The sequence below is a fragment of the Salvia hispanica genome, chromosome 3, assembly GCF_023119035.1.
Source record: "Salvia hispanica cultivar TCC Black 2014 chromosome 3, UniMelb_Shisp_WGS_1.0, whole genome shotgun sequence".
Classification (NCBI taxonomy): Eukaryota; Viridiplantae; Streptophyta; class Magnoliopsida; order Lamiales; family Lamiaceae; genus Salvia; species Salvia hispanica.
The window spans coordinates 1020-69440 of NC_062967.1; the positions used below are offsets into that span (position 1 = coordinate 1020).

The window sequence follows — 68421 nt, forward strand, 5'->3', positions numbered from 1 at the left end:
TTTCGATCAGGTCTACAAGTCGGCCTGGAGTAGCAACCAAGATGTCCACACCCCTTGCCAGATTTTGCAACTACAACAAGCAAGAATCATAGTTTCACACAATTTAAGAGAGTTCATGAGGTTGAAATTATGTTATAAATCAAGTTCAACTATTATTTTTTGGTCATTCTATAAGATTGATCATTGTACGAATGAAAAGTTGCTATATAGATATGCGTATAATTTATTCCATTTCATGTCGACCAGAGAAATATAATATGGTAATGCCTTTTACATTTGGATCAACAAACAAGAATCATAATCCTACAAAAGTTATTATTGCATGAATGTTACAATTGATATTCCAATTTTTTTCTCATTCTATAAGGTTGGAGATTATTGCATGAATGTTAAGTTGCTATGTACATATGCATGAAACTTATTCAATTTCTTTTCAAGCAACAAAAGTATGATATGATAATGCCTTTGATTTTGAGATGTGGATCAATAAACAAAAAACATAATATATGGAATACTCTAAAAGAGTTGTAATAGTCAACCCACAAGAAATGGAAATATTAGCGTAAATGAGAAGTTTGTATGTAGATATGCTCATATGCATATAATTTATTCCCATTCCATTTCAACCCACAAGAAATACAATATGAAAACGCCTTAGATATTTGGATCAACAAACAAGAATCATAATTCTACCAGAGTTGAGAGAGCTTGTCATGTGTTAGAAATGATGTTATAACTGACTTGTTTCTTCCTTCTTTTTTTGGTCATATATAAGCCTGGCTATCATTGCATGAATGAGTTTGTTATATTGATATACATGTAACTATTCCATTTTATATCAACAAACAAAGATATAATATGATAATGGCATTGAGAAGACTGTTGAAAGATTGGAGATCATCAGCAACAGGTTTGTTGAAAGATTGGAGATCATTGCATGAATGAGAAGTTTCCATGTAGATATATATGCATGTTATTTTAATTCATTTCATTCAATCAAAAAAAACATAGTACTAATATGGTAATGTATGAGATTTGGATTCACCCTACATGTTTAAAACATCAAATATTACCACCATATAATAGTTACATGAACACGTCAAACACTACAATAAACTTATCAGTTTTAAAAATTACAACTAAACAAATTGAAAAACACATTTCAAATAAATAATATAAATACAAATTAAAAATAACAAAAGTAAAGCATGGACTAAATTGATGTGAAACATAAAAATAAATAAAGTGCAAACTGAATCATCTTCGAATTTCAAAATCTCATAGTCGTAGACCAAAAAGAGTTTAGATTTTTTCTGAAAGGCAGACTCTAAGGAACAACTCTCGCAGAGAAATGAATAAGGCTGTAAACCTGTTGAAAAATAGGAGCTCCACCATAAGCAACCACCACTTTGACTCCAGTTTGATACGAAAACTTTTTGGCCTCCTCATCAATCTATAATACATCAAAGCCAAAACAACCAAAATCAAACATGTATTAGTCACTAAAATTTCAAATTGCTCATAAAATTTGAAACGGAATTATATGGAAGCACAAAACCCCAATTTAATAATTCTTGACAGTTTTATAATGTGGCAAAAGGCTATTCAACACTTGCATTATCATTAAAACATGATCTGTTATAACGTGAAATAGGATTTCGGTAAAGTATAGACAAATTTTTGTGAAATGAATTTGGTGAGAACGAAAAAAGCATGAAGGTAGGTAGCAGAATACCGCAATCAATGATCAACAGAGCGAGAGAGGTTTAAATGAAACAGAGACTTATACAGTACTAACATATACTCCAATGTGTGTGTAAAATAGTTGAAGTGGACCTGACAGGACAGCTCCCTAGTGGGAGCCAGAATGAGCGCGACAGGGAAAGCCGTAGCGCCGGCGGAAATACGGCGTATGGTCATCCGCGTCTTATCAACCACAATAGCGTTGATAATAGGGAAACAGAAGGCGGCAGTCTTCCCAGATCCCGTCTGAGCACACGCCATCAAATCCCTACCGATCATGGCGACCGGAATGGCGTGGCTCTGGATAGGGGTCGGCTTCACGTAGTTGCAGCGCCGTATGTTGTCGTTCAAGGACTTGGCCGAGAATCTCATCTCCTGAAATGACGTCACCGGCGGCGGAATGTCCACCCCTTCGGCCTCCACAGGCACGCTGCCTTTCTCTTCTTCGCCAACATCCAGCTCGTCGAACTTGTCTGCGAGATGGGAGGGACCGAAGCCGGGTGCCGGATCGGCGAACCATGGCGAGGACATAGCTGTGTGTTTGAAAAAGAGAGAGAATGGTGTGTTTGAAAAAGAGAGAGAAGGGTGAGTGAGTGTTGTATTTGTGAAATGAAAAGGAAAAGGAGAAGAGAGGGACAGAGGGATGATATATCACAAAAACGGCATGTGTGTTTTAGTGCGTGGAATATGGCCTTGTCGTTATTATTGGGTGAGAGAGAGAAGGGGGTGTGTGTCTGTGTGCGTAGTACGGACCTGGCTACAGAATCACATCACTCGTCATTTTATGGGGAAGAGACGAAGATTGATCCAGATGGGTAAATGAAGAGTTCCAATTCTCCAGCGGGGAAGGATCCCCTGCTGTGGTGAAAACCACAGCAGCCAGATGCTGTGTGCCAAAACGCAAATTTTTAATCACTAAACGGCAGCAAATTTGATATACTATACTATTCCTTTTATCTATTACAGTAATTCATTAATTCCCCACCCGCCCACCAAAATTTATTCTTTAATTAGAATTCTTTTGTTAATCCTTTTAGTTAGTTATTTTATTAATAATATATAGATTTTATTATTTGATGTTCCAACAAAAATATTACTACTACAAGAAAACAAGTGTGTTGTGGTTAACAGAAATGTAGTACTATTTCTTTTTCGTTAATATTTTTATCCTTTTCTATGGAATATTTTTGCTACTTATTTTAGTTTTAACTCACTTTACAGATGAATTTAAAGTATTATTTTACTGCACAAACAAATAAATATATTCTATTAAAAGAATAAAAATAATAAAGAAAATAAGTAAATTTTTGTTAAACTACAGTACACACTTTTTTCTTTTAATATTTTTTTATAGAATACCTTTAATATTTTAATAATAAAATCTACATAAAGTTATATTATTAAAGTAACCTATAACTAAAATTAAAAGGTTTTACAAAAAACATTTAGAAATCCTAATAAAGAAAAATATTGTACGTATCTTTAAAGTATATAAAAATAAGATGTAAATGGATTAATGAATAAAGTTTTGTGGGCGAGGATTAAATGAATTGTACTCCACATCATAATGCTGCCGTTTAGTGAATAAAAATCTGCGTTTAAGCGCACAGCATCTAGTGCTGTGGTTTTCACCACAGCAGGTGATCCTTCCCCTTCTCCAGCAACGTTTCAATTTATTTTCTTTATTCAATTATTCAATGCCTTTCATTTCTTCCTTCACGCAGAATTAATTTTTTTAAGTATACAGAATGGAGTACTTAAAATTAAGAATATCTTGTAATGCCTAGTATTGGGTTTTGACACTAATGGCTTCAGAGCCAAGAAGAGATGATGCTCAACTGGCTGCAGACGAAGAACAAGTGTTGAAATTGGAACTGGAATTAGAGGAAACGGCTCAAAAATTACTCGACTACCGAACCACTCTCCCGGGAAAACTTAGCTCCACCATTTCTTCGCTTCTTCAATCTCAAAGGCCTGTGCTTCCATTTCCGGACTCGGATGCTGGCGTCAGCCAAGGTTAGTGATTTATTCTTTTTGGAGAGATTTATTCATTTATTTTTGGAAAGTTAGAAATAATAAGAATAATGTTTTACTTTTTTGATAAATTACATATAGACATGAATTTGACTGATTCTGGATGCAGGTTTCGGTGCTATTGAAATTTTCATTTTAAAAGATTTATGTTGTCTGGTTTTTATTGGATACTTTTCGGTCACCAAAAATGTATAAATTATCAAGCTGGTAAGTTCAACCAAATACCCTCTTTATCTACAAATTCTAATGCATAGAAGTTGCACATACATACTCCAAAATTCATGTTTAAAATCCACAACTTAATCAACACATTCTACCCAAATCACTCTTTTACCCAAGTAATATAAATGAGTTGAGCAAATCAAGTATACAATAATAATGCAAGACAATCCAATAGTTCACTAGTGTTACCTACCATATATATTAATGTCATTTGAATCCAAACACAGCTTCTACCATATAAAATTTTTAAATGATAAGTTACAGGGTTTTTAAATGACATCACAGCTTATTGGAGAGTGCCAAGGCCCCAAGGCATCCAAATGCTTCCTGCTAAAGAAAAGAAAAGGTTATAATTACAAATAATACTCCCTCCATTTCCTAAAAATAGAACTTTTCTTTCTGGCAAGTTTACTAAAAATAGAAATTTTCCATTTTAGAAAATAGACCCCACAATCCATTAAAACTAATTCCACTGCCTTTTCTCTTCCTGTCTCATACTTTACCCATTTTTTCTTTTCATCTCTCTTACTTTACCAATTTGCACTAAAATCCGGGTGTTTTCAAAGTTTCTATTTTTAGGAAACGGAGGGAGTAAGTGTAACAGATTTGGCAACAAGATGGGCCATCTGAATTTTCCTAATCTTAGAACATCTGGATCTGGAAAGCAAGAAAAAAACTACTCCATAGTTAAGAATTTGAAAAGATGCAGTCACAGCAATGAGTTCTCCAACATTAAGGAGCATCTATAATCTCATTGCATAATGGGTGATGGATTGCAAGGTTGTTAACATTAAGCAGCACCAGCATATATATGCCCATTGCATAACCGAGAAGGATTTTATGCTTGTTACCTTTCACACATCAATCACGAATTAATGAACCGATAAAGCAATAGTTGACAATGACACAGTTAAGCTGGCAAGAAACTTAACATCATCACAACTACTAACATCATAGTAGTAAACATAGAGGAGTGCTTTTGTTGATAACCTTGTGAAATCAAAATTTTGCGCCCATGATTCTGTAACTCTACTCTTACAGTACGTCATCCAGAAACTGTGCGTGAAAGTAACTACAGTATAATGGAGCAATATATAGATTCGGATTCCACAATACATTATTATCATCAGCAAACAATTACCCATGATGCATAAGATTTTTGCAATGGCAGCATATAAGGAGAATCTTAATCATGTATTACTAAAAAACGAGTTTTATGTTTTTCAAGAACAAATTTCTACTCAATTCCCTCTTAAAAGTAGAATTAAAACAAATCAGAATTTTAGTGTGCTTCTCACCAAAGATATCACCACTTCCAATAAATTATTTTCAGTTTCTGCTCCAAAATGTCCAAAACCATCCAAGCATATCAATGACCAGTGTCCAAAGGACAATTCTTTAAAACAACAAAAACACAAAAAAAATTGCTTTATTAAAAATAATAAAGACAAGACTCAAGAGTACGGCTCAAATTTGACCATGGTTATCCTATAACTCGTCTATAATCTCCGGCTGTACAAAAATGTTGGCTACAAGTGTGCACAAAGATGAACATGTGTAAAAAGGTATATATGGAGATCAATCAGCTCATAGCACAATGCATTAATGCAATGTGAGCATCTCACATCCATTAAGAACAAAAGTTGGAATGCTATTTGAAGGGACTCAACTTAAATTTAACAATTTTGGCAATATGAGTACGAATGTCAAAGTAGTTGCTTATACAACTAATGTCTCATTGCATTAGGACTGGAACCCCAACTCGATGGGTTTAGACCCTTTAGGCCACCAGTGTTACATTTAAGTTGAGCACATTGTCAGTTGTGAAACAAATACTAGTAGTAAAGAAGTTTTGCAATCGCCACATCAATCTTTCACCATTTCTCAACATATAGTACTCGAATTATGAATAGCTGCTCGAAGTAAAGACCTGAAAAACAATCAATAACATTCATGCTAGTCGTTGTGAACAACAGATACGGCAACGGCAGGAAAAATAGACTAAATACTTCTGATGCATGTGTCAAAAGAAATTGCTCAATTGAAACTCAATAATAGCAGATATCGATTCTGCTAAATCGAAACTCAATGATACGAACAATAAAGGAGTTAGAGATGACCTAGATTATCTCTCTCTAGGAGGAGGAAGAGCGGCGGCCTTCGCAGGGCGGCGATACGTCGAAATTCTTCGAAGGATACTTGGCGGTGACCATACCAACCTCGAACACCAAATCCTGGCCATTGGATCTGATGCCAGTGATTCCCCACCACTTGAAGAACGCCCTAACGCTGATACCGTCGAGCTCGGCGATCCGATTCCCGTCGATCTTACCAGTAATTCGCTTGGAATAGGAGGCCAAGTAGTTATCCGGAGGCAGCGTGACGCGGCACTTATCGCCAAGCAGTACCGTGAAGGCGCCGGAGGTGTGATTGAGGGTGTAGGAGTCGATGTCGGCGGGGAGAAGGCCGACGGGGAAGCCGTAGTTTATCAATTCGTCGTGGGCAGAGGTGGCTTCGGACGTCGTTGAGGCAGCGGCGAGGAGAGAGAGGCAGAAGATGAGGAGAATTGGAGATGTCGCCATTAATGGAGGCCGGGGTGAGGACGTGTGGTGGTGGTTATTTGACAACGTTGAAGCTGAATATCAAATGCAAAAGGCCAAAGCCCAAAAGCATTATATCTAACTGCCACCTCACTCCTTGAAAATCCAATTTTGTTAAAAAGTCATAAACATATCATTTAATTTTTGAATTAATCTGTGTGATTCATAGTAAGTACTACAGTTAAAGAGGTATAATTAAACGAGCTATTCTACTACCGCGAATCATGTAGATATTAGAATTTGAAACTATTAACGAATCAGAAATCATACCATTTCAAACTCAACACAAACCATACAATCGTACAACTAACATTACAGCACTGATCATAGTTACCAAAGAATTACAGTAAGCAAAACTTCATAAATTTCTATTCAACTTTTTTTGCAATATCTATTTCATGCAAATCCAGTACTCTATACCTAAGTTCACTCTACACATCGAATACTGTTAGCAGTTACAGCTTTCTTGTCCTTGCACGATGAGATTAAAAGTTAAGAACACTTCCTCAAGTTCCATTACCTCTCTTTGTTCATCTACCCTTTAGAGCCGCAAATCTAGCAGCTAGATCATCATAATCAGGTAACTTGGGATGCACATGCGTAGCCTGATTATCGGGCTGGAATGTGTTGGATCGTGCAAAAACCTTCTTTGCTTCTGGTGGAGCAGCTTGTTCAGGAGGAAGAGAAACAGACCTAGCAGGAGTTGGAAATGCTTCAAATTTACTATCATGCATATGCTTGATTTGATCAGAAGATGATTCACCCCCACAAATGATTTGATGAGGAGGCTGGCCCAACATTTTTTTCTTCAACTTTCCTGCATCATAACTTGTTGGTTTCTTGCTGTAATGCATCAACAGTTTATCTATCATTTTTTCTTCATCATCTTTTATGTGGTGCTCATCATCAAACAGTACCTGCAAGCCCTTCCTAGAATGATCCTTTCTCCTGCTACTTGAGCTCTTATTCACTGCCTTAACATCTTCAAGAGTATCAACGGCATTGTTGTTGGATGATGATGATTTATGATGTTTCCTTCGAATTGATCGTGGCTTTGGTAAGGGAATTCTCTCGTCTTGATAATCATGCTCCTTTTCAAGCCCATAACTCTTTACACTGGCAGGAGCAGCATTTTTTTCATTACGGTCACTGTGATCTGATTCTGTATGGGGCCTGCCCGAGCAGTCGTTGACATAAGGATTAGACAGAGAATCCTTAGAACCTCCACTGAGTTTATGTTTATCTTCTTTCAGCTTTACATAAGGAGGGCGAGTGGCACTCTGATTTGGTTTGATGTATGGTGGAGGCAGGCTGTAACTTGAGCAAGATTTCAACCTATCAGAACCTTCATCCACTCCTTTCATCGTTGAGCCCACTGAACCATCGCTACTGGAATACTTAGAAGACAAAATGGCATTTTCAGTTTTACCAAGCTGTTCAACACAACCAGGAAAAAAGTTTGTCTTCTCACTGAATAATGTTGCTACACTTTCTCCTTTCCTTGAATTAGGGATACCATTACTGGCCCTTGAGTATGTACTCTGAGCATTATTACCCAGTATCTTCCCATGAGATGAATTGTTCAATCTTTCTGCCTTAAAGTCTGCATCGCATGTCTCTGTAGGATATGAAGGTTTATTTACAGTTAACATGTGCCTTCCACCATTCAAATTATCATCATCGCCTTGCAAAGTACTCCCTCCATTCTTCAAAACTGACTTTTCTCTATACCTGATTACATCCTTCGTTCTAGAAATTTGATGATCACCTTCATCTCTTCTCCAGATTTTACCTTCTCCACCGCAGCTTTTTAATCTGCTTTTCTCCTCCAGAAGCCCAGGCCTTTGTTTCACTACATCCACCTGAAAAAATGTACATTCAGTAGTCATCATACATGATCCATATTTAAATTGGATGTTTTTTCTGTTGAATTATAAATTATAAAAAACTATTCACATATGCTTGGTAAATGTCACAACAAGTTATAGTCATCTTTGAGGAAAAAAACTTGTCAATCTAACGAATTTGGTAATTCATGTCTCACTAGTATACAGTACACACGACCAAATTTAAGAGGGGGGAATAAAATGCCCAGATTATAGAAAGGGTATTGGTCCCTAAAACCATGAACTTTGGCCAAATTTGGTATTCCCACAAACTTTAAAGTTGGTCTTAAATATCACAAACTAAACGTTACATTCCTATGTGTTATTTCCAAACCCAACACAAATAAGATATATTCAGCGAAAAACTATTCTACGTGGGCAACCGTGAAACATTTATGATATTTTAGACCACTTTTTTAAGTTCAATGGTAAGTAGGATAAAAAGCCACATAGAAAACCACGTTGATTTATTAGTACCAAGCAGGATAAAAAATGAACATAAGTTAGTCGATATGGTGATTGGCCTGCCATTGGAAATAACAAACAACAAACAAAATGTAAAGTTTGTAATATATAAGACCATTTTTAAAGTTCGTTGGAAATACCAAAAATTTGGCAAAAGTTTATGGATTTAGGGACTTATAGAAAATATGCATTAGCATTATCTAAGATGATTTTCACAAGTAGAAATACCAGCTAGGTGGCTTCATTATAGCAGTGAGCTAAAAATATTTTCCAGAAATAAAATCAGAGCTCCCGTGTACAAAAGTAAAACACATAATGCAGGACTGGCCCTTATGCCAACAGATGTTATACTGGGTTACATCAATTTCTTTCTAACTCCATCATAGATGATTAGATGGTCTATATTCTTAGTAAGTTACTGTTTTTCGTTTTGCCTCATTGATAAAGCTAGGAAGAGACTGCAGCATCCTAAAATTATTTTTAATCAGGATAGGTCCCTCTATTCTTAAATTTGGTTTTATTGCGAGCCAGAATCTCGTAAGAACAACTTTAAAGTAGTTGAAACTTGAAAACAATATTACTGACCAAAGGAAAATAATCAGAACTTGCAACGTAAATGCCAAGTACTCCTTCTGTTCCATTAGTGTTGGATCATATTCCTTTTTGAGCCGTTCCATTACAGTTGGGTCATTTTCTATTTTGGCAAAATACAACTCACTTATCTCTCTTACTTTATTCACTCTCCTACTTTATTCTCTCTTCTACTTTATTCTCTCAGAACTCTCCTATTTTATTCTCTCTCATACTTTATTCTCACTCCACTTAACTTATTAAATATTTATTTCTTAATCTCCATGCCAAAAGAAATGCTCCAACACTAATGAACGGAGGGAGTATAAGTTTCTAGACAATCTTAAGTGCTTAGAAGAAACTCTCAACCCAATGTAATACTGATCTGGTAGTCTGGTACTTCTTGCTAAAACCTCCTATTCTAATAATAGCCACACATTTCAAATATTAACAAGTTCAGAAAGATCAAGAAAGGTTGACAGATAATCCAAAAGTCTAGCTTGGGTGCCGAGTTCATCGGACATCAAAATAGCAGTACAGGGCTTCTCTTAATGTAACAGCCTTTGAGGTTACATGACTTACATCATTTCAAGATAACTAAACCACTAGCTTTATATGGTAAAAATAGTAAACAGATCAAAAAATCAGTGACATCCAACATATTTTAATGATGCAGACATAATCCAATAAACAAGATGTTTGAAGATGGCAAATTAAATTCCAAAATTCAATCCTAATGAAAGACTTTTATTAGTGCAGGTATCCTTCAGATTCTACTATTGGCATGCCACCTATAAAACTTCAGAGCTGAAAGAAGTTAAAGAGGTTATGATATGATTTTTTTTCTTTTACATGTTTTCCAATTCTTACAGAACATTATTAATGATTAAAGTTTTACCTGTGAAACCACTGAAGGAGCAGCCATTCTCTGTTCAAATCCCTTGGAGTCCCACTTAATTGAGAACTCTGAAGCTATGTCTTGCAACACCTGCAGTCTCTCTTCTTTTGGAGGAGGCCTCAAAGACATTTTCTCAACAAACTAACAAAAAAGAATCAAAGTTGGAGATTCAATATTATTATGACGACTACAACCTTTTCAACAGAATTAGGGCATTACCTTCTGATTAACAAAGGCTTCTAAACTACCATATTTCTGTTGAAATACATCTCTAAGATCTCGCAGTTCAGGAAAATCAGAGAACCTTGCAGCAGCATACATCAGGGATGCAACAACCTCTCTACATTCTTCAGGACATTCCCTGTAAGTAAGTGCAATATCTTGCTCAGTGATGCAGCATGAAGCCACAGAAGAAGTAAGCCGCATTGCTATAGTCATCATCCATTCCAGATATTGTCAGTGATTAGCAAATAAACACATTTTCGTGGTTACTTAGCATAATCTTATAGACTAGTATAAATATTAAAAATATAGTTTAGCTGAAAACTTGGAAGACTACATGGAATCTAAAACTATAAAGACAAGTGACCACAAATATCATGGATTGAACAGACATCTCAGCTTACGTTTTACAGACAAATATAACATGCAACTGTTTTATGTGCGCTTGATATTCCAATCAATATAGTTTAGTTAAATTCTAAATAGATTGCATCATGTCGTCGATGCCCTAAACATGTTCTTGACTTATTTTAAAATTATAGCACTAGTTATATCATTGCATAAAACAAAATAACTGGTTTGCATGCTTTTGACTAATTTTAACCCAGGAAGCATAATAGCCACCACAGTAAGCAATATTTAAACAAAAAACAAAAGAGTTAACTGTATGTGATATACATACCCTTGTTTCTGCATTCTTGAAAGTTGCTTCAATATATAGTCACAAGATTTCTCAACAAAGTCATAGCATGACAAGAGATTCATTCCAGAAAGAAACTCTTCAGTCTGTTTGACATGTTAAAAAAGTACCAAGATAAGACTAATTTAAAGCATGAACCATAAGCAGCCTGTAGATCGAATACACAGTCACCATGCAGCAAAACTAACTATTACAATATGAAATCGGAATCTAATTACGTCCATGGTTCACATAGTCAATCAAGTTCCATGTAATTAAATTACACTACTATGGAAATCACAGAATGAACCAAAGACAAAAACTATATCTACTTATTTCTGATAGCAGTTCTTCTCTTTGCTTGCAATCTAACTGGTTGTTTCTTGCTACTTGTCACATCCATTTCGAGCCACTAAAGGCACCAAACAGAACTACTGTTGCTAATGTAATGCTTTATGGATTTTAAAAACTTGCTCATCTTCTTGGTAGTCTATCAGTCTAAATTCAATTTCATCTATGCTTCTCGTCACTCCATTTGACAGCATATTCTCGCTTCTCAGGAGACCTAATTTTTGATCAATCACCATCAAACTAGGAGCTCCTCGCAGAATGACTCTTTTGACTTGGGACTCTTTTCACGACGACCATTGCTGGGGTGCTCGAATCAGAAAATAACACATAATTATTGCTAACAAAGGCACATACAGTACACTCACAAGTCACAACTAGCTCATCTACCGAACTAATTAGAATTATTTAGGTAAACATATATGGAAAAAAAGTGTATAAAATAAATATATCTTTCAATAACCCCACACGAAAATCCAGCCAGACGAAGAATGTGCATCCATAGAACAACCAAACAAATGAAAAAATAGAGAAAAATGATGTACCCTCCCATAGGCGTTGATATCAAGGCCATTGGAGAGTAGCTTGGCCAGATCTTCATTAAGGAACCTCTGCTTCGCCTCCGCTCTCCGCCGCACCACCGCGATCCTCGCTCCAGTTGCTTTAATCAGAGATTTGCTGCACACAGCAACATAAATTGAGCTGCGACAACAACACTCAATTTAGAAGAAGAGCAAAGGAGAGATCGTACCATTTGACGCTGAATCCACGGCCCAAAATTCCGTCGAGCATTTTGAATCTGTGATATCAGATATGTTTCCGTTGAAAATAAGGTTGTTCAATTTCAAAAACAGGAGTGAAGTCTAGATGTTTTACTTTTAGTCCAAGAAGATCAGGAAAATGGGTCCGCCATTAGTAATTTTCGTTATTAAAATATGTTAGTTCAAGTTACAAATACAAGTGGTAGAGTATTTGTCTTTTATTAAGCGCATTATTGTTCGGCCCACGAGAATTTTTTATTTAAATACTAAGGCAATTGCTTTGCTCCCCTCTTTGGGCCCCAATCTATCCAGTGTACTAGTGACTCTTGAGGCCAAGCACCCATTGTCATATTACAAATGCTTAAAAGAATTTTCTTAATAAAATGCCCTCAATTATGTTTGCGTTGGGAAATCAGTCTCCATCTATTTTTGGAAAAAAAATAAAAGGAGATTTTTTTATAGGACAGTCCAAAAAGGAAAATGTCCTTAATTTTTATGAGATGGGAGAGTAGTTAATTACTATTTGCTTTTATAATTCAAAACATACTTAATAACGCAAGAATAGTTTAGCCTTTTTTTTTTTTGCTCAACATTTTCTGCCCCAAAATGTAGACAACGATGGCAATGTTTAAACGCTGTAAAACATTAGCTGCACATGCTCTTTATCACCATAAATATAGTTAATGCAATATACAATTTTAACACTATGAATTCTATATGGAGTACAAAATTTTGCAAAAGTCGGCACTGCAAACGCAGCCGCAAGACAAAATCCCCCTAATATTACTTCAAGCAGACGATATGACCACTTAATAGAAGCACATGGAGTATATCATATATTCATACAAGAAGACAGTACCCAATTTAGCTCATTGAATCAAGGTCGAAAGATTCTCATGGTTTTTGATACTTGGAGGCGACAGAATGGACACCTTGAAACTGCAGAGGAGCATGTCCTACACAGTACATGCCCACAAGGAATCAACGAAACATCGACTTCACTGTTTAAACACACCCGGCATGACCATGCTGCCTTTGCTGTATCAGCTTCTTTGGTAGCCATGTCAGACTTTTCCTGCATAGGTAACGCCAAATAATTAAAAAATCAAACTAATGTTACGAAAGTCGAGTGGCATGAAACCTAATAAGTTGTATAACAACACAGATCTATCAATTAGCAGAAGCTACGTGAGAAAGGGAAACCAAATCAATATAGTAAAATACTTCCACTAATCCAACAAATATGACTAAAGAATATAGAAGGGAATGTTGAGTTTTCCCATAATAATGATTGCCATTTTGCAGAGATGGAAAGATAAAAACCTGTTCAAGCAGTAATGCAGCCTGGGATTCTTTAAGTTGTTCTTGCAGTGTTAACGATGTCCGTAATAGTGTCTGCTTTTCAACATCTAGACTGATGCCAGCTGATGAAAGCATCTCATGCACAGCTTGGACGAATTCGGCTGCTGATACTCGACCACGCTGGAGGTCTTGTACAGGCTGTGGCTGCCAGTGATGAACATGACAAGTAAAGAATAAATAAGCAGTCCAAAATCTGAAGTTAAATTATAGAAGCTGGTCCAGACATGAACTACACAATGATTTCATGGTAATGTAAGAAAAAAAATATATGCATTTCAACAAGATGCATCACTTGAGTGTCATGACTGCTTCTCATAGCAGTTTCACCAAGTCAGGGGAAACATCATCAATTATTACATAAGCAACTGCATCCTCCTGAGCAGATTACTCCTAGGAACATAAACTTTTACTGTATTATATATGTTTCCTCTTAACTTAGGTTCTTTATATTCGAGCAACCATACCTGAGAGGAGCTTGTCTTAACCCCCGAACTTTCTGCCTTTTTGTGTTCATAAACCATTTTATCTCCCTCCTGTAAGATAGCTGATGAATCTTCACCACTATAAGAAATATTCTTAAACGAGAATATGTTCGAAGAGATAACGGGCTCGGTAATCCCTGGTGAAATTTCCAGCATAAATCTGTAAAGTGCTTGTCCTGCTGATGGCTTGACATTTTCTGGTACCCTGCCATACTTAAGTCTTTCTCCATTTGAGGACCTCCAAGCCACTATCTCTCCCTTATAGAAAGGTCTTAGAGGATGGAATTGCACCCGAGTAGCATCTTGAGGAAGTATCTCTTTACCAAGAAAAGTCTCAATTCCACCTCCAAACTCTGCACTTCTTGTGTGAAAACAAAGTTTCAGGACATCATGTACTGCAGTCTCGGAGTACTCAGGGCAAAGAAATAAAGATCCGAGTGGTAATGAAACTGGTGAGTCTAGAATGCGACTTATCACTGCAGAAACTAGATCTGTAACGGCTATATAATTTGGTGGTTCAGCAATTAAGACTCGTGTTTTGAACTGATCTATGAAATAGAGGGCCCTATGTTGCAATGTTGCATCCCACTCTGGAAGAACAGAACTCTTAGAAACAAGGGTGATGTTCACAGATTTTGGAAGCAATAAGAAACGGGTGTATAAGCATTTGACGAACTTCAATCTTTCTTCAATAGATACCAAAGTTTTTTGGATAGTCTCAAGGTTTGGCCTACCGTATCCGGGATGGCTACTAACTAAGGTAGTTAGTATTCTCCACACTGTCACCTGGAATGATTCACTCAGTAACTTACGCCGGATGGCAACAAGCGAAATAGAACCGATACACTCCAGTTCACACAAGTCTTCACCATTGTCCAGTTCCTACAGAGGATGGACATCAGACATTGTAAAGTCGGAGATATACATTTTGAATTAACAGGTTTTAAAAAAAAATCTTCAAGAAATTTTGTACCTCTTTTACGACATCTGACAGCCTTTTGATACCTAGGGCCTCAGACACCCTCTCTGGAAGATCTTGGTGAACAAATCTTATTCTGGAAGTGTCAATATGTTTAACATAATGGGAACCACGAGAGTCAATATATACACATGATTTTGCATGGACCAGCCTGCACCCATCATCAGGAACAATTGCTTCAGAATCCCAGTTGGAGATTCCTGGGCTGTTCTTCTCATCACAAATGAAATGTAAAGTTTCCAGCGCAGCACGGAATTCATTTGGATTCAGACGCTGATAACCATAAACTCTTTGAAGATCTGAAAGAAGATTCCTTGCAGAAGCAACAGAAAGTGAGTCTTGAAGGCCCAAATCCCGGAGAATCTTCACATAAGGGAGATATGCCGAAGGGAGCTCAAATGCAAATGGAGAAAGATTTATAGTCAAACGGGCAAAAAGAGAGCTTGCTTTCACGAGGCGGGTACCATTTGCCGCAGGCAAGAAAGCTACTTGCTGCAGCTTTGTGATATCTAACAATGCAATGACAATCAAAATTGATTAAACTGATAGTAATAAGGGATCAAGGAAGTACAAAAGGTTCACAAAATCAGATCATCTCCATATATAAAACAAGGCATTTGCTAGGAAAATCAAATATTTTTGACATAATAGAATAGAACCAGTTCCATAACTGTATATGTAAAAATACTATTCCCTGCATCAACAAAAAGTTTGCCACATGGCGGATGGCATGGGTTTTAATAAGATGGTTGGTAGTGTGTGAGTGGAGCAAGGGTGATACGGACCAAATATCCGATCTACAAATAACAACCGAGGTAGGACCGGATGACGTGCCCCAGACCGAAGAGGAGCAAAGCAACACAGAGGAAGAGGCTCAGCTCGAAGAGGAGCAAAGTGAGACGGAGGAAGAGGCCCAAACAATCGCCAAAGATCGGCCCAGACGCAAGGCTTCTCGACAAGTTGTTGGAAGGATTAGGTTTCCAAATAGAGATGTATTTTAATCAAACCTTGCCTTGTTTACAAGACTTGATATCAAGTCTAGAATAGATTTATTATTTAATTTTATCTTCTAGAATCCATTAATCATCGAGAAATAAAGAATAAAACCTTTTTTTCTAATCCTTCAGCTTTCAAAAACCCTAGCGCTCAAACTAGGTTTCTGTTTTCCTCATATTCCTACAAATCGTATGCTCTTATTTCTGATAGGTAATCAAAGGCCTATCAAGGGGTCCCACTTTAAATGTGTGGTGGATATGGTGAGTTGGCAATTTTTTTTGTGGACAGACTGAAAATGAAATTGATTGTGTTAAGTTTTTCATGGACAGAGGGAGTAATAAACAAACAAGAAAAAAGAAAATAGTTTTTCATGGACTGAGCATCAAGGCTCCTACTAACTACAGACTGTTATCTGTTGGCATCGGTTAGCTGGCCATCATGCTCCTATAACTTAAGTAATTCAGCTACATCATATTTCAAGATATCTTGAAGACTTGAACAAAATATTAGATCAAGTATAAGCACTCATGAAACAAAGAAATGATAAGGGTCTTGAAATACTTATTCCAAGAAATAGACCTAACTTGATCAGTCTTAGGCAACACTATTTCATTTTTCCAACTCTTAAATGTAGCAAACTCTGCAACACATTATCGGCCTTGCATTGAAGTGCTATATCAGCCCCTGGGCCTAGGAAGGTTTCAGACATTTACAATACAGCCATAGAACTGTCAGAAGAGACACAATAGGTTTCATACACTTATCCAGGAAAACGCATTCATAACATATTCTAGCGATTAACTTTCCCCATAACATAGTTCCCCTTTTGGTTACATATCTAGAAGAATCAAGGTCAGCACACAAATTATCCAATAATCAAGCTTATTTTTAAGCATAAAACAGGTTAAGAATACAAGTGTTGCAATTTTTTCATATAACCCAAGTGTTAACATCTCACTCAATGGTTAGATAAGGTCTTTCCCAACTGCAAGAAACATACAAAATCATTGACACATTTGTATTATGCTTATGAACATTTTGAAATATAAGAAGGCACCGGAATGAAACTCTATGAAGTTATTCTTTGTGAAAGGTTCAAAGTAAAGTTGCAGAAGGTCCTTCAAAGCTAAATTGATTCGGTAGTAAAATCTGAGATTACTCTGCATACACATCTTAAACACTAGTTCTAGAATGGACATTGCACACAAATACACATCTTAAACACTAGTCCTAGAATGGACATCTTCCTAGATGGCTTTGAAATTACCTGAAGAAGAGAGGGAGCTCCAAAATTTGTCCAGATACCTCAAAATCTCAAGTGCAGCTTCATCAACTGTTTTAATACCTGATATAGCAGGCCAATGAGCAAGGGTATCCTCACCACCATTTCTTCCAATAACCTGCAAATTTGGGTCAGAAATGTTAATCAAAGTTATAAGTTCAAATCACTATCATGAATATTCATACCTGAAGGTGACTAAGTACACATGAGAAGGCTGGAGGACTAGACAGCTGAAGTGGTCCCCAAGCATACTCAGGGGGTACAACACTCTGTATTGAAAGGATTGGAGCACAACTCCAAGCAAGAGGCCAATCCTTCATCAGTATAGCTTCAGAGTAGGAAGAAAGCACTCTATTCCCACTTCTTTTGCCACCTATATTTGGGAATCCTTTTTCAGCTGGAATACAAGCAATCTTTCCAAGGAGATTGCAGAAGTTGTTTCCATAGAGAACAGCAAAATTAGAGAAAATTGTTTTGACCAAAGTTTCAGCCAACACCCAAATCTCAAAAGATACTTCGTTCTTGGGATTCCAAACACTTAGTTCACTGGGAACCTCTGCATCTTTCATACATTCAACTCCAAGATACTCCACTCTCTTTGCACACTCTAGAATAACATCTGCCTCAGTAGAAGTTCGGAGACCCGCTTTCCGCAAAATCTGAAGCCATCCATCAGAAATGAACCGCTCTCCTGGAAATTTCTCCCTCACACCAGAAAATACGGATGTCAATAAAGCATCACCAGGGTCAAATAGATCTGGGGGTTTACAGAGGTTTTCAGACTGTTCATCAGCTGTTTTGACAAAATTAGAGACTTTCAGCACCTCAATTACAGATGAATCTGATTGAAGATCTTTCCAGTTTGTATACAAATATATCATGATATCCTCCTTCTCAAGCCGAGGTTTATGTTCAAATCCAGGCAATCCAAATTTTATAAGAATCTGTTTATCATCAAATTCTGGAAGTCCAAGTGCTCGAAGTAAAGAACTTTCAGTAGAATCGGCAGACTTAGAAAGACAACTATCTTCAGATGGTTTGAGAAATGTTTTTGAAGAGACCATGCAAAGATCCTCATTTTCCAATTGGGTATATGTCCCACGAACTGTTCTGTAAATGGGAAGATTACGTAGCACTTCAAGTTCTTCCCTTCCATAATCAGAACCACTAGAAGAGAAATCAGAAGAAAATAAACTGAAGAGCTGATCTCGTTCAGATTCTGAAAAGGATGTAAGTTGAGGAAAATACCCAGCTCGTTTAGCTGCTACAAGTTTGGATGATATAGTCCGCCCTAATGACCGCCCCTCTAGTGGCAAACACTTCAATGAAGTAGCACAATCCAGGTAATTAACATCAAAAATGGGAATATTATATTGATTAAGCAGCGAAAACAACCAAGGGTACTTCTCATCTATAATTTTATATGACAACAGATATTCTTCTATTTCATGAGAACAAGAAGAATAGTCAGATTGACCAGCTTCAGGTAGCTCTACTTCAGGAGTAGTATTAGAAATTGCCAAATCCCTAATAGGGGGAGGAACGAAGACAAGATGGCGTTCTCTCACACGACACAAGATTGGGCGGCCAAGAAAAGCAGGAATAATGGGCCAATCAGAAAAAAGAGAGAGGTCTTCGGATGAGCTACCGAAGATTTTCCAGAAAAGTCTTATCCACTCTGGAGAAGGACCTGCTTCACAAGCAGAACTTGCTGATCTTTCCCATGAAAACCAGGGTGCATTTTTTGAGTCAATTACATGATTTGCCCAGTTTTCATGAAAAACAGATGTCATCTGGCTTGAAAGCAAGCGAAGAGAGAATGCTTGAAGTTTTAAGAATGATTGTATAGAGCAGTTAGAAAAAATATTCTGTAGCACTGGTCTCTCCACCACTTCTGCATGAATAAACTTCCCAGCTAAAGAAGTAACCAGAGACTGTTCCTCCTTATTTCCAATATAAACCTCAGTAAACCCCAATTTGATAAGACTGTTTTTTGCAGTTGGGCAAGGTAAACCTTTGATTTCAGAAGATATCTGGAATAGCCGCTGTTCCTCACTTGTACTCGAGCCATGAGGCCCATATATAGTATGTCCAGTCAAAGGGTGCCTGTACGATGAAGAATCTCCTCCCCTGCCTATATCTTCAACAACACCACGTCCAAGATCAAGTAGAGCCCTCCCTAAGCTTGTCATCATTTCAATTGGGTCTCCTCCAGAACCAACAGAAGTGGCAGGGGAAACCCCATGATGCCTACGTCGACTGGTTCCTGGTAAAGCAGATGGATGACCGTCTTCTTTCTGGCTTACAGAACCAAAATCAGGAATCTTCGAGTCCCTTGGAGTGGGGAGTTCATTGGATGCCTCCACAAGTTGGATATCAGATAAACAGTACTCAAGTACATCTATATAGGTGTCAATCGACCAACTGCCAATAGATGGGGATGAAGCCCGGAGAAGGTTCCGGACCATCTTTGGTTTGATTTCTCTTACGGAAAAACCTACCGCCTGGATTTCAGTCACCAGCTCCCACGGGACTGAAAATACAGGATAATGTTCCTTGACAAAAGCACAAACAGTGGCAGGTAGCAAATTCTCACCCACTCCATTTCCAGGTTGTGAGAGAAACATACCATCTGCTGCCTTCACCAAACTTCCAGAATATAACTGCCAAACAGGAAGTTCAACAAGTCGAGAATACAATGGCCTAATTACTTGTTCAATTAGATGTTTCCAGTCTGTCTCAAGAGGGTTAGGAGTTCCATCTTGACCATCTAGATGTTGCTTGAGCAGGTTGTTCTGGCATGACCTAGGCCAGAACGAATACATTTCATCCCTGTAAGATCTTAAACTCAAACTCACAGTGTGGCCTAAATTTGTTTCAAGAATAGAACCCAGAGAGTCTCTCCGTAACTTTTGCATCTCAACTATCAACTTGATATAAGAGTCACGAACACAAGACATCAGCTCTATGTTCCAAGCTTCAATCAACTGACTTCCAGCATCGGATTGCACCCTAAATTCTCCTTTACGCTCATGGGATATGAGAAGATACCGACCCCGATTATGGCGCACAAGAAAAGATCCCACCACTGTTACTGGCATATTTATAATGCTTGATAGAGGAAGAGGGGACATGATGGCATTTGATGGGTGTTCGTCAATAGGCTGACCATTTCGTGATATGTGAGCTGCAACCCCAGCTACAGGTGTGAGGTTGTATGCAAGATACCTCCTGCATATACAAAACATTATCTGTTTAATAGCAAATATAATCGAGGACATGTGATCTCAGTGGAAAATCTATAACTTAAAACACGAACCAGCTTCGAGTACTTTTAAGTACATCCAAAATGAGGCTTATGAAATGCATATTCATGGTTCAGATTTTTAGAAATGTATTAACAGTATCTGAATTTCTAAGTTTGTACCACCATGTATTTGTACTGAGTGCAACAATCTGTTATGAGCGAACCCTGATTAAAACTTCAAATCAAAAGACAATAGTGTTTACATCCATTTACTAATTAAAACAGCAATTATTATCATAACCCTAAAAAATATTAAGATATTTACTTCAGAAATCACTTGCTAATACATGAGAGTGCAGAATCATTCATTTATTAGTATTGCAACAGAAATATCCATGATGCCAAGAATAATTGTTTATGGAGAAGGAAACAGCACAGCATATTAATAAAAGATGTTCGAGAATCAGAGATCAACATGGTCGGGAAAGAAAAGCTAAGGCAACCAAGCAACTCTGCACCAGAGAAAAGGTCAAGAGTAGTATGATTGTAAAAGGTAATAGGTGAAACATATCATTCGAGTTGAGACATACTAAATTGCCACTACCTTCCTCTGCTACTTCTTACACCCATCAAGAAACCACATTTGAATCTATGATGCGGTTAGAGTAGTAAAGCAGATGTAACACAGATGCTTCAGCATGCATGTTTTGCAGAATAAGGATTATTTTAGTTTTTCATCAGTTGACATACCTATCTAGTGCCATATTTCTTGTTTGACCAGAACCCATGCTGAGCACAACGAGCCATCGATCAACAAATCTCATCCCCCCTTTATTCAAGTTTAAGTCCAGAACTTGCAATTTAATTGCAGCAGTAGAGCTTCCAAATATACTTGAGAGTTGGAATTTCTTCCACTTCTTTTCTGAAAATGGATTTCTAGCAACAGCAGACAAAGGATCAATATCAATAGAATAATCAAGGCATGGTTCTGGGCTTCCATCTTCCCATGTTGACAAGGATACCTGCACATTATTACCTTATTTTCAGAAGACTGAAGACATTTGACACTAAATAAATTAACTGTCCGTTACCAATTTTTTATTCAAATTCAACTTAACAATGAATTTTATTCTGCAACAAAGTTCCTTCAGTAATGGCAGTAAGAAAATTTGTAGTTAACAGACTTTTGTGGGACAGGTGTTTCTCTCCTTGGATGCTGTTATAACTTAATCTACTTTGCCGGTATCTTTTTCACAGTAACTTGCATTCAGGAAGGGGTTAATACATCAGTGGACTGATTCGGGCTGTTCCTCTCAAGTTTAAATACCCAGTAACCCTATTGGAAAAGAAATCAGAGCTGAAAATATTCCAGTTTATAATACTTCAGTCACTATTCCTTCTCATGAACCTTTCAGATGTATTTCTGACAAGCAAATATGTAAAATGTTTCAATGAATGTGCCCCATATGATAACAGTTTGATATTTCAATCCCTGAAAGTTCCTATTTCCTTTTCAGCTTCATTATGTAATTCGGTCGTCTAAGGATTTAGTAGCCATTTGTCCTTGGATGAATATTAGATGGTTTAATTTGCTATATCCATCTGGTTAAGTTAGTCTTTCATATCTTAGGACTACCCCCCCCACCCTTATCTCAGAGTCTTTCTATCTTCATTTGATGGATATTGTGAGATTTATTTTCTATGGCTACTCTGTCATTCTTATCTTTCTTCACCATATTTATCTCCAAAAACAGGTCAGGTAAAACTGGAATTACCTGCAAAATTGACTTCAGATATAGAATTGGTTTAGAAGCATGCTCCATGAACTTATCAAATATCCTTGTTAGACGAGAGTCAACTCCATCTTCCATGCATTTAGATGAAAGAGGCAGGCGTATAACAGTGGAATCAGCTGCTGACCATGGCATATTTTCATAAATCATCATTGGACTAAACTGGTCACGAAATCTCTCAGTCAATTTGGTACCTATATAAGAAAAGGAATATCACCCTACTCTCTCTTTACAGCACCGAAAGCAGATATGCGACAAAAAAAACACTGAAAACTTGTCTTTATCATAAAAGAATTACAAAATCAGAATGCAATAAAAATTTATTAACTCTTCAATTTTAAATAAGCTCAAAATTATGATAACAGATTCATTACACCCCACAACTGAGCCACACTGCCCTGAATCTCGACACCTTCTCTATATGTTGTACCCGAGTCATCATGAATGAGAAGGAGCTAGTGCTCAAGAAACAATTTTTAAGATGCCCTAAATGACTCTGCCACTTAAACAACAAAAGGAGCTAGGGGTCCAGAAATAAAATCCTAGTCCATAGCAACTAGGGCTTTGGAAACATAATCCCACGCCACCCTTTTAGTCCAAATTTCCAACCCTAAATAACTGAATCAATAAACGAAATTAAAGATAACTATGAAAATAAAATAAAATAAATAGAAGTATCAGGAATGGTCACAGATGAAATGAATGTGAATGAGGATCATGAGGTAGATGAGCTTTGGCTGGTACAAAAGGTTTGTTGGGACAAGGGGGTAGCAATAGCTGGTGGGTGGTGTCAAAACGTGTGTGCAATATAAGAAAAAAAGGGAATCAATCTGACATAGAAGAGAAAATACAATAAAGGAATATACTAACTTGAATTCAGTCATTTCCCAATAGATATTTCTATTAGTCTAACCCTGAACCCCCTGCCCCAACTTAGAAATGGTTTGACCCAAATTATCAATCCATCAGAAAATGGAAATTAATAGAAGAACAAATATAGCGCTAGGCAGCAGCGCATTGCTCTTAACTTATCTAAAATCACAGTATCTAATGGACTTTACATGGGCCATCTAAGCAACTAAACAAAGCAAAAACATGCATGAGGTCACAACTAACGTATATACCTCTCAGGGGAAAAACTTTCGCAGAAGGTGAGTGTGTTGTGGATGTAGCAATTACTACACCCTGAGGATCAAAAATATACAAGAAGCCATCAGATATCACTGATGGCAGATCACTGATGGAGAAACAGCTAAGCAATCCCAACCCATAGTTTACAGTATCACCCCTCAGACTCCATGGTGGAAGAAACTGGAGACTAGCAACTTCATCTCCACTTAAGCTGGCTCCCTCTAAGATTGCCACCAATGCAGGCCCTTGAAATTCAGCTGCATAGGTTCAAACTTAGTCATGTGCATAGAAAAAATAGTCAGAGAAATATATAGCCTGAAAAATCTAATAGCTCAAACCCAAACAAGATAGAAAGGAACCATTAAAGCTGCGTAGAATTTTAGAATCCAGTTTGCTGATACATAATTGCTTGCCACACATCAATTATAGTACTATTTATTGGCATAGATGGATCAAAGTAAAAATTCATAACAGATTACCAAGGTTGTGCTGCAACAGAGACTGGCGTGGATGTTCCCTCTTGTCAAAAATGAGGTGAAGCTTTTTGGCTTTGCAACAATCAGCCAACTCAAGCAAATCAAAAAGAAGAAATTCGTAGTCGCCATGTGATTCCAGTAACTCAAGTATCTTGCTATAAGCCATGCATGGAAAATCTTTAGTCAATTCTTTACTGACTAAAGAAAGAGAGCGAAGTGATTGAATGCCCAATCTGTTGGCAAGTTCAAAGCTGATGGAGGAATGAACAAAGCGTTTACCAGCAAGAGAATTGCTTTCCATCCATGGTGCATCATTATACACAAGATCTGCTGAACCCATAAGCACTCCAGTAGAATCTGGAACCAGTATCAAACCGGGATTTTGTAGTCCAGACCCTTCCACGAAGCTATCTGCAATTGTCTCAAGGACACATTGGACAAAATTCAACTGATCAATTGAGAGGGTGCCACCTTTAACATCATTATGTAGCCGTTTCAGAACTCTAATATAATCTGTAACATCAAAATTATGTCTAACTCCTAATGCTAAGAGCAAATCCTGGAATATTGATAGCTCAGATGGTACCACATAAATGTAAGGACTAAACTTCACAGGTGAATCAAATGCAAGCACATCCGGCGCCACAAAATCATCTCCAATCCAAACCCATTTAACACCAGTCAAGGAAGACTGAAGAAGTGCCAGCTCACCAGACTTCATATAATTTTGCAGCTGTGAATAAATCAATGGTATTTTCTGTCTCAGTTCTGCATCATGATGCAACCTGAGCTCATCATAGGTGTTAGCTAACCCCACTAACTGGGCAGACAAGATATCCACAGGCAGTGGATCCAACCAACCAAGCTTGTGCTGTAGGTATTTAGAACATTCACCATCCAATATATGCAACTTCGCGGACACCACCCACATATGTGATTTGGGCCTGGTAGTAGCTGGTGCTGCTATAGTCTGAACTGAGGCTAACCAGGGAAGAGCCTTGACTGGCGGATCAGAATATACTGGACACCAGCTGATACACCGCAGACCTAACCAAAAATCTTCACCACGCATATCACCAACCAAGTTGTTGGCTATTGAATGAACATTTAAAGACTTAAATAAGGACTCCACTGAACCAGAAATAGACAAGTCCTCTTCATCTCCAGGAGGTGCACTCTCTTGGTATTCTGTAGTATCAGCGGTATGCTCACTCTTTTCTGCATATGACAGTTTCAGTGACAGTGAATTTAAACAAGAAAGCAGCCTCCTCGCAAATAATAATGCCTGAGAGTCCAGAGATTCGTACAACATGGAGACCGACCTGGCACAATCAAGCAATCCAGCTGTATCCAAGGTTTTCTTAAGCCCAAGAGTGACCAAAATTTCCAAGATTTCAGGGTCAGAGAAATTCTCTGAGGGGAAGAAAGCTCCGCTATGGAGAAACAAGTTAAGTTCAGTAACACGGGGATCATAAAGCCTGTGATAAGAATGTGTTAGAATCATTATGTACAGTGTTGGATCAAAATGTTTAGATCACAATACTATGATCTGCAAACAACAATAATGCATCCCATTCTTCCCTACATCATGACCTAGTTCATTGTTTGACCAAATGCAGAGGGTGTCCTTAAGTTCTGGAACACCATCCATAAAATCAAATCAAAACAAAACCTATATAAAGAGTCAGAAGTAGGAAGTTCCATCTATTGCCATTAAAGCAGTCATTTTCAGAAACAAGAAAATCTAGACTTTAAGTATTGCTACTAATATACCTTCTTTCACAACATTCTAGTGACACATTAACCGTGAAATCTTTAGACACTTACTCCTCTAAATGTCAAACAGCAGCATTGGAAAAACTTATATATACTCATTACTCCATATATATTGGGGTGTGATGATATGCTAAAACATCTTTAATATGCTAACTATAACTAAATAGTAGCCATTAGATCATCAAATCAAGGCCGAAGATGATCAAGCCCTGAGTATCAATACTATGAACAAAAAGCATCAATAAGGGTATTAATTATTAATGTCAACTACCAACAAATTAGTTATAGCTAACTATTTTCTGTCTCTTAAAAAATGTCTCAAAACTTTGAATTCATATAACTATATCGATTTAAATTATTTTTTGACACTAATATCTAATTAAAGGTAATTTTATAATGATTCTAGCGATATCCTAATTGCATATTTTCGTGAATTTTAATATACTAGATAAGCAGTTTAATATCAACATAGCTATCATTATATGTCAATATAATCCATGTACCATGTCAATATTAAATTGTGTTGACATACACATGTCATATCATGTCATTGTATTGATATTTTTTTTAATAATTTGAGAGAAAGTTTACATTTTTGGATGAGCTTATTTATTGTGGACACCTCAAAATGGAGGGATGAGACTTTTTTCGTAGACAGGGGGGAGTATAATGTATAAGCCTGATGAAGTTGTCCTACAGATGTAATACTCTGACATTTATAATAGATGAGATTGATTTGTTAAACACATAACATAGATATCTGCAACCACCATTCAACTGAGCCTGGCAAAAATGCAGTCTTTCGAGTCACTACTACCCAAGCATTTAAATAAACCTACAATTAGCAGCACATCAAGAAACATACCTGAACGGCTCTCTCCAAGCTCCTTCAGATGACTGAACAAAAGGAATAGCAGAGAATGCTTCTTTGCAAGTGTTATCCTCCTCAATCAAGGATCTCATATCATGTAAAATATCTAAGAGAAGATCCTTTTGGGCGATGAGTTCAGATATCTGAGGGATTACATAGTTTTCATAGAAATGCAATCTTGATGGTTCTTCAATACCTAAGTATTTCTTCAGGATTGTTCTTTCTTTCTCTGAATCCAATTTCACAAAGTCCTCATCCAAAAAGCACTCCCGTGCAAATTCTGGCTTCAGCCATTTAAGAGATTTTAAAGGTACAAGTTTCCTACTCTTAAACGACTCAAACATAGGTATCTCCTTGATAATATTGACATGAGAGTCGTCCATTAAATCATCAGAAAACCATCTTGACTGAAGAATAAAACTTCTCATCTCATGCAGTCCCCCATCTGTAGCATGACTAAAGAGATGCCCAACACCATTTAGTCCACCGGCGACTGCCATCAGTGCATTTAGAACACCCATTGCTGTCGAATCCTGTACATAAACTTTCAATTGCGGATGTTCAATTGTGAGATCGCGCCTCAGGATTAGGCATCCCGCTCTCTGCAACAACCCTGACATGTTTTCACTCCACCCACCATCTCTGATTACTTTAGAATTTTCAACAAGCTGCATGAGACGACTATCTTCAACTGGCAAAATTGGCCAGTTAGAAAACAATGAAAGATCTTCACAAGATGATCTCAAATAGCTCCACAGTAACGTTATCCATTCCAAACTGGGATGAGCTTCATGGCCAGGAACCCAAGTCACTTCCTTAGCATTATTCCATTCTACAGGAACTAGCCTAGGAAGAATATTTTCAAGGAGTTGACAGGTCAGAAAAGAGAGATTAAATTCTTCGGTTTCAGCAAGACAACATAACTTATCATAGAGATAATCGGAAACTGTGCAGTCTACCAGTTGATGAGGAATAGAGTCCTTCAGAAGACTGTATCCATCTCCCCTGTTTAGATAAATTTGTTCTGCCAGCCCTCTTCTGTCCAGTTTTGTAAATGCGCCACTTGAAAGTGGTATTAATGGTAACCCACACAAACTCTTTGAGGCAACTGGACTTCTAAGATCGAGAAGGCAGTACTCAAGGGTTAAGATCATTGAACTTTTATCTTTGAATTCACGTGTCTTACGAATTAGAAGTGTTCTCAGTAATTGAGGATTCAGGAAATGAAGTGATGGGCAAATTTCCATAAATTTGTTAACTATCTCCTTTGGAACATCAGCCACAGGCAAACCTGCATCAGATAATGCTTCTGCAAGTTCCTGTGATTTTTCAAAATTGTGATCAGGAAAAATTGCTTGCTTGGCCGAAATCCACTGCCCTCCTCGGGCCTTTGTATATAACACGCGAAGACCATTCTCAGAGACAAACTGGTAGAGCTTCTGTACTAGTGAGGTCCAAGGTTCAAACCCTCCAGTTTTTGGCCAAAAAGAGAAGAATAAATCACTTGGGCCAAACTCCAGCGCAACTGTCTCAAGAAGATGACCATAAGCAGGAGCTGCAACTTCTTCAATGAGGTACATGTTCCAGTCTGCACGGATCTTCCCATCCCCTACCATGTCATCACCAAACCATATATCCCTCCGGTTTGAAGACAACTCAAAATAGGCATTTATGTGAACTGGAAGACCAGTGCTGATTGGAAGTGGTAAAAAGCAAAAAGCACGGCCATCAAAATTAGAAGTGGCTTGCATAGATGTTTGAAGGATCTGCAAAATGTCACCAGTATCAGGAAAAGATGAATCGGAAACATCCTCACTACCGCCGCTTCTATTTTCAACCTCAACAGAACTGACAGGTGTTGCTATACAGACCCAGGGAATAAACTTGCACAATTTCTTGTTGGAGGTAGAAAATTTACCCTTCCTGTGGAAATTACCTAAGGATTCACAAGTTAACCACAAGCATGACCTAGAACCTGAAAGGTTCTTCTCAGACACCAAAAGCTTCTGAAATCTCCATGGAACATCCGTTTTGATGGATTTGCTCAACTTGTTAAAAAATTGATCCATAGACAATCTATCCCGTTGGTTCTCATGCATAGAGTTAAATATCTGATGAAATGGACTTTTTTCAATTTCAGGCTCATTAACACAATCTTTGCGAACACAGTGCAGTAATTGCATTTCACTATCAGGCCCTTCTTTAACATAAACAGATATAGTCTTCACATTGCGCAGAAAGAGAAGAGTAGCAGTAACAACCTCCGTGAAGGAAGAAAAGAGTGATAGGACATCAGACGGTTTATAGACCTCTTTTTTTATTTGGCTTCTAGAGGCAGCATTAGTTGTCCTAAGAGCAAAACGGAAAAGAGTGCCTGGAAATGGATGCTGCAGATCACATCCAAAGTGTAGAAATGGTGAAAACTGATCAGGAAACTGCTCCAAAATTTTTCTGCCTGCAAATTTAATCCGGAGCCCAGGGTGGCTTGGAGATATTCCAGGCAAATTGCAGGCATGAGGATCGAACATGACAATATTTTCTCCCGAAACAAAAGTTGGAATATCAGTGAAGTGATAAACGCAATTAAAACCAAGACCAAATCTTCCAATTGCAAATGGTTTCTCTAGTTTACTTTCTTGGCCTATCCGGGAAACAGCATAAAGGTCTTGTGAGGTAAAAACAGAGTCATTGAAACAATACAGTGCTGGGCCTTGCCAATCTCCCATTTCAGGCGAAAGAAGAGATGATGTCCCATAATGAGATTTATCCAATAAAAAGGTCACATTTGAAGCTCCTGCATCTTCAGCATTTTGTACCAGCTCAAAAAGAACTGCAGGCCCATCAGCATACATTTCCAGTATATGTCTTAGTCTGGTTGTCAATGCTTCATGCTGCCCAAATGCTTCAGCAGCCCCAGATAAACTCAAATTCATCGAGTCAGCACTCTCTGCAAGCAAAATCCTTCGAAATGATCTTACCCCAAGCTTTTCAGCAATATCATGAGAAATATTACCGTGAACAAATTTATGAACAGCTTGTTTTGCACCTAAAGACATAGCGGCACTGCCGAGTAATCTGTCAGAGTTATCAGACTCAAGCAACCAGGGTGCATCATTGTAGACTAAATTTGTGGCGTTGACAAGTCTGCCTGATACATCTGGAAGGTATATAATAGTATGATCTTCACAGAAGTGAGCTTCAGCAAGGTGCTGAGCAATAAAAGTAGCAGCAGTAATTTCCTGAGAATCCAAAGGAGTTACTCCCTTCTTAGAGGCCATTCTATTTAATATATTTGCATAATCAGAAGGCTGCAAATATTCCTGAATTCCCAGATCCAGAAACAAGTCACTGAAGGCAGCCAAATCAATAGGGATGACACGGATGTAAGGGGCCAAATGAAGAGGACCATTGAGGACCACCTCATTCGAGGTGGCAAATCCATCTCCGACCCATATCCACCGGCAACCTTCTAGAATGGCCTTTACAATGTCAATTTCATCAGAACTAAGCAAGCGCATCAAGAGAGAATATATCTTTGGCATTGCCAGAGCCAGTTCTTGCCGGAGAATGGGATCAGAGACCATCTCATTATTTTTCCCAAGCTCAAGCAACTGAGCAGCAATTATACTTCCTCCTGGAGGGTTAGACCAACCAAGTTGATAGGATAATGCAGACGAGGAGCATTCTCCATCTAATATCCGCATACTTGCAGAAACAAGCCACAAGTCCGTGTATAGTCTTACAACCTTTGGAGGCGCCACCAAAGATGAAACAATTGGCCACGGTAATGACTTGTATGGAGGAGAGATGAGAACTGGGCACCATGAAATCAACCTGAGCTCATTCCAGAACTTTTCCATGTCTGATTTGAGATGACGGTATTTAAATGCATTCGAAGCTCTTACAAAAATTCTACTGACTGTTCTTTGCTCACCCTCTGACGATTCGGAAAGCCACTTTACTGCATTGACCTCAAGATATGAAAGAAGTATCTTTCCCCTTGAATGAGCTTTTTCTTGATTTATATGCATTAAGCGTTCCACATGACGAGCACTTTGTATGACTGCGTCAAAGGAAGCAGTTGTCTTAAGACCCAGCCCTTGTAACATGTCTAAGACACTTGATTCCTCGAAATCACCAGAAGGAAAACAATCAGAATCTTCTAATAAAGCATACAATTCCTCATTCCTTGGATCATACAGCATGGCAGGACTTTTTAGGGTGCCACTTACAGTTGGCACAAACTCCAGATTTCTCAAATGTTCTCTGAACAATGTATCCTCCATACACAAATGTGGTAGCTCCTGAAGAACTGAAAGCATGATGTTGTTGCGAAGATCACTTTCCAACTGCCCTATTCTATCAAAAACATTCATCATAAAAAACCGTGTCTTCTTCATTCTTTCAATACCATAATATCTCCTTAGCAACTCTTCATCAGTGCTCGAGAAATTAAAGAGAAACTCTCCAGAAAACAGGCACTCTGGACAGTCATTTGGGGGCAAGAATTTATTAGGGTTTACTAAATCAGCATACTTGAAATTTTCAGCAGATTCTCCATCGTAAACTCTATAAATAGGAAGCCACTTGCTACTCTGTATATGAGAATCATCCAATTGCTTTCCAACAAACCATGCAGGATTCAGAAGAAACTGACGGAGCTCATCTTTTTCATCTCCTTCCAGACACTGAAGAAGTTGAGTAATATTATCATTAGAAGACACATCATATATTGCATCCAGAACACCTGCAGCATCAGCATTGTGCACATATTTCATCAGACCAGGGTGTCCAATGCAATAATTGCTGTTCAGTATTTTGCATCCCACCTTGACAAGGATATTTTGTAATTTCTCCGACAATTTTTCCGCATTCAGCAATTTATTTTGCCTTGAAGGCCTATACAAATGCCCAGCAACTGATGGTATTATAGGCCAATCTCCAAAGGCAGATAATTCTTCACATTGTTCATAAAGGTAACGCCAAAAGAGCGAAAACCAAGAGAAACTAGGATGAGAAGAACTGGAACTCGGACTCCAGAGAACCTGAGTTTTATATTTCCATTCTGCAGGTACTAGTTCAGCATATATTTGAATGAACTCATCCACAGTAAGAACAACTACGTTTGCCCCTGAGACATTTGCTATCGATGTAAGTCTGTCATGCAACTTTGTGGGTATACTCCTATCAATAATTCTATTAGAAAATTGTTGAAGAAGCATATATTCCAGCTCATTACAAATAAAATACGTAGTGCCTTCCAAGGATCTGGATAATGATCCAAAATTACCATCAGCCAGTGGAAGAAAAGGCAGGCCAGATGCATGAATACCAACATCTGTGTCAATCAAGTCCTCAAGACAATACTCCAACAGCACAAGTTTCTCTAGTCTGCCAATTACATGTAAATATCTGCACTCTCTCAAATACTGACGCACAGAATCAGGAGTAACAACTTTCTTATCCCGGACCGATTTGCAACTTAAAATCATCTCAAACAGGTCACTAGGCAAAGAAACAATAGGCATCCCAAGCTGGACAAGAACATCATAAATTTCCTTAGTTCCAGAAATCTCCATGTCATGAAAAAATGCTTCCTTAGGTAAAATCCACTTTCCACCTTCAACATCTGAATATAAGACTGGTGAGTCCCAAATACTTTTGTAGATCTGCTCAACTAACAAAGTCCATGGCTCTTCAAACGACCCAATCGGCCACAAAGAATAATAGTCTTTTGTTGAACGGAGGAGTTCTCGTCCACTAAGCAGCAATTTACCAAAACTAGGTGCTACAACGTCTTCCAACAGAAGCCTGTTCCAAATAGAACGAATCTTACCAGATCTGTCCATGTCATCGCCATACCAAATTCCACGTCGATTCGAAGAAACCTCAAAATATCCATTAATTTGAACTCGGAAACCAGTTTTTACCGGCAGTGGAAGAAAACAGAATGCACGCCCAAGTTTTAGAACATCATCCTGTAAAAATTCACATAAAAAGTGTATTCCCTCAGGACAAAGAAGAGTCTCAAAAGTTGGGAAATTTTTTTTGGTGGCGTGTGAACTAGCACTATGTTCATTTCCCCTCTCTTCCAAGGCATATCCAATAACAATTTAAGAAAATCTTTTACAAGCTCGAAGCACAGAATTACATAAAAGTATACATAAGCATAAGCATAAGATGAAGAGGTCAGCACATTAGATCATTGAGGTTCTTACTTCTTTCTTTTTTTTCTTAATTTATATACTTATAAATTCTGGATTAGATATATAAAAAGCCAAAGTTAATCAAAGAGGTATAATGAAAATGAGCAAGCCACGAAACAAAAGTACAATCTATCTCTTGTAACTTTTGTACATAAAGTCATAAACTGGAAATTTAAAACTCTTTGGTCTTCAAAGTTCAGAGAGCGCCAAAGCTAAAATCTGTAACAGCCCAAGGGTTAACTTTACCGACCAAAGAATTCAAGATATTCAGCAAAGGCTGTCACTCACAAAAGTAACAATGCACATGGCTATGTTCATAATTACTAACATCTGGGTATATGCATAATTAGACATATATGAGCAGCTATAAGTGTACTTATAAGGTTGACATAATTAGTGTGCGCAAATGGAATGGTGCAGAGAAGTAGCATAGTGTCATCCAAGGCCTATTGAGTGAGAAGAAATTACATTGAGTGAATCATCTGATATACATGCTGCCACCGATGCCCAAGGCAACAGATGCATGTCATAGTCCTTTGCTGCCTTAGCGGCAAATGTACCAATTCTACTTGATGATGAGGCCATCATTTGCACTATATAGAACTTATGGGCTCTTGTTCTTGGAACATCTCCAATAACAGCTTCACTCAAGAAATCCAATGAGAAAGCACCCATCTCACTATCAAAACCGTGGTTCAGTTTAGAAATTCTTTGAAGTGATTGGCGATGCCACAACACATTTTCATTTGCAGAACTGATAGAGCAAGAGTACATTTTCCTTGGCTCCTGCATCCCTACATCCCACACATACATTTCTATAGACAGAACACATTTAAGAAAAAGTAGGACGAGGATTCCTTCCTCAAAAAGCTGAGCAAACATGGATGATATATCTTCTTCGGGATAGGCTTGCTTTGAGAGCTTACTATTTGCAGCCTGGTCTGCTTCCCTTAAAGGAAAACGAAATAAAGTTCCATGGAAAGGGGTTTTCATGTCACAACCAAAAGCACAATATGGTAAAAACTGATCTGTATACAGTGAGATAGCTGAGGAACTAACATAATCAATTCTCTTCCCAGGATTAGCAGCAGAGACATTGGGAAGATAAACACCTTGAGGGTCAAACAGAACAATGTGTTTGCCGCTTACAAAAGAAGGCAAGTCGGTCAAATGGTATACCGAGTTGAAGCCCACCCTAGAAAAAATATAAGAATTAAACAGAAGTTAACTCCCAAAGATCACCTCTACAAACACCAATAGATCCTGGTAATGCTTCAAACATTGACTCCCTCACCAAATTATGTATATCATAATGCGAATGGGAACGGTGCACACTATAGAATCACAGTCTAATATGATTAGAAAAAACATAAATGCCAATACAATACCTGCATATGTATGATGCATCATTTATATCATTTTAGAAAGTGAAACAAATTAATGAATCAATTTGCTGTTTGCTTAATCTTAAGAAAGGATATAAAGGATCCCAATGATACTAGGTGTGTTTTGAATCCTTCTGGAAAGTTCTTATGCAACTCCTTTGTGTTGCTTTTTCCATCATTTCTATTCAAACCTTAATTCCCCTACCGTACAAAATTAATAGATAAAACCACAATCAGCACACAAGCAAACTATCCATGAGCAAAGTTAACAATTGATGAGCTAGACTATCCATGAAAATTTGATTCTATTTTACTTTCTAAAACTCAATGCTTACGATTCTGAATTCATTCAGCATCACATTCCTTACTCCCAACTTCACATATATGCGATAAACGATAAACACAGACCAAATAAATCACTCCACATGCACGGCCACATTATAAAATAATGCAAAAAAGAGGCAACAATTACCCAAATCGACCGGTCTTCCAGGCCTTGTCATGCTTAGTGCTGCCACCAATCCGCGAAATACTAACGAAGTCCTCGTTAGTGAAAACGGCGTCGTTGTATACGAGCAGTGCAGGCCCTTGCCACTGCGCGAGGGTGGGGGAGAGCAGGGAGTCGACGCCGTGGGTGCGGCGGTCGAGGCAGAGGCGGACGGTGGTGGCGCCGGCGTCATCAGCGTTCTGAATGAGCTCCTTGAGGACGGTGGTGCCCTCCGGGTAGTTGAGCAGAACCTCTCTGATCCTACGCGTCAAATCGACCTTCTGCCCGAAGTCTTCCAGAAGGACCGGCTGCGGTTCCATTTCCCGCCGGCGATGTATCGTCTCTTTGTTCGGTCGATCGATCAGTCAACTGCCGATTGGGATTTCCATGGAGTCGGTGACCAAAAAAAAACGAGTTAGTTACAACCAATGGACAATTTTTCCGAGATGGACTATTTTTTTTCTAGTGGATTGACGTCACTGTTTTCAGCCGGCAAGCAGCGCCTTCGGTAGGTTTCACGCTACATCCCTTAAGGCTTAAGTATTAGTCAAGATATTATTAACATATGATTTAGAAGGAATAATTCTTGTTAATAATTTGTTATATGTAATTTTGTTTTATTATTATTTATATTTAAAAAGATAATAAAATTTAAATTAAATATATTATATATTTAATTTTGAAATAAAATCTTGCAAATCAAACAGTTTCATCCTAAGATGCAAATTGCGAATCCTAACCCCAACCTGGCTCTAACCAGAGGGAACAATACAACATACCATGGACTTGAATTTTGCTATCAAATGGGTTAAGCTTACTAATATATACTCTATCCGTATAAAGATAAAAGTTATAAATAATACTCCCTCTATTTCAACTAAGTTGATACGAATTTTGCTATCAAATGGGTTAATGCAAAGATTGATTCATCATCCTAGATAGTATCCAATCTTACCAAATAAGCTTACTAATATATACCCTATCCGTCTAAAGATAAAGTTATAAATAATATTCCATCTATTCAAACTAAGTTGATATAAAACTTTTGAGCACGGAGATTGAGAAATTGTGTTGGAAAAAAAAGGAGAATGAATAAAATAGGAGAGATAAAAGAGAATAAACTAGATAATGAATAAATTAAGATTGATTGGAAGTTTTGTTTTTTTGTCATAAAAGGAATACGAATCAACTTAGTTAGGACGTCCCAAAAAGAAATACGACTCAACTTAGTTAGGACATCCCAAAAAGAAATACGACTCAATTTAGTTGGGACGGAGGTAGTACGAGTTTTAATGATAAAGTAAGATAATGTGGTGGGAGACGTGTTAGTGGATTGTGAGGTCTATATTTAGAATGATGTGTAAGGATAGTATTAGTTAAAACTTAAAACTTTACATTTTTATACTTAGTCTAATTTTGGTGGACAATCCAAAATGATAAACTTTTCTATTATTTTTTAGACGGAGCGATTAATTTTTTCTCCTAATAAAAAATGTTTGTGTCATAACTTAAACACTCTCTCCGTCCTAAAAAAATAGACTAGTTTTACTAATTTTTGTCGTCCCCAATGTAAACACTACAACAAAAAAATTGTTAAGGATATTTTATAATATTATTAAGGACGTTAATTTGTGTTTCTAAATATACCATTTGTGTTTCTAAATATACCACCAACGGTTCAAAATGCGTCATTTTCATGTGATACGATCATGGATGTCGTGCATCGAAGTTTTCAAGTGCAGCTGGTTTCAATCAGTACTCGGCCTATCGAGATAACGTTCAAACGCTCTGAAAAGGCCACCAATGTCTTTGTCTTCAAAAGAGCTTCGTGTGAGTATCTTGCACGCTTCGATCAGAGTCTAGTGAAAGGAGTTGTGATCGTTTTACGAAAGCTTCGCATTGCAGAAAGTTGTGACCGGGTGTCAAAAAACAAGCATCCAAGGGTCAGAAGTATCACCCGCACATGTGACTTTTAGCCGACAAACGCCACCCGATCGGGTGTCAAAACATAGACATTCAGGGGTCAGCGGGTGACTCGCCGCCAATAAAGGCCACCCGACCGGGTGTCACACGTTTTTGCTAGTTTTGTAGGTCCTTTTATTGGGATTGAAGCCTTAACTATAAATATCACTTTAATTCATTTTATAGTTGGTTGATTGATAAATTGTGTATCTGTTTAAGAGAGTTCTTCTCCACTGAGGGTTTATCAATTCCTCTGTTCTTCCTTTCGGGTTAATCTTGGGTTTATGGATCTCAACATACACTGATCTATATCATTGTGTCCTAATTAAAATTAGAGGACGCAAATGGAAGTTTTCTAAAAAAACAAATGATTAAGTTAATTTGTCTATAACGTATGAACCTTTCTTTTGCATTATAATTATTGTTACTTTTATAACTTTTATGAGAAAAATAAATAAAAAAATGTAAGAGGAATATCTCTTGTAATCCTCACTCCATATGTATTAAACTTATTATTTCTAACTTAACTATGTTTGTATGAGGAAATAAAATTTGAGGCCAATTAAACCCTAACTATTTTTAATTAATGTTAAAGCTAATTTACCGCTGGTAGCAACATAGACTCAGAATTTACGCTCAAATCTTCAAGTAGGCCTAAGCTGCAAAACTAAGTGTCCAGTAGCCGCATCCTGCAGCGGCGGAGGATTAATGGCTGACGAAGCGCCGGAGCAGACGCCTATTAGTCCGGAATGCGCGGAAGACGTTGTCAGCAACTGGCCGGCGGTTCAGTACGACGTCTCTCCCTACAAAACCTACCATTTCTTCCATCAGTTCAGAACTAACGAATCCAACCCCAACAATTTTCTCAAAGGCGTCAAATGGTAATCCTCCTTCCAAAACTTTGTAATTTTGTTGAATTTGGCGGCTTCGCACTTAACATTTCCTTGGGGCACTTTATGGTTTCTTCTATTGGTAGGTCGCCGGATGGTTCGTGCTTCCTGACTTGTAATGAAGACAATACCCTCCGAGTTTTCAGTTTGTAAGCTTATTGGCTAATGTTGTCTTCTGTTTTCTTTGGAAAGCTGCTAAATTTTATTTCCTTTTTTCTTCTATCTTTTTTGTTAGACCTTATAATGACATTGGAGATCCTGATGCTCCAACATCCACGCCTGATTCTGGTAATGTGCTTATCTTGATCGTAAGAAATTTCTGAAAGTTATGTTGGTAATTTTGTGCAATAGTGTCCTGGTTTCTAAATTATGGTTTATAGAGAAGGAATGTAGCTTGCTGAGTGAGAATAATGAAAGTTTAAACTTAGAGGTTGTTTATTTGTTCAATTGTAGAAGTTTTTACTTCAGTTCAATTTTACAATTTGTCGTACTTTTGGATACTTGATGATGGAGCTCACATTCTCTTGATGATCTTTCAATCCAAGGATTTTGCATTCCTGGGGCAAACCTCCCTAATGCATTCAGTTTACTTGCAGATTCATACGGACCAAATGTTGTTGTGAGTGAAGGAGAATCTGCATATGACTATTGCTGGTACCCATACATGTCTGCTTCAAGTACATCTTCACGACATGCTCTTGTTATTCCATTATATTATATTTTCGAATGTGTCAGTCACCATATTCAGCATATTGATTGTTTGGTATTCCAGATCCAGATCTATGTGTATTCGCAACATCTACTCGGGACCATCCTATTCATCTTTGGGATGCTAATTCTGGACAGGTGTGTTCTAGTGGTTGTATATATAATTGTTTGTGTTTTTTTTATCAGAGTTATGCCTTTTATGTATGTTTGTGTGTAGATAACAATAAACAAGTATTGTCGAATTGTGAATATCAGCTACGCTGCACATATCGCGCCTATGATGCTATGGATGAGATCACTGCAGCCTTTTCAATTGGCTTCAACCCTGGTGGAAACAAGTAAGCACAAACTATAAGGGGATGATATTTGATTCCAATTTAATCACTAGTTAGGTAGTAATAGCATTTCCATTGGGATCCTATGCTTGCCTTGTCTTTGTTGGTTTTAAGTATTTTTCTTATGATAGTCCTATGTCTTTCAGGAACTTCCATTTTTTACACATGTAGCTATATTGTATTTTCAAGATATTGTTATTCTCATCAGGATATTTGCTGGATACAACAAAGCTATCAGAATATTTGATGTTCATCGCCCTGGGAGAGATTTTGAACAACACTCAACTGTCTTAGGAAACAAAGAAGGCCAATCAGGTGATTTTACCTAATTTACAGATTGATGGAACTTTGGAATGCATTGCACCAACTTTGGTTGACCCTTCAGTACACTTTTATTTCACTTTATGAGCTCGAGTCTTTGATATGTTATTTGTTGCGATCTATTTGTGTTTAACGGAGCTGTAGCTATGTGGTGTTGTGCATTAAATAAATTTACTTTCAGTGGGATTTATTCTACCTAGCTTGTTTCATCTTATGGTCAGGTATTATATCTTCTATTGCTTTCTCCCCCACTTCTTCTGGTATGCTGGCTGCGGGTTCTTACAACCAGACTACTGCTATATATAGAGAAGACAATATGGAACTGTTGTATGTGTTGCATGGCCAAGAAGGTGGGGTTACACAAGTAAGTTGGTAGAGCCAGCTTCTGTCGTGTCATGTTTCCTTGAGTTCCTAGAAATGCTAAATCATTCAAAGCATGTATCTGCCAGGTTCAGTTTTCTAAGGATGGAAACTATCTGTACACTGGGGGACGGAAGGTAGAGTGCCACCTCTTTTAACCGCATACTAAATTACTAATTCAAAATTAGATGGGCCTTTGATGGATGTTTTCTCAAATAATTGCAGGATCCACATGTCATATGCTGGGATATTCGCAAAACTGTTGATATTGTCTACAAGTAGGTTTCCTACTCCTCTCTAAGTCCTCATACTAAAATTGGGCATTTCACTGCAGAACACTATGGGCATCATTAATATCACAAGTCCAGCTGTTGCACTGGTCTGGTCTTGAGTTAATTTTCTTTCACTGTTCTTTTATTCGTTACTAACTTCTCTTCTGTATCTGGTTAGACTTTATCGATCAACTGAAGGCACAAATCAGAGAATACAATTTGATATTGAGCCTCTTGGTCGATATCTTGGAACTGGTGGCCAGGTACCTTTTTAGCTTCCAGATATCTTTCCAGGCAATTGATTCAACAACAGTTAGGCCTCTAATTTTGTGCTTGTTCTTTTTATCAAGGATGGTCTGGTACATATCTATGATCTTCAGACTGGGGAGTGGGTATCAAGCTTTCAAGCCGCACTAGGTTCAGCCATATCCTCTTGATCACAAATTATATTTCACCTTTTTGTACTCCATTAATTAATAATCTCTTCATTGCGTAGACACTGTGAATGGGTTTGGTTTCCACCCCTTTCTACCAATGGCAGCCACTTCATCAGGACACCGCCGTTATATAGCTATTGATGACTCCGAAGAGGATAAAACTTTGAGCGGTAATAAATATCTTGATGACTATGAATGATGCAAAGCTGTACCTGTTCTACAATCTACATTTCCAGACAGTCATATTTCAATGCATTCACTTCTTTTCAGTGTTTCAGTGTCTTTGCAGCTTAATTGATATGATGAGTTATTTTGTCTCTGTTTTCACATATACGTTGCCAATATCTTTGGGGTTTGTTATGTTAGGTGATGAAAATTGTGTGTCGATATGGAGCTTTTACTCTTCTGGAGGTGGTGGTGCAGTTGAAGGTGTTGCTGATGTTTCAAACTGATCCTACCGGGATCTCTTATTGCTCGACTATGGAAGAATGGAGCTACTTCATAACTTTATTGTAACATCACATCCTCTCTTTGCATCTTTGTTTATGCAAAAAATTATTCAGTTTCTAAAATGAACTCGACTATGGAAGAATGGAGCTACTTCATAACTTTATTGTAACATCACATCCTCTCTTTGCATCTTTGTTTATGCAAAAAATTATTCAGTTTCTAAAATGAACGAATTCATCTCCGACAGATGAGCAGAAAGCGATTGGATTGGATGATAAAAAATTCCAGATCAGATTAAGCTATTTCAAGAGGAGTGTCCTTCATAAAAGAAACAAAACAGCACCTGAAATTTCTTTGTCAATGCTGCTTAATTTGATGTAGTCTTTCAATTGTTATAGTGATCTTAGGCCATGTTTGGTCTGGGATTACAGATGGCAAGGAAAAATGGTTCGAGCATTATGAGTCCTTTGAATAAGATTCCTAACGACTTAAATATCAAGATTTTAAATTTTATAGATTTAATAATCATAATAATAACAATAATTTTGATAGCATAATATTGTTTTTTTAATAAAATATTAATTACAAATAATTATAATAATATATTGTTTTATTTATTATTGTAATGATAATTCAAATAATTTAAATAAGATTTTCTAATTTATTAGTGTATATTATTATAATCATAAGTAAATATATAGTTATAATTATTTATTGATTTTATAGTTGAATTAAATTTATAATTTCAAAATTGCATTAAGGCTTTGTTGATTAATTATTAGTAAAATAGTAATAATATTACTCCATTATTTATTATATGATACAAAATTTAAATAATTATACTATCATTATTTAATAAGATAATAATTATAATAACAATTATAAATATAATAATAATAACAATTATAAATAAAATAATAATAATAATAGTAGTAGTAGTAGTAGTAGTTGTAGTAGTATAAGATTATACTCCACTCTATTAAAAACCTTAATATGTAAGAATCCAGAAACTAGCAAAAGAATACCTGATTCAGAATCCTGAAAAGTTATACACTCCCCGTCCACGAAAAATAGACCACATTTGCGATTTTTTTATCCACGAAAAGTAGACAAGTTTGAAAAAGGACCCCAAACTTGCTACCTAACACAATTAAACAATACTAATAATACGGACTCCACTTTTTACTTTTTTCCCTTTTCTCTTACTTTACCAATTTCACATTAAAACCCATGTCATTCACAATGTGGTCTATTTTTCGTGGACGGATGGAGTACTATTTTCATGTTTATGTGAGTGGAATGAGTTAGTGGAAAGTGAGATCTATCTATCATTTATAGTAAAAAAGTGAATCAAGACTCCTAATGACGAACGAACGAAAAATGGTAAACCGGGACTCCTAATGGCGGACGGAGGGAGTAGAAAAAAGGGTAAAAATATGTTTGGAAAGTGGATTTTTTTTTTAAATTAATTTTAGTAAAATTTTTATTTTTCAAAATAAAAAAATTAAAATCAAACAGTCATAATACGACTCCAAACACCAGTGTGCCACGTGGGGTGCGCTAGCTCGCCAACTCCCTCTCTCCGGCGAACCTCCACGAGACGAGCTGCCTGCAACATTGTCTCGCCAAGTCATGCACGAGACGTGTTGCGAATGCCCTAATGGTGTTAGAAGGGAGTATAGGTTAAAAACAGCATAAAAAAACAAAAAGAAAATGAAGAATGACGTGGCAGGCTGTGTTCCCATAAAAATGCTGACTATATTTAATGGGGTTCCCTTAAATTTAAATAGCAGCCTCAGAGCAGCACACGCTGTTACAAAATCTCCATATTCTTGATAATATTGTGTGGATAAGATTGCTTTCTTGCATCTGCGACTGCAACTCTAGTGAGATCTCTCTCTCTCTACCATACAAATGTACAACACTCTGTTTTCACGTCCGTATTTTCACTTCCATGCAAATTGCATCTTCAGGTACACCTCTCACACACAACCTTCAGTCGTCAAGAATTGACTTATCTTTTTTCTTTCTTGCATTTCTTGGCTCTTGCGATGCAGCTAAATTTCTGGGGTTTCTGTTTATTGATGAATTAATGCTTGCTCAGTCCAGATTCTCATTTGCATAATATATCCCCTCGTGTGGCAACCATTAAAAGTATGAACAGTTGTTTATATGATGGATTTGATAAAAAATCAAGCTAATTCGTTGTTTATTTGATGGATTGATCACAGTCATTATTAAGCTCGACATGTCATCTTCCTAGTAAACAATAACGATTGGGAGTGTGAATTTTGCTACAAACCGAATGGTGCTAATATTCAGGCATTTATAGGCAATTAATCCCTATATGAATCCTCCTGATCATTCACATTGTGAAAGCATCAGTGGGATTAGCCTAACTGCTTTCCTTCGACTTTGGGGAGGAGTAGTTATTTTTAGATGCAAGTGATTCCATTAAAGGAGAATTTATCCCTGTCGTCAAGAGTTCTTTGATCAGCAATGGCTTGTTTCTTTGTAGGATTTCTCCAAAATGAGAACCATCTTTTACTAGGATGCTATGGCATGTACAACTACAAGGAACTAGCATGCAAAATCAGCCAGAAAGGGTTGCCCATTTTCTTTCGGTAGTCAGATATAACTGATGGGCGACTATAGTAAAGAAAGTATTCAGTCAATGGCAGTTGGAAAGCAGCAAAATGAGGCGATGACGGGCAGCGCCAAAGCCAGGCCATCAAACAAGACAGTAATATTTCATTTCACAAACTACTTATCTCATTGAAACTCTTTGTTCGTTATTTATGCTATGCAAACTTTAACTTGTGTTAGTCTTGTGGAAGGGTTGGGGCAGATCTAAAAACTTTATCATTTGCAGCAACAACTCTAGTTTATCTACAATCTCTTTAGTCTTGTTATAAAATCAGAGACGGATTTTGTGGGAATTTGGATGGATGCCTAAAAATCGTTTGAACTTAGAGAGGTTTGGAAATAGGATCCATTGAATTGATAAACTAGTAAAACTCATTCATCCCTTTGAATGAAGCTATATTGTTTTGACATATTTCATCCAGTATGTGTTGCTTTTGCAGGGGCCTCATACCAAAGAGAAGCAAAATCGTTCTTTTTCAGCTCCTATAAGTTCACATAATGAATCTCTCTGCCTGTCCTGCTTGAGTAATAACAGTTGCCAAACAGTTCGCTCAAGAACTAAGTTGATGAATGTTCTGATAGAGAGAGGAAAGCCTCGCGAAGTCCATGCCATTTTCAAAGCTTTAATCGAAGAGGGACACAAGCCCACTCTTGTAACATACACTACTCTTTTGGCTGCTCTCACGCTGCTAAAACATTTCAAGTCCATTACTTCTCTCCTTTCCAAGATAGAACACGATGGACTTAAACCCGACTCAATATTCTTCAATGCAATGATCAACGCTTTCTCTGAATCTGGAAATATGAAGGAGGCGATAAAAATATTCAAGAAAATGAAAGAGAAAGGGTGTAAGCCAACAACCAGCACCTTCAACACTTTGATTAAAGGATACGGAATTATAGGTAAGCCTGAAGAATCTCTGAAACTATTGGATTCCATGTTACAAGAGCATGTGAAACCCAATGACAGGACATACAATATTCTTGTACGAGCTTGGTGTAACAAGGGTGATATAGAAGAAGCATGGAATATTGTGCAGAGAATGATTTCAGCTGGACTTAAAGCTGATGCTGTGACATTCAACACCATTGCAAAAGCCTATGCCAAAAAAGGTGAAACTAGCAGAGCTGAAGCTATGATTATCCAGATGCAAAATGCAAAGCTGCAACCGAATGAGCGAAGTTGTGGCATTGTCGTGAATGGCTACTGCAAGGAAGGAAACATGACTGATGCTTTGAGATTTTTGTACAGAATGAAGGATCTCAGAGTGCATCCAAACCTTGTTATTTTTAACTCACTTATCAACGGATTTCTGGAAAACAATGACCCTAGTGGGGTTGATGAGGTAATGTATTTCTATGTTTTGTTTTACCATAGATGTTCCTATTATAGAAACATTTTGCATGATTACTCCACCAGTGGAAAACATAGATTCTTCATAAAGTATATGTCTAATGTGTGGATATCATGGGCGTTTCTGTGATGTTTTATTAGATATAGTTGCTCTATTAAGTTGACATCATTTAAGCAATGGGTATGCTGCATTATCTGTCTAACCTTTACTTTTGATCTTATGGAATTCTGTAATGTTCTGTGACAGATGTTGTCATTGATGGAAGAATTCGGTGTAAAACCTGACGTTGTAACATTCAGCACCATCATGGATGCCTGGAGTTCCACTGGACTTATGGACAAGTGCCAAGAAATATTCGATGACATGGCTAAGGCGGGAATAGAACCAGACATCCATGTATACAGCATCCTAGCAAAAGGCTATGTGCGTGCTGGGGAACCCGACAAGGCAGAGGGACTCCTGACATCCATGGTGAAATCGGGGGTTTATCCTAATGAAGTAATCTTCACTACAATCATAAGTGGATGGTGTAGCGCTGGAAAAATGCAACATGCTCTCAGAATGTATGAGAAGATGTGTGAAATGGACGTCTCTCCAAACTTGAAGACTTTCGACACTCTCATATGGGGATATGGAGAAGCGAAACAGCCATGGAAAGCAGAGGAGTTCCTCCAAGTTATGGAGGAGAAAGGCGTTCCTCCTCCGGAGAAAACAATACTACTCGTTGCTGACGCGTGGCGATCCATCGGATTCTTGAGCGAGGCTAAGAGGATCACCTATGCATCAAATGGTAGCAGCAAGCTTAAGATCCCTCTTGAGCAGAATGGTTCTCATTCGAGTAATCTGGGAGAAACACTCGTAAGCCATCGAAACGGGACAGTTGCTGCTGCTGGCCTGAAATCATCAAGATATTCTTGTAGATGCCTACTGATCAATCCTGTTTTTCTTCCTAAGGTGAAATTGTCGGCGGTATGGAAGATGCAGGTACAGTTCCAAGGGCTAGATGCAAATTGTAGGTACACGAGTTCATGTAAACTAGTATTCTAAAATGCCATACATCAAATTCAAGACGTGCATTTTATGTTGTAAAAATTGCATTTATAAAAGTTCACAAGTTCACTTGATTATGTTGGTAGTTTGTGTTTATCTTGTACTAATTCTTTCAACGGCAAAATCAACTAGTTGGAGTTTCATTAATTATTTTTTCAATGCCTACATCAATCTTTTGGTAGTTTGTGTTTATCTTTTACTAATAGAAAAATTCCAGAAAAAAGGGACTCAATTTGCAGGTCTTTCGGAATTTGAGATTAAATTCGCAAATCTTTCAATCTATTAATATAGCGAAATTTTTTTCACTCATGGAAAATAACAAATCCAAAGTTAAGTTCGTGATATTATTTGCCGATGATCTAAAATTGGGACAAAACCTCAAATGTTATGTTACCAAAAAATTACTCTAATTTTTATTAAAATTTCATACCACAATAAGTATAATATTTTATGGATCTGAGTGAATAGATAAGAGTTAATATTCAGTTGAAATTTAAAAAAATTAATACTCCTTCCGTTCCAATTTGGCAGTTTCAATTTTTTATTTTATTCTGTCCCATTTTAACAGTCCTAATTAGAATATTTCATAAATGTTATTAGACCAAACATTCTACTTATATTTTATTATAAAATAAATATGTAAAAGTGAGACATTCCACTATTTTTTCACTAATTTTTCTTTATACATCTTGAAACACGAGCCAAACTCAAATAGGACTCTGTGGAATAAAGTGAGTAAACTCAAAAAAACGAATCTTTTTAGGAATCCTTACTCGACCCGAACCCGTCTCATTCGGATTATGACCCGTATCCGGCAAAGAGCCCACTCATTTTGGCAGCTGCTACAAATTCCATTTCTCCTAAAGCATACCTTCTCCACCACTACCGCCAAGCAAGAAATCTCTAGCACACTAATTTTGATCGCCGGAATAATCGTTTTACGGTAAGTCTCTGCCGCCAGATTCTCGGTTTTTTACGTACACGTATCCGTGTCTCTATTATTATTTATTTATTTATTTCCGCTTTATTGTAGGGTTATAGTCGCTGGTTGATTTTATTGATTGAGGGATTTCGTGTGATGGGCTGTACTGTTAGAGAGAAACATATCCGTACTAATCGGAGGACCCGATCGGTTAAGGCCGAATCGGATCATTCCAGCACCATTAACACAAATGGTAATGTAGATAAATCTGGGAATTTGCAAGCGGGGATTAGACCTAAAAATTACCACATGGCTCTGAATGCTCTGAAGCAGAGCCCGATGTTGATGCCAGCTGCAAATGCGAGCTCTGTGTTTGAGGATAATGGGTGGGGTTACTGCACAGAGGAACAATTGGAGGAGATACTGCTGAAGAATTTGGAGTTTTTGTATAGTGAGGCGATAAATAAGCTTGTTGCATTGGGTTATGATGAGGAGGTGGCACTGAGAGCGATTTTAAGGAACGGGCATTGTTATGGTGGGATGGATGTTTTGACAAACATTTTGCATAATTCTTTGGCTTATCTGAATAGTGGTGGCAGTAATGAGGGGAATGGTGATGAGCCTGAGCCTGAGCCCTCATTTGTGGACTTGAGGCAGCTGGAGGAGTATTCACTTGCTGGAATGGTTTGTTTGTTGCAACAAGTGAAGCCCCATCTGACCAAGGGTGATGCTATGTGGTGTTTGCTTATGAGTGATCTCCATGTTGGCCGTGCCAGTGTGATGGAAATTCCAGTTTTGCCATCCCCCAGTGGAGGTGGGAGCAGTAGTATTAATACTGTCATTGGGAGTGGGATTGAGGGTGTCTCCGCAAGTGGTGGTGGGAGCCCAGAGGGAGTTATTAGTAATGGGGGACCTGTTGGTGTTGCACCTGCACTCTGTAGGTTTCATGGTGGCTGGGGATTTGGGAATGGTGGAACATCAGAGTTTCCAATGCACGGAATGAACGGATTTTTGTCTTATGCATCAGAAATGGCTTTGCAGAGAGAGATTGAGTGTCCAAAGAGATTTAACCTCAGTCCATCAATGAAGAACCTATTGAAAAGAAATGTTGCTATGTTTGCTGCAGGATTTAGGGCAAATTCTAAACAGTTTCACAGCCAATCACAGGCCTGCCCCAGTTCTTTATCTGGTGGGAATACATCTGGTGGGTGTGGTACGACACCTGCAGTTGCAGTTGGGGACAGTGATGAATCCCAGTATGCAAAGAATCAAGATGTAGTTAACTCAGTGATGAGCAAGTTTCAGGACTTGAATCTTGATGAGAATAATGAACAAGTGTCATTGGATCAAAAAGATGAAATGATCCTTAGTTTGATCCATCAGATAAAGGACTTAGAGAAACAGGTGAAGGAACGTAAAGAGTGGGCTCACCAGAAGGCAATGCAAGCTGCAAGAAAGCTCAGTCATGATTTGACCGAGCTGAAGATGTTGAGAATGGAGAGAGAGGAAACTCAGCGCCTGAAAAAGGGAAAGCAGACCCTTGAAGACACCACCCTGAAGAGGCTGACTGAGATGGAGAATGCTCTAAGGATGGCTAGCGGTCAAGTTGATCGTGCAAATGCTGCTGTTAGGAAGCTTGAGACCGAGAATGCAGAAATTAGAGCAGAGATGGAAGCATCGAAATTAAGTGCATCTGAATCGGTCACAACCTGTTTGGAAGTTGCAAAGAGGGAAAAAAAGTGCCTTAAGAGGCTTCTAGCATGGGAGAAGCAGAAAACTAAGATGCAGGAAGATATTACTGCAGAGAAACAGAAGATCTCAGAGTTACATCAGGAATTGGCTCAGATTGAGGTAGCCACAAAGGAAGCAGAGGTATGCATAGTGAAAAGAGCTTTTCTAAAAATCAATCTCTATCCATATTATTTCTTCATACAGGAAAGCTGGCAAATTGTTATAGCATTTGATTTCCCTAAGCGTGCTACATGACAATAGGTGATGTTGAATATCCATATACCATATGTAATGATTTGATCATGCTCGGTGCACCTATATCCACTGAGAAATATTACTAACATATTCACATACAGATTTCTCCATATGCATATTAGTAGCATACTAGCATATATTCATGGGTACGTGTGACACTGTGTGCAGACATATTCTTATATGCTAAAACTATGTAATTTTACTTTGCTATCGGACTCTTTGGGAGAAAGACTCTTGGCACCCATATTGAGAACATTTATGAGTCTCAGGGTCATGCATCTTGCCTTTTAGGATCTTAGTGTGATCTAATTAGAAATTGACATTGCTGCTAGAATTCTATCATAAAACCGACAACTTTTTCTTGGAGTTAAGTCTTCAATTCTTTTCCTGGAGCAATCGATCTGGTGAAGATATATGTTGTTTGATTATGTATTCTATGGTCTATATAGCCCTGCAGTATTAAGATATTGTTTCTTCTATGATTATCTTATAATTGTTTTACTAGGGATGGCACTGAATGTCATAATTGAAATCCATTACATTGCCTGTAATGTATTAGCAATATTTTTAATGATGTCTTTGATGTAAAACTAAATGGTTCTGCATGCTTCAGTTTTACTTAGCTTACATTATGTTGCATTTTATGCTAAATTCAAATCTTCTGCTATATGTTGGGTTATGCCTATTACATCTTCATTGTTTAACTCCATACATGTTTCTTTCTTCAACTATGCAGTTAGCTGACTTGTTTAAGGAAAGTTTTTTTTGGAATGGGTTGGTTTCTGATTTTACCAAATATAACTCCATACATGTTTCTTTCTGCATTAAAGTGAATAATCATCTATGTGGTTAGCTAACTTGTTTAAGGAAAGCTCCTTTTTCGGAATGGGTTGGTTTCTGATCTTCTCTTACCTAGAAATGCTGTAACTTGTTACCCCATTTACTGTAAACTTGGGCTTATTAAAGTTAGTAGCAAATAATTTTGTGTGTTTGAACTTCCATATGAAAGGCAAAGTGGAGGCAGGAGCAGAAGGCTAAAGAACTAGTTGTCACACAGTTGGAGGAAGAGCGACGCCTTAAAGAAGCTTCTGAGTATAATAACAAAAGGAAGCTTGAGGCTCTGCGGCTAAAGATAGAGATAGATTTCCAGCGCCACAAAGATGATCTCCAGCGCCTTGAGCAAGAATATGCTCGCCTTAAAGAATCGGCACAATTAACCGAGGTAGAAAGTCAGGCCAATGGTTTATGGACAGAAAACTCTAATGGTGTAAATTCCCGAGGAGAAGCCCTTGCAAGGTTGCTGCATGAACTCGATCAATTTGAAGACTCTTCAGAAAAGGAGGTCAGCTGTGATAGGGAATGCATGATTTGCATGAAAGATGAAGTTTCTGTCGTTTTTCTTCCTTGCGCCCATCAAGTGATATGTGCAAACTGTAACGACAACTATGGGAAGAAAGGTAAAGCTACATGCCCATATTGCTGCGTTCCAATTGAACAAAGGATTCGAGTTTTTGGTGCAAGCGCATAGATGCAATACCAAATGTGTCATGCTGAGGGAGCTCTCTAAAGGAACACCTATGCGCATCTTTAATTTAAGCTGGTATATGAGCTTTACTGGTTTTCTTCCCAGAGATCTGTGTATAAATAAATAGCATACTCTTATGCGGCTTGTGCATTTGCTACATGATACTCTCCCACCTTATGTGGGAAGCAGACTATTATGAGCTCTGCAATTTGCAGCTAATACATGTTTTTTTTAAACGTTAGATCAATACCTCAAATATTTAAACTTTTTCCAAATTCTTTGCTTAGTTAATTTTACTAGAATATTCATTATTGTTATAGGATTGGTGTTGTTGGGTATAACTAATGAATGCAGTTTTACTAGGATTGTTATTTTGTACAGTATTTATGTGCTACCGCTATCCAAACATCTTCATTCAATCTTTTTTTGTGCTTATCACATGCATTCCAACTGGATCTTTTTCAGGACCGAATTTGTGTACAAAAGATTTATCTGCTTAAATTCTTTTTATGGAGTATATAAAAACTTTCTTTTGCAGCGTCACAAATTATAGTTGTTAGAAACAAAACAACTACTCTAGCTCAATGAATATCTAAAGTCAAGTGCAAAAACCAAATTTAGGTATTTACACTATTACTTGTACAAAAGTATCATGACTTCCTATGAATAAAAGCTATCGCTCTTTGATTGGTGTTAAGTTTGCTCTTCCGATGGTTTCAAGGCGCGAAATATGCTATGTACATTAATGCGATACATAATCATATTATGATTTACAAATATGTTGCTCATATGTTAACATCAACCTACTTATATGTGTTGCCCGATGTTATACTCATCTATAAGTGTACAAACGTAAAATATCGTGAAAATTTGTGCATGCCAATAATAGAATATTCACAATTGTATATAGTAGCTCATTTTGCTAATTTGGGTAAGTGAATTTGGGACACATCACCCACACCTCTTCCACTATGCCTTATTAACTTATTCCACTTACTTTTCTTCATAATTCTTAAAATATACCAAGTCAAAACGTAACATTATATCAAGGATGCAAATACTAATTTACAACATAAGACACCAGTAGAATCTAAGATAGAGTTACAAATTAGGTGTTTGTTGCATTGCGAGAGCATCAAGAACCTTTGGCCTCTTATAGTTCTTCAACAACAGAGAGCTGCAAACCACGCTAACTGATGAGGCCGCCATAGCGGCGCCAGCCAGCCACGGCGGCAGGCGGAACCTAGTCCAAGGGAAGAGCGCCCCTGCCGCAAGCGGAATCCCTAGAGTGTTGTACCCTAATGCCCATATATAATTAAGCCTAATTCTCCAAAACGTTTTCCTGGAAAGATCTATAGCAGTTATAACATCCTCGAGGTTGCTCTTCATCAACACCACGTCCGCAGCCTCGATCGCAATATCTGTGCCCGCACCAATCGCCACCCCCACGTCTGCTGCCACCAGCGCTGGTGAGTCGTTTATTCCGTCACCCACCATGGCCACCACATTGCCTGCAGCCTGTAGTTCCTTCACCTTTTGTGCTTTGTCTTGAGGTTTAGCTTGTGCGAAAACAACATCAATTCCCACCTCTTTTGCAATCGCATTCGCAGTTCCCAAATTATCACCTGTCATAATTATACTAGTAATCTTCATCGATTTGAGAATGGAGATGGCTTCTCGGGCCCCCGGTTTCAATGGATCGGACACAAGAAGAATCCCATGCACTTGTCTGTCAAACGATATCAGAATCCCAGTTTGGGCCAATCCTTCGGCTTCCTTGAGTTTCTCTTCAACATCTGTGGTGATATCGACGCTGTGATCCAACATCAAGCTCTTGTTTCCGATCAACACTTGTCTTCCTCGAACCACTGCCTTCACGCCCTGCCCTGTTATGGCCTCAAAGTCGCACGCTTCCGGCCATATCGGGCAGCTGCTTTCTTCTTCATTGTCTTGTTGCCAGCACTTTTTAGCGTACTCGACTATCGCCTTTGCTAATGGATGCTCGCTGTTCACCTAATCAAGAATGTTTATCTGAGAGTACAAATTCTTGACATACTACTCCACTATAATAATACTCCATGTACATACCTCGACAGCAGCAGCAAGAGAAGTAAATTCTTGAATGTTGATGTCTTTCAAGAGATTGGCATTGACTACGACCGGCGCCCCGATTGTGAGAGTTCCTGTCTTGTCGAAGACTACGCAGTTTACCTGTTGAGAAAGTGGAGTCTTGTTAAAAATTCTAAATGAGACATGAATTCTCTTACTCTTACCTTATGAGTGTTCTCCAAAGCATGCCCGCCTTTAATGAGCACGCCTTGGGAAGCACCAACTCCAGTACCAACCATGACTGCAGTTGGAGTCGCCAACCCAAGCGCGCATGGGCACGCTATCACCATCACCGATATCCCAAACTCAAGCGCAAGCTCAAACCCATCCATTGAGCCAGGAATCCAGGATTCAGGATACCCCTTCAGCTTCCCTGCCCAAAACCAACCAAACCACGTGCTTATCGACGCAACTATAACCTGCACCATTCAAATCAATATTATGCCACGCTCAGTGCAGCTAGTGGACTAAAGGTACAATCGACATACCAGGGGGACGAAGAATTTGGAAATGAGATCCGCGAATTTCTGCACTGGAGCTCTGGCTAACTGCGCTGATTCAACCAGCCGCACAATCTGCGCTAGGGCACTCTCCGATCCCACCTTGGTCGCTCTAACGTGAAGGACTCCGTTCGCATTCAGCGTCCCTCCGATCACTGCGTCTCCCTTCCCCTTCGCCACCGGCTTCGACTCTCCGGTGATCATGCTCTCGCTCACATGGCTCCGCCCCCACACAATTACCCCATCACACGCCACTTTAGCACCAGGCACGATCTTCAACACGTCGTTCTTCTGCACCAACCGACTATCAATCTCCTCCTCCTCCCCCTCCGCCGTCATCAGGGTCGCCGTCTCCGGCGACAAATCCATCAGCTTCTCTATCGCCTCCGACGTCTTCCCCTTCGCCACAACCTCCAGATACTTCCCCAACAGAATGAACGAGATCAGCATCGCGCTTGTCTCGAAGAAATCCGTTGATTCAAAATCATCCGAACTCGCAGATCTGATGGCCGAATAAACCGAATACAAGTAAGCAGCGTTCGTCCCCAACGCGATCAAAACGTCCATATTCGCGGCTCTCCGCTTCAAAGCTTTGTACGCGCCGACATAGAACCGCCGGCCGATGATGAACTGCACCGGCGTCGTCAGAGCCCACCGCACAACCGTCCCCACGGTGAGCATATTTACGATTTTGCCCTCCAACACGCGATTCACGCCAGGGACGTACATTAACACCATGGACGTGAGGAACACAGGAAGCGTGAAGAATAAGCTCCATAGAAAAGACGTGTAGTATGCTTTGATTTCAATTTGGCGATCAGCCTCTCTTCCTCCCTTTCCGGAGAAGATGGTCACCTTCACATCCTCAAACGACTCAATCGTTTTAATAAAGTCTCGAGGCCCTACGAGATCGGGCTCGTAGGAAATCGAGAGCTTGCTGAGCTCAGCGTCGAAGGTCACCTCTTCGACGCCTTGCAGAGCCCCGAGGGACTTGCCGATGAGGGTATGATCAGGGAGGCCGTCGAGGTGGAGGTGCACAGTACACCTGTCCTCGCCGGTGGTGAGGAGGACGCCCTCGAAGCCGGTGTCGTGGACAAGTTGGAGGATCTGGGCGCAGTCGACAAGGCGTGGGTCGTAGTGGACTTGGAGGTGGTGGGTGGAAGTGGAAGCTTGTGCGACGCCGTGTAGGGATGATAAGTAGTATTGGAGGGTGATGGAGCAGGAGATGCAGTTGAGGTTGTTTATGAGGATTCGACAGATGAGATGGCGGTTGCCGTTGTTTCTGGAATCTTCTCGTATCAATGTGGCTTGGAATCCTGCGTCTTCTATTGCTTCACGGATCTCTTCTTCCTGCATTTCATAAATAAATTAAATCTTGTTTTTCTACCACCATCAAACATTTTCTCCATTCTTAACTAATCTACAAAACTTACACTTGCCTAGCAACGCACGCACACCATATTCTTGCTATTTACTGTATCATTATCAACCTCCACATTATTACTACTACTATTATTATTATTTAGTAGCATTAGTTAATGTTTTCAATATCCCGAAATGATAATCATTTATAAAATGTATATGCATTGATTAATTTTAGTACTAGTATTTATAAGCATGTTATATGGGCTGGTAATTGAAAAACTATTAGTATAAGTTAAAACGAGGGAAAATGTATTGCATGGAAAAAATCTATGTAATTCGAATAAAGTATCTAGCTTCATATAAAAAATAGCATACTAGAGTAAAGTATATATATATTTTTTTTATCAAAGATAAACACCCATATAACAAACCATAAATTGTAATGTAGACTAAGTTAATATGAATATGGAATCAATAACCCAAACTCCAACTTTATCATAACGCCAAAAATTAATATAAATGTGGTGAATCATTGACGATTTAATCAACGCTACATTATACTTCCATAATGTAGTACTCATCAGTTTTTTTTATCTCACCGGGTTAAAGTGAAGAAATTTGAAGTGAACTTGACGACGCCAGATATCGTTGTGGACAGCACAATTTTAATTGGAATTCTTAGTGTCATAACTTTTTAGAAGAATAAAAAAATACGAATCTGTTAAAGAAAAATAGTAGTAAGAAATAGAATTTGGTACTCGAATTTACGATATCCTATTTATGTAATTTAGAGAATCAGTGCATATTTACTTTTCTTATCTTTATATTTTTTTACCTTATCTTTATATTTTTTTTATCAATACTCTATGTATGGCATAAGTGTATGATTATGTTGTCTTATGGAGTAACAAACAAATCATAACACTACGTGTCTACGTGATATCCAGCTACTAGAAAATTATACTACCACAATTAAGATTCCTGTTAGTAACTATATATATAGAGCATAATATTACCAAAACATATTCATATATTACCTTAAAGGCCAAACAAAATTAAACAATTAGCATCATGGAGTAATATGTTATACGTATAATACACTAGTCTAATAGGAGACGTAGAAAGAAAAAAGTTATTAGAGTATTATGATAGAAGATCGAAACTTTAATCCTTTTTCAATCAACACATAGTTATAACAAGGCTATTGATGCATATGCGTTAAAAGTTATAAACCCTATCAATTTTTAATCTAATAAGCAACGAGGTGTATGTTTCAAATCTGAGTGATAAAACAAACTTACATTGACAAAAGCGGGGCAAAACACGACAAGCGAACGGTGGTTCAAGGCATCAACGGCGGCTTCCTTGATCCCGGGGAGGCGCTTGACGGCCTTCTCGACTGAGGCAGCACAGGCGGAGCACGTCATGCCGGTGACGGAGAAGAGGGCCTTCGCCTCCAAACCCTCCATGCATTTTTCTTCGTCCGATGAGAAGCTCGTGCTCTTAGGGTAACTCGGCATCGATGGATACAGCGGCTGTGCCGACAAGCTCCCGTTTTCATTTCTTATGCATGCCGTTGACAGCAGCAGCTTCCCCGCCATCTCTCTCTCTCTGCAGAGTATATGTATTCTCTCCTCACTTAGACCTATAGTTCTATTTTTATAGTTAAAATGTCGAAAACTTAATTAAAGATTATGTTTTTGGAAAAAAAGTAATGGTCCTGGTTGAATTGCGTTTTAAATCAGAATCATGTTTTGAGGAATCGGTGTAGAATCACTTTGGGTTAAAGTGTTTGGTTTGGAGCATAGAATATTAGTTAAATTACTTTATAGAGGAACACTATCATTTTTATAGAAATTATTAGTGTTCTTCTTTGAAAAAGATATCTATATATATATATATATCTTAAGCTGCAAACTTTAATCCATTATGTAAAGTGGATAATAAGTTTAAAACAGGCCTTTGCAATTGCAGTTTGAAAAAATTGTGTCAAAATTGAATCTTTTAAAGTATTCAGTGATCGATACTAGTATATTTGCATTTAAATTTATATACAGTAGTAGTAGTATTTAAAGCCAACCTAGAATTGAATTTGATTAGGGGTTGTTTTTAGTGCAATTGATTAATTTTCACACAAGTAACTCTTATCTGATGCATATAGTATTACGTATATCGATGAGCTAGATGATATAGTAGTGAGAATAAATCAGTCGAATTTCTGAAGGTTCGAAGACAAAAAGAAATTATTGAGGTTTTCTGCTTAGACTTTTCTGTAGTTTATGATTCCGTTTGAGATTCAACATCCATATATATTTATATGGACAAGACAACACACAGAACCCCCATGATTATCGCTCTCCATGCATATAAAATATCATCTTTTCTGCTATGAGTTGTTGAGATCTGGATTTTGACATTTTGTTTTTCCATACATTTCCTTTTCTATTTTATGACTGAATCTCCATTTTTATTTTGGATTTTATAAGTTTGGAAGTTTCAATTTTGGATAGATTGCGTCTTTCGTGAATCTCTTGAATTCAGTGCTTTAAGTAATAAATTTAGCATAGATTAAAGTGTTTAAATTAATGAATTAAAAATAGATTGGTTAGGGTTACGTTGTCAAAATGAGTCCTAGGTTTGTGAAGTAATAGAAGATATTTGAGTGAGCCTATATTGTTTCTATCTAAATAGTACTACTACCAAACTTCATATCACCATATATCCAACTTAAAATATACTACTCCTACTACAATCGATAGTAAAAATATACATATATTTAGCAGAAAAGACCCAATAATCTTAAAGTTTGCTTCTTTTTTGGTTGGTGGGTGGGGGGTGGGTGGGAGGGGAGGGATATTGATAAGAGATTGGGCAATTTATTTCAATTGCTAGATATATATAAAGTTGTTCCTTGGCTTAATTAATCTATTGTGCATTTCTACTTCCCAAAATAACATTGTATTTCAAATATGCCATGAATGATTCTTTCCCTAAAATAATACTCCATGAAGCATATCGTATATAATTTGTCTTTCGGATAAGTGTATAGAGATGATAACAAAATTGAAAACAATACATCGAAGAAAGAAGAATGGGAGAGATTGAGGTTGCAGTTTATATCAGCATAAAGTTGTGGTGGCCACCAATAACACTTTATGATTAATCATGCACCTTAATATTAATTTTACTAAAAAGTTCAATTATTGGTCACACTCTAGAATTTATTTTTGGACAAGTATGATAGTGCTTGTCATTGTAATTATGCAACGAATTGGACCACGAGTGATACCAATATACATAGAGGCAATTAAAATTTGGGAATAAGCTAAAGGTTGATTACTTTCATGTATTGTTAAGGTGGATCACTAATGTTGCATTATATCAATATGAATATTTTGACGTTTTACTCGATAATTTGATTGAGTCATTAGGGAAAATTTTGCCTATAATTAAAAAATGATGAAGGCTATCTTAGTTTTGGCAAAATCCATATAGTACTTAGCTAAATGTGTTTAGATGTGTCAAAACACTCACCAATGCATGACCGACAAAGTATAGTGATATTGAAATCAAAATGGATACGTCACAAAAATCGTTGAAGCAAACGACACAATTAGTTGCTAATAGAAGGGAGAGTAGAGTGAATTATTTAAATGCCTAAAAGAAGGCTTCTTTATTTTAGTGGGAATTGATAAGCTCCCATTCATATTCAAGACAATGATTTGATCCCTTTTTACTACTTTATTAGGCTCACCTAATGTTATGTCCATGGATCAAGAGAATTAGTATTACAATGACATTACAAATAAATAAAGAGAATTACGTGGACGGGACAATTTTTTTTTTTTCTCTTTCTCTCTCTTTTCTTCTTCTTCTTTTCTTTTCTTAATGCGTGCCCACATTTCTAAAGCAATGAAATGTGAGTACTCATTAAGTAGGATTGAACCTTGTATCGTGTACGCCCGCGATATTTGAAAAGGCAAATCGATCCAATTTTCTACTTTGAAAGTGAGTATTATTAATATTGACTGACGGTATGAAATCAAGAAAATAATTAGTATATACTTAAAAATTACCATTTTACTTGTATATAGTTCTAATCAAGGTCCAGATTCGTTGAAAGACTTGGTCACATGAACTATGGAAAGGCGGATGCAACAAGGCCTAGCCACACTCGATTAAGATATAACCAAGAAGGAAGTTGTGAAACTCAAATAGAATCTCGAAACTTGAAGACATTGCTAAAAGTCGATGCCGTGCCGAATTCCAGAGGACCACTCGGCTGAGTGATCTGCTGGGAGATGGCGAGTTAGAGGCCATCACTCAGCTTACCCGAAACTCACCCGGTTAGGTAACAACATATTGAAGCTGAAAGCATCGCTCGATCAATAGTTTATGCCACAATTAACCATCCGGCCCGGCCGGGTACAACACTTTTTAAGTGTGATTTTATTCCTTTTTCAACAGATTTCAATGAGACTAAGCTAAAACTATAAATATTTTTTGGTGGTCTTTTGTATGGAGTTAAAAGGATCAAATTTACAAACCCTCGTATGTTTTCTCTCATTTAAAAAAGAATATATCTTTTCAATATCTTTTTTTAAGGTTGCTTATACAATTTTCAATTAATTACGTAAATACTAGTATATGTTATCTAGTAAACCGAGGTAGATTGTGGAGCTAGAATGTAACTAAATTTTAATGGTGAAAATTGCATTGAATTGTCTTCGTTATTTTGGAGGGGCTAGGTTTCGCTTCACTTTTATTCAATCTTTTAGATCTGTCTTTTTGTGGATTAGTTTAGATCAATTTTGTTTTTTGATAATACTCTGATTTACTACAATTAAAACACCACTAGTTGATTATTTAGTATTTATTTTAATATATTTCTGATTAAATATTGTAATATGACACAATATTCGTAATGTGAAAGATGATACTCCATATGTTTTTTTATATACATTTTGTCAGTTACTGAATAATTACTTACTAGGAGAACTATTTATGATAATAAAGTAGTATAAATGTATAATATCTTAACACGTACGGTTTAGGATTGGTCAAATCAATTTCTATAATTATGATATAAAGTAAATCTATATTTTCAAGATTATGGAAAATGTTTTGGATAAGTTCGGAATTATTAATTTTAGGGTTTGATTAGGTACCCAGTAGTTTTATATATATACAATAATTAGTCAATCGTATTTAGCCATACGCCGATTGTGGATCAAAAAAATGGATTTATATAAATTTTGTTAAATTGCCCCAATTTAAATAAATAGTTTTAATTGGCTTGTTTAAATAAATGAACTATTTCAGAAAAATGGGAAGATAGCAAATAGACGGGCTTACTCCAAAATAGCAAATAAAAATCCGGCCCAAAGACATGTCAGACCCAAAACCAACTTTTAAGTTGTTAGGCAAAAATTGTAAACCTGATTTCCAAACTAAAACTAAAGTAGAGGAGTACTTCTGTCCGCAATTAAATGTCATATTTAAGCCTGTTTATTCGGCTGGTTCCGATAGTTAACCGATTTTAAATTTTCATACATCCTAGAACTGAAATCTGAATCGATCGGTTCTGGTTTGGAACCGGCCGGTTAAGAACCGGTCGATTCTGGTTTCGAACCGGAACCGATGTTCAATTTTAATTCGAATTTATTAATAATTTTAAATAATTCAATAATAAAAAAATAATAATCCTACATATAGAAATATAACAAATCATACCTAAAAATTCAAATAAATACACAAAAAATACAAACTTAACAATACAATATGGATAAGAGTGATGCCAAGTGTAATAGGACTAGTTTATGCTAGCAATATTTTAATACTACAAAAATAAGAGTTCTAAACTTTAGCAATTTTTTTAAGAAATGAGTTTTAAAATTGAATTTCATTTTCCCTTTTTTGGCTAAACAAATATTCATTGGAATTTCCAATGCTAATTGATCTTGTTGTGACTTTTTGGTTAATAACGGAATAGTTAATAATTTATTCACAAATAGGTTAAAATCATATGTTAAATGAATTGTTACATAAATTTGTTATAAAGTTAAATTTCTATCATATGAAACGATATTGTATTTGTATAAGTTCTTTTGGAAATTAAAAATAAACTTACGATGTCCTACTCATTGTAGTTAGTTCATAAAAAATGGATTAGGGAAATAATTCTATATTCAAAGTATCACGGTTTAAACATTTTAAAATACTTCAGAAAACAGAGCTCGCAAATCTAACGTTTAAATCTAAAAATCACTTAATGTTTCAATTATTTTACTTTAATTCAAAATTAATTCAATTAAATTAGATTTATTAGTATATTAAATTATAAAAAATAAAATTGAATTATAATCCGGTTCCGGTTCGGAACCGGAACCGGTTTTAGATAAAAAGTTGGAACCGGTACCGAAATCGGAACTGGATTTTTCAGTCTCGGTCCTCAATTAACCGGCCGGTTCCGGTTAACCGAGAACCGGAGAACCGTTTAAGCACCCCTAGTCACATTTTTCCTTTTTCATCTTTTCGTTAATAAATATCTCATTTTACTTTTACTATATTTGCTAGGTGGACCCTATATTCCACTAATTCATTACACTTATATTTTATTATAAAATCAATATATAAAAGTAGTCTCACATTTTACTAACTTTTTTATCCATTTTAGTATGTAAAATCAAACAGTTTCTTAAAACTCGTGCCAGTCAAATATGAGACATTTAATTATGGACGACTAGAGTATTAAAATTATGTATGAGTTGGTCAAATGTTAGAGAGCTAAATTTAAAGACTGCATTATGAATTATTCGTAACTAACACCTTTGACTTTAGATATTACTTTTCCAAATGCTTGCTGTTACATGTATTTCTTCGATAGAGTGATACATTTAAAAAAATATATTATTCTCTGTATTATTCTTTATATATTTAGATGTCGTTTAATTGACACGATTGATTATTATATTACTCCATCTAGAATTAAATTCAAATAAAAGGATTATACCTAAGAAACAGATATTGGCAAAATGAAAAGTGAAAATTCGGCGTTGCTAGTGTCTTTTTATATTTCCTATTTTTCATTTTATTATTTCTCCAACTTTAGTACTATCTCTATTAACAAAGTATTTAACAAAAGAACGTCTCTATTAACAAGAGTGCATTTTAACATAAAACAATTAAGGTTCTCAAGCAGAAATTCAGAGAGCTTTAATGCTGCGTGATGTCGTCCCATACCCAATCATTTCACCTCCCTCATCCTGTTTCTGGTGGATTTTCGAAGAAAACCACATTCATTGCGAGCTAAGCTTCCTCCATATTCTGCTAGCTCCGAGACTAGTCAACAAGGACACCACTTTCTTCAAATTTAGGCGCTTAATTTCCCAGGTTCTGAATAAAAACAGTTACTTGTTTTAAGATTAAAGGAAAAGATTCAATTTTTCTCAGCTGAACAGAGCACAAGCCCGTTTTTTGCGTCTTGTTTTAAATCTTTCAGAATTTAATTCTTTCTTTTTTTAAAATATATTTTTTTGAAAAAAATCGCCCTTTAGTTCATTGCATGTGTCTTTAGCATTTTTTAAGGAAAATCTTAGCGTCAGTTCACAAGCACTTGTATATATTTATTTCTTTCAATTCCAAGAATATATTTGTTTATGTTATAGATCTCTGCAACACATGCATTGGCACATGCTTATGCTAAACAATTGACCCAAATTTTGCTCAATTTTTCCCTTTTATTTGTACTTACACTTCACTTTAGAGATGTGGCTTTTCCCTTTCCTCTAAGATTCATTTAGATTTTGTTAAAATTTGAGCTGAGCTGATTCTTGTCTGCAGCAAAGAAAGGTTCTTGGTGACAGTTGAAGAGATTATCTGATTTTATATTTGCATTAACGTTGGATTGATTTCTGGTAAGTACGATTTCAATTGAAAGTGATTTCATTTCTTGTCTGTATTAGGCTTCTTTTATATGTTATGATTATTAATATTAATGCTTGTGGGCCTGGTTGGATCTTTCTGTTAATTGTTTTTGCAAATATGTTTGTATGTTTGTCCAAAACAATCGTTTTAATCACTTTGCGCTTTATGTAGGAATCGCCTTAGACAATTCATTATTATGTCTAGATTATTATTTATTACACTTTACTTGGCTTGATCTGCTAAAAAAGTGGAAAGATAAGTGTTTGATGTCTCTTCTATAGTTCTTGCTTATGATGCCTTTTCTTTTTCTTTTATTTTTGGTCTTATGGTGTGACTGTAAACCCCAAGAAATTGGATTTTGTTATTAACTTATACTAGTGTTTGATCTAACAATGATGTTCTTTTTTTCAGTAACATGGTGATCAAATAAAAATGGACTATGTTATATGATATGTGTTGTGTTATTTGCAGTAAAACTCTTAGTGAATTCTGTGTAGATTCTCACTTTCATGTATGACTTCTTCTAGATTAAGATTAGTAGTACTATTCCTCTCAAGAAAAGGAAAGAAGGATAAGATTTTTAAATTAGTCCATTCCGTTTCAGCTACTGATTTGTAATGTGAATTAGTTCAAGTGTCTGACTAGCTTAGGTTGTTATTTCCATTACTGAAGTTCATTTCTGCATCTAATTTCACATATCAGTTCATTTCTATTTCAGGTTCCTGAAAACCATTTCTCTGCAGTAGTTCCTGATAGCTCGGTAAGCAGCACGATGACTGTTGGGAACCTAAAGCTCGGGGTAGATGTTGTGAGTGCTCATAACCTTTTGCCCAAAGACGGGCAGGGTTCTTCTAGTGCTTTCGTAGAACTTTGCTTTGATGGCCAGAGATACCGGTCCACAATCAAAGAGAAAGATCTTAGTCCCGTGTGGAATGAGACTTTCTACTTCAACATATCTGATCCTGCCATCCTCCACTCTCTGGTTCTTGATGCTTACGTCTATAACAATGTCAGAGGCATCCAGTCTAGAACCTTCCTTGGAAAGGTTACCATCAATGGGACTTCCTTTGTACCCTACCCTGATGCAGTTGTCTTGCATTACCCTCTGGAGAAGCGTGGTATTTTCTCACGTGTTAGGGGAGAGCTCGGGCTCAAAGTTTACATCACGGACGATCCATCAATAAAGTCATCCGTCCCTGTTTCCATGGCTGAGGAATCCCATTTGTTGTCAGAATCAGGTCACAGACCGATATCAAGCTTGGGCCATCATCACGCGAAGCATGAGGCGGCAAGGCATACGTTCCACAGTATCCCAAAACACGTTGACACTGAAGAGCATACCTCTCTAACCGAAGAGCCTCATCACGTTACAAAGTACATGGGTGATGAGATGAAGGCTCCTGAACCAATACCTCCGAAGCTTGTACACATGCACTCGGTATCATCAACACAACCTGTTGATTTTGCTCTAAAGGAGACGAGCCCTTTCCTTGGCGGGGGAAGGGTTGTCGGGGGAAGGGTTATCCGAACTGACAGGGCAGCCGTAGGCACCTATGATCTTGTTGAGAAAATGCATTTTCTGTTTGTAAGAGTTGTGAAGGCACGTGAGCTTCCTGCCATGGACGTCACTGGAAGCCTAGATCCCTTCGTGGAGGTGAGGATCGGAAACTATAAAGGAATCACTAGGCACGTCGAGAAACAACAACATCCTCTTTGGAATGTAGTTTTTGCTTTCTCAAGGGAAAGGATGCAAGCATCTGTGCTAGAAGTTGTTGTTAAGGATAAAGATCTCTTAAAAGATGATTTTGTTGGTTTGGTTCGGTTTGACCTTAATGAAGTCCCATTGCGAGTTCCACCTGACAGTCCCTTGGCTCCAGAGTGGTACCGTCTTGAAGACAAGAAGGGCGAGAAGATAAAGGGTGAGCTGATGCTTGCAGTCTGGATCGGCACTCAAGCGGATGAGGCCTTCCCAGATGCATGGCACTCTGATGCAACTACACCCATTGACAGCTCAGCTGCTGCATCAGCTCTTATACGCTCCAAAGTCTATCACGCACCACGCTTGTGGTATGTTCGTGTTAATGTCGTTGAAGCCCAGGACTTAGTGCCAACGGAGAGGAACCGGTTCCCTGATGTCTATGTAAAGGCACACATAGGAAGCCAGGTCATGAGAACGAAACCAACTCAGGCTCGGAATTTCAACCCTGTGTGGAATGAAGATCTGTTTTTTGTAGCTGCTGAGCCTTTCGAAGACCATCTAGTTCTCACGGTCGAGGATAGAGTGGCTCCCGGAAAAGATGAGATCATCGGGAGGGTTATCATCCCGTTGAATATGGTCGAGAAGCGTGCTGATGATCGCATCATTCACTCTCGTTGGTTCAACTTAGAAAAGCCAGTTCTTGTGGATGTTGATCAGTTGAAGAAGGACAAGTTCTCAAGCAGGCTTCACCTACGCGTATGCTTAGATGGAGGCTACCACGTCCTAGATGAATCGACTCACTATAGCAGCGACCTCCGCCCCACGGCCAAACAGCTCTGGAAACCACCAATAGGTGTTCTAGAGCTTGGCATCTTGAACGCTGTTGGACTTCATCCGATGAAAACACGGGATGGGAAGGGCACATCAGACACGTACTGTGTGGCCAAATACGGCCACAAGTGGGTCCGGACTCGTACCATTGTGGACAACCTGTTTCCCAAGTACAACGAGCAATACACTTGGGAGGTCTTTGATCCAGCCACAGTCCTAACGGTTGGTGTTCTAGACAACAGCCAGCTAGGTGAAAAGGGCTCAAACGGCCACAAGGACCTAAAGATCGGGAAGGTCCGGATACGAGTCTCCACCCTCGAAACAGGAAGAGTTTACACACATTCTTATCCACTGCTGGTCCTACACCCTGCCGGTGTCAAGAAGATGGGGGAACTGCATCTGGCATTGCGTTTCACGTGCACGTCTTTCGCGAACATGCTCTACATCTATTCAAGGCCTCTCCTCCCTAAAATGCATTACATCCGGCCGTTCAGCGTGATCCAGCTGGACATGTTGAGGCACCAGGCTGTCAACATAGTGGCAACGAGGCTAGGCCGGGCTGAGCCACCCTTGAGAAGGGAAGTAGTGGAGTATATGTCCGATGTGGACTCACACTTGTGGAGCATGCGGAGGAGCAAGGCGAACTTCTTTCGCCTGATGTCCGTCTTCAATGGGCTATTCGCTGTCGGGAGATGGTCCGGAGATATATGCATGTGGAAGAACCCTGTGACAACTGTGCTTGTCCATGTGCTGTATCTCATGCTTGTTTCCTTCCCTGAGCTGATCCTACCAACTGTTTTCCTCTACATGTTTCTGATAGGGATATGGAACTTCAGATACCGGCCGAGGTATCCGCCCCACATGAACACGAAGCTCTCGCAAGCAGAGGCAGTGCACCCGGACGAGCTTGACGAGGAGTTTGACACGTTTCCCACGAGCCGCAACCCGGACTTGGTGAGGATGAGGTATGACCGGCTGCGGAGCGTGGCTGGACGGATCCAAACAGTTGTTGGGGACATTGCAACGCAGGGCGAACGCCTCCACTCGCTGCTGAGCTGGAGGGACCCTCGTGCCACGGCCATCTTTGTCACCTTCTGTCTCGTCTCAGCCGTGGTGCTGTATGTCACACCGTTCCAGCTTATCGCTGCTCTGGCGGGGATGTACATGATGAGGCACCCGAGGTTCCGGTACCGCCTCCCGTCACTGCCCGTCAACTTCTTCCGGCGTCTTCCAGCGAGGACGGATAGCATGTTGTAGTTCCTTTTGCATAATCATGAATTGTGTTGTTGTCTACTCCATTTACTACTCCTACTATATTTGTAAAACTAATTTTCGTGGTGCGAGGTTATTACATTAGCACCTTGAATTGTGAAATGTATTTGGTTAAATTAATCATTCGTATAATTGTCAATTGTCGGCGACCATAAAAAAACCCTAAACTTGGCTCAAACGACCAATACAATAAACAATGTAGTTAGATGAGTATGCATATGCCAGCCCGAATAGGATTTACTTTTGTTATTCAGCTACTTCGATATTTATGCAAGATTGTGCCTAATCTTTTAATTAGTTGAAGCTAATATGAAATCTTAAAATGAATCTTATTAGGAGCAGTATATATTTAGCTACATTCATTTGTGCACAATTATGTAATTAAGTGCCACGCAGAGCATCTTTTTATATTAAATGGTTAGGTGCATTTAGTTCCCCCGAAATGGATCTTATTAGGAGTAGTACTATATATTTAGCTACATTCTCATGCGAATTGATTATTTGTGCACAATTAAGTAATTAAATGCCACGCGGAGCATCTTATTATAATAAATGGTTAGGTGCATTTAGTTCCCCCAGCAAAGTACAAATACAATGTAAACATAAGTTGAAATCCAAGTAGTTGTAATATTATTAATATCTAGTCAATTGTTCGTGTTAATAGTCTACGACGTGCTTCCATCTATCCATCCACATTTCTAGTGAATCCCACTATTAAAGCACAGAAGAAAAAAAGAGTATGAGTGATTCCACCAACTAGGAGTATCAAAAATGGGTGTTTCTGTGTGTAGGAAGAAGAAGCAGAGAAAATCAGAAGCTAATGAGCTAGGTTTCTTTGAAAAGCTTATGGTGAAGGTGCCAACAGCCATTTTCATGCTAGCTTTCATCTACATTTGGTCTTCTTCCACCACCATCCTCTCCGGCGACATTGTCCACCTCTGCGTATCATCTCGGAAGCTCAACAATCTCTATTGCCTCTCCGCCGGCGCTCAGCCCAACTTTCCTCTCCTAAAAAACGACTCCTCTCCTCGGCCGGATATCAACATTCCAGTCCCTACAGGTAACAGTGCCGGATCGGATATCAACATTCCAGCCTCCACTGATAAGGATATCAGCATTCCAGTCTCTACTGATAACAGTGCCAGACCGGGAGAATTGAACAGCAAGAATATTACGAATAAGGTTCTTGCCTACACAGAAGTCGAGGAGCAGCTGAAGCTGCACCGGTCATGGAGTAGGAGTTCGAATCCGACAACATGCCAAGGAAGGGGGATTTACGTATACGACCTTCCATCCAAGTTCAACAAGGACTTGATAGGTCAGTGCAACAGCATGCTCACGCCGGGGGTCGACTTCTGCGGCTACCTGACCAACGGTGGGATAGGAAAGGGGGTCGAGAGCCTCGGCAGCGCGTGGTACAACACGCACCAGTATGCGCTGGAGCTCATCTTCCACGCGCGTGTGCTTAACCATCCCTGCAGAGTGTATGATCCGACCAACGCGAAGCTCTTCTATGTGCCCTACTATGGCGGCCTCGACGTTTTGAGATGGCATTTCAAGAATGTTACCAACGCCGTAAAGGACTCGCTGGCGCTGGATTTAGTCCGGTGGCTCGAATCGCAGCCGTCGTGGTACAGGAACATGGGGAAGGATCATGTGTTCGTGCTGGGGAAAATCACGTGGGATTTCCGAAGACCAAAGAAATATACATGGGGGACGAAGCTGCTCGACTTGGACGAGATGCAGAATCCGATGAAGCTCCTGATCGAGCGGCATCCGTGGCACGCCAACGACGTCGGGATCCCCCACCCGACCTACTTCCACCCCCGCACCGACGACGACATCGTCTCGTGGCAGCTCAAGGCGATCAGATCCACCAGACATGCAGTCGTCGGATTCGCCGCCGCGGCGAGTATCCGCTCGATGCTGATCGAGCAGTGCGTGTCCGCTGGAGACGCACAATGCAGGTTCCTGAACTGTACGTCGGGGCGTTGCGACCGCCCTAACGCGGTCATCGGGCTGTTCACGGCGGCTGAGTTCTGCTTGCAGCCCACTGGAGACAGTCCCACGAGGAAATCGGTGTTTGATTCGCTCATCTCCGGTTGCATTCCTGTTCTGTTTGATCCGATGACGGCATACTATCAGTATCCGTGGCATCTACCGGAAGATTGGGGGAAGTATTCGGTGTTCATCGACAAGGAAGAGGTCAGGAATAAGAGTGTGAATGTGGTGGAGAGGCTGATGAAGATTCCGGCCAAGGAGAGAGAGAATATGAGGAGATATATCGTGTATGAGCTCTTGCCTGGATTGGTTTATGGCGATTTCGATTCCAAATTTGTCAAATTTCAAGATGCCTTTTCGATATCCGTAAATAGTCTTCTCGAAAGAGCTACCAGATTGAATGATTTGTAAAAATTCTGTTTATATAAATCATTTTTGTCTATTTTTTACCCATATTCACTTCACCATTGTAATTATCTTCAATCTTCGTTTACGAAACTGTAAATTTTAGTTTTAACAGCGGAACCAAATGGCTACCCAATCGAACCAACTTCAGTCGATTCATGATTTCACTTCTTCTCATAGTACTATTATTGGT

General features: G+C 38.1%; 10 protein-coding genes across 20 annotated transcripts in view; 5 read left to right on the forward strand and 5 right to left on the reverse strand.

Moving 5' to 3' along the window:
* Positions 1-2288, reverse strand: part of LOC125214078 (DEAD-box ATP-dependent RNA helicase 52C-like) — a gene marked incomplete at its 3' end in the record, with an annotated part of 3304 nt that extends 1016 nt beyond the window's left edge. The window contains exons 1-3 of the mRNA XM_048114955.1: positions 1837-2288; positions 1370-1453; positions 1-70 (exon numbers count right to left, since the gene is read on the reverse strand). The exon at positions 1-70 is cut by the window's left edge and continues 173 nt beyond it. Of these exons, the coding sequence (XP_047970912.1) occupies positions 1-70; positions 1370-1453; positions 1837-2274 (592 nt within the window). The remainder of the gene's footprint in view (positions 71-1369; positions 1454-1836) is intronic.
* A 1800-nt stretch (positions 2289-4088) lies between these two features.
* LOC125213692 lies at positions 4089-6653 on the reverse strand. Of its 3 annotated transcripts, XR_007174982.1 has the most exons (3): positions 6120-6653; positions 4990-5929; positions 4089-4329 (listed from the first exon to the last, which is right to left on the reverse strand). XR_007174982.1 is itself a non-coding variant. In XM_048114372.1 (2 exons), the coding sequence occupies exon 1, from the start codon at positions 6579-6581 to the stop codon at positions 6135-6137; it is 447 nt and encodes a 148-aa protein (XP_047970329.1). In that variant the 5' UTR covers positions 6582-6653; the 3' UTR covers positions 4089-4329; positions 6120-6134. The 3 variants fall into 3 exon arrangements, 2 of the variants coding, with proteins under 2 accessions (XP_047970329.1, XP_047970328.1); XM_048114372.1 differs by lacking the exon at positions 4990-5929; XM_048114371.1 differs by lacking the exon at positions 4990-5929 and having other exon boundaries at positions 4089-4326; positions 6120-6652.
* A 193-nt stretch (positions 6654-6846) lies between these two features.
* Positions 6847-12563, reverse strand: LOC125213691. 3 transcript variants are annotated; one of them, XM_048114367.1, is made up of 7 exons: positions 12544-12563; positions 12419-12466; positions 12213-12345; positions 11323-11426; positions 10638-10779; positions 10419-10559; positions 6847-8461 (listed from the first exon to the last, which is right to left on the reverse strand). In XM_048114367.1, the coding sequence occupies exons 2-7, from the start codon at positions 12457-12459 to the stop codon at positions 7130-7132; spliced, it is 1893 nt and encodes a 630-aa protein (XP_047970324.1). In that variant the 5' UTR covers positions 12460-12466; positions 12544-12563; the 3' UTR covers positions 6847-7129. The 3 variants fall into 3 exon arrangements, with proteins under 3 accessions (XP_047970324.1, XP_047970323.1, XP_047970325.1); XM_048114368.1 differs by having other exon boundaries at positions 7294-7416; positions 7517-8461; positions 12419-12549; XM_048114366.1 differs by having other exon boundaries at positions 12419-12549.
* Positions 12564-13066: 503 nt separating this feature from the next.
* LOC125213454 (sacsin) lies at positions 13067-35366 on the reverse strand. 4 transcript variants are annotated; one of them, XM_048114013.1, is made up of 13 exons: positions 34887-35346; positions 33498-34224; positions 26818-32801; positions 24180-25654; positions 23694-23957; positions 22552-22763; positions 21527-21798; positions 17715-20760; positions 17515-17647; positions 15246-15760; positions 14255-15154; positions 13752-13928; positions 13067-13503 (listed from the first exon to the last, which is right to left on the reverse strand). In XM_048114013.1, the coding sequence occupies exons 1-13, from the start codon at positions 35219-35221 to the stop codon at positions 13306-13308; spliced, it is 14238 nt and encodes a 4745-aa protein (XP_047969970.1). In that variant the 5' UTR covers positions 35222-35346; the 3' UTR covers positions 13067-13305. The 4 variants fall into 4 exon arrangements, 2 of the variants coding, with proteins under 2 accessions (XP_047969970.1, XP_047969969.1); XM_048114012.1 differs by having other exon boundaries at positions 13752-13934; positions 34887-35342; XR_007174942.1 differs by lacking the exons at positions 14255-15154; positions 15246-15760 and having other exon boundaries at positions 13272-13503; positions 34887-35366.
* Positions 35367-37485: 2119 nt separating this feature from the next.
* Positions 37486-40827, forward strand: LOC125211200 (telomerase Cajal body protein 1). 3 transcript variants are annotated; one of them, XM_048110913.1, is made up of 14 exons: positions 37486-37744; positions 37840-37902; positions 37989-38041; positions 38350-38430; positions 38526-38599; positions 38717-38799; positions 39005-39111; positions 39339-39481; positions 39567-39614; positions 39703-39755; positions 39928-40012; positions 40100-40166; positions 40246-40356; positions 40553-40827. In XM_048110913.1, the coding sequence occupies exons 1-14, from the start codon at positions 37572-37574 to the stop codon at positions 40636-40638; spliced, it is 1227 nt and encodes a 408-aa protein (XP_047966870.1). In that variant the 5' UTR covers positions 37486-37571; the 3' UTR covers positions 40639-40827. The 3 variants fall into 3 exon arrangements, with proteins under 3 accessions (XP_047966870.1, XP_047966871.1, XP_047966872.1); XM_048110914.1 differs by having other exon boundaries at positions 39339-39467; positions 39553-39614; XM_048110915.1 differs by having other exon boundaries at positions 39424-39467.
* A 1624-nt stretch (positions 40828-42451) lies between these two features.
* On the forward strand, positions 42452-45852 carry LOC125213120 (pentatricopeptide repeat-containing protein At5g21222-like). The gene is made up of 4 exons (XM_048113486.1): positions 42452-42609; positions 43155-43379; positions 43723-44628; positions 44884-45852. Exons 2-4 carry the CDS (start codon positions 43278-43280, stop codon positions 45682-45684), a joined length of 1809 nt encoding a protein of 602 aa, XP_047969443.1. The 5' UTR covers positions 42452-42609; positions 43155-43277; the 3' UTR covers positions 45685-45852.
* Positions 45853-46495: 643 nt separating this feature from the next.
* On the forward strand, positions 46496-50361 carry LOC125213119 (MND1-interacting protein 1-like). The gene is made up of 3 exons (XM_048113485.1): positions 46496-46630; positions 46721-48481; positions 49605-50361. The coding sequence occupies exons 2-3, from the start codon at positions 46766-46768 to the stop codon at positions 50121-50123; spliced, it is 2235 nt and encodes a 744-aa protein (XP_047969442.1). The 5' UTR covers positions 46496-46630; positions 46721-46765; the 3' UTR covers positions 50124-50361.
* A 777-nt stretch (positions 50362-51138) lies between these two features.
* On the reverse strand, positions 51139-55863 carry LOC125213117 (probable copper-transporting ATPase HMA5). The gene is made up of 5 exons (XM_048113484.1): positions 55396-55863; positions 52718-54079; positions 52394-52648; positions 52209-52331; positions 51139-52133 (listed from the first exon to the last, which is right to left on the reverse strand). Exons 1-5 carry the CDS (start codon positions 55693-55695, stop codon positions 51222-51224), a joined length of 2952 nt encoding a protein of 983 aa, XP_047969441.1. The 5' UTR covers positions 55696-55863; the 3' UTR covers positions 51139-51221.
* A 6011-nt stretch (positions 55864-61874) lies between these two features.
* Positions 61875-65942, forward strand: LOC125213116 (FT-interacting protein 3). Of its 2 annotated transcripts, none has more exons than XM_048113482.1 (2): positions 61875-62010; positions 62739-65942. In XM_048113482.1, the coding sequence occupies exon 2, from the start codon at positions 62793-62795 to the stop codon at positions 65805-65807; it is 3015 nt and encodes a 1004-aa protein (XP_047969439.1). In that variant the 5' UTR covers positions 61875-62010; positions 62739-62792; the 3' UTR covers positions 65808-65942. The 2 variants fall into 2 exon arrangements, with proteins under 2 accessions (XP_047969439.1, XP_047969440.1); XM_048113483.1 differs by having other exon boundaries at positions 61881-62010; positions 62723-65942.
* A 651-nt stretch (positions 65943-66593) lies between these two features.
* Positions 66594-68234, forward strand: LOC125210897 (xyloglucan-specific galacturonosyltransferase 1-like). Its single transcript, XM_048110527.1, has one exon. It carries the CDS (start codon positions 66594-66596, stop codon positions 68232-68234), a length of 1641 nt encoding a protein of 546 aa, XP_047966484.1.
* The last annotated feature ends 187 nt before the right edge of the window (positions 68235-68421 follow it).

Coding starts and splice junctions, on each gene's coding strand:
- LOC125210897 (XM_048110527.1), top strand. CDS start 66,594: ATGGGTGTTTCTGTGTGTAGGAAGAAGAAGCAGAGAAAATCAGAAGCT.
- LOC125213120 (XM_048113486.1), top strand. CDS start 43,278: ATGGGCGACTATAGTAAAGAAAGTATTCAGTCAATGGCAGTTGGAAAG. Junction 43,380..43,722: donor CCAGGCCATCAAACAAGACA/GTAATATTTCAT, acceptor TTGCTTTTGCAG/GGGCCTCATACCAAAGAGAA. Junction 44,629..44,883: donor ACCCTAGTGGGGTTGATGAG/GTAATGTATTTC, acceptor GTTCTGTGACAG/ATGTTGTCATTGATGGAAGA.
- LOC125213454 (XM_048114012.1), bottom strand. CDS start 35,221: ATGGAACCGCAGCCGGTCCTTCTGGAAGACTTCGGGCAGAAGGTCGAT. Junction 25,655..26,817: donor GCTTGGAGAGAGCCGTTCAG/GTATGTTTCTTG, acceptor TTCTTATCACAG/GCTTTATGATCCCCGTGTTA. Junction 23,958..24,179: donor TCTGTTGCAGCACAACCTTG/GTAATCTGTTAT, acceptor GAACCTATGCAG/CTGAATTTCAAGGGCCTGCA.
- LOC125213116 (XM_048113482.1), top strand. CDS start 62,793: ATGACTGTTGGGAACCTAAAGCTCGGGGTAGATGTTGTGAGTGCTCAT.
- LOC125213692 (XM_048114372.1), bottom strand. CDS start 6,581: ATGGCGACATCTCCAATTCTCCTCATCTTCTGCCTCTCTCTCCTCGCC.
- LOC125211200 (XM_048110913.1), top strand. CDS start 37,572: ATGGCTGACGAAGCGCCGGAGCAGACGCCTATTAGTCCGGAATGCGCG. Junction 38,800..39,004: donor TTCAACCCTGGTGGAAACAA/GTAAGCACAAAC, acceptor TATTCTCATCAG/GATATTTGCTGGATACAACA. Junction 40,167..40,245: donor AAGCTTTCAAGCCGCACTAG/GTTCAGCCATAT, acceptor TTCATTGCGTAG/ACACTGTGAATGGGTTTGGT.
- LOC125213117 (XM_048113484.1), bottom strand. CDS start 55,695: ATGGCGGGGAAGCTGCTGCTGTCAACGGCATGCATAAGAAATGAAAAC. Junction 54,080..55,395: donor TTTGCCCCGCTTTTGTCAAT/GTAAGTTTGTTT, acceptor TATGAAATGCAG/GAAGAAGAGATCCGTGAAGC. Junction 52,134..52,208: donor CTCTTGCTGCTGCTGTCGAG/GTATGTACATGG, acceptor ATTCTTGATTAG/GTGAACAGCGAGCATCCATT.
- LOC125213119 (XM_048113485.1), top strand. CDS start 46,766: ATGGGCTGTACTGTTAGAGAGAAACATATCCGTACTAATCGGAGGACC. Junction 48,482..49,604: donor TAGCCACAAAGGAAGCAGAG/GTATGCATAGTG, acceptor TCCATATGAAAG/GCAAAGTGGAGGCAGGAGCA.
- LOC125213691 (XM_048114367.1), bottom strand. CDS start 12,459: ATGCTCGACGGAATTTTGGGCCGTGGATTCAGCGTCAAATG. Junction 12,346..12,418: donor CGTGGATTCAGCGTCAAATG/GTACGATCTCTC, acceptor TGCTGTGTGCAG/CAAATCTCTGATTAAAGCAA. Junction 11,427..12,212: donor ATATCAACGCCTATGGGAGG/GTACATCATTTT, acceptor CATGTCAAACAG/ACTGAAGAGTTTCTTTCTGG.